Raw genomic sequence first — 72,089 nt, forward strand, 5'->3', positions numbered from 1 at the left:
GTGGGGTTGTTTTTCAGGAGCTGGGCTTGGCCCCTTAGTTCCACTGAAAGGAACTCTGAATGCTTCAGCATACCAAGACATTTTGGACAATTCCATGCTCCCAACTTTGTGGGAACAGTTTGGAGCTGGCCCCTTCCTCTTCCAACATGACTGTGCACCAGTGCACAAAGCAAGGTCCATAAAGACATGGATGACAGAGTCTGGTGTGGATGAACTTGACTGGCCTGCACAGAGTTCTGACCTCAACCCGATAGAACACCTTTGGGATGAATTAGAGCGGAGACTGAGAGCCAGGCCTTCTCGTCCAACATCAGTGTGTGACCTCACAAATGCGCTTCTGGAAGAATGGTCAAAAATTCCCATAAACACACTCCTAAACCTTGTGGACAGCCTTCCCAGAAGAGTTGAAGCTGTTATAGCTGCAAAGGGTGGACCGACGTCATATTGAACCCTATGGATTAGGAATGGGATGTCACTTAAGTTCATATGCGAGTCAAGGCAGGTGAGCGAATACTTTTGGCAATATAGTGTAGCTTTACATCAGTAATTATCTGTAGACCAGCTGTAGTAGCAATTTTATAACACAAGATGTCGCCAATTAATCACTAAACCATTACCCTGTAAGTAAATAATTAAATATAGTAACCTTTTAAAAACAGTTTAAACTCCATTAATTAATTAATTAAAATTATTATGAATCTTACTTTTTATAATCACATGTGATCAGCCTCTAAGTGCTCCTCAGCTCACATGTGGTAAATGTGTCTTTATCACTTCCTGTAAGTCTCAGGAAACACACTTGCTGGTGAATATACTAATGGACATTACAGCTTTGTCCCAAACACCAGAATTCCTGTTTTGATAAGTGAAGTTAATGTTGCAGCTCATGCCCAGTTTTACTTTTTATTTTATCATGTTCGTTATTATTATTAATGTTATTGAGTCAGTCCTTTAGGATATGGTGGTGTATAGGTGGTCACTGCAGGTGAGGGAAGTGAAGTTATTTTCTATTTTTTATTACAGAAAGGAGAGAGAATATTAGCCAGTTCATTTTTAGTTCATGTGGTTTCTGTCCAGACTGGGTTTACAGTAGGCCGGAGTTCAGCTCTGTTCCTGAACAAATAAACCAAACACTGTCAAATGTTTATTACAAAATAACTTTAAAACTGTAAATTTCAGGACCAGCATGTTCTTCTAATGAATCTGTTCAAAGACAGAGTTAATCTTTATACACAAGGTAAACGTACACATCCTGCCTTGTGTTATAATGTCCTTATTTAGACCTGTTCAGCTTTGATCATGTGGATTTTTTCTTCCTGATTAACTTCAGTGTAAAATGTACTGATGAAGAGAGGTGGGCTAATGAATAAGGAGGATTCTACAGTCAGATTATTTTACATCCCTATAATACTTACAGTGTATGTTTTTACACATTTACTGAATTACATCTCTCACAATCTCTGTCTTATTGAATGTATCTATAATAACTCATATAAAGCATAGTAGAAAAGTTATTTCCTGTAACTTGTACATCACTTCTTCACTCTGATCTTAGCTGTAAATAGATGTGTGTGAATTTCACGCCTTTTTCTGCTGTCTCTCTGTCACTGCTGTCTCTCTGTCACTGCTGTCTCTCTCTCACTGCTGTCTCTCTCTCACTGCTGTCTCTCTGTCACTGCTGTCTCTCTGTCACTGCTGTCTCTCTGTCACTGCTGTCTCTCTGTCACTGCTGTCTCTCTGACCACCAACTTCACTTCCTACATTACATCATATTTTTAGCATTAGTTACATGCATTTATCAACACTGTGTTCACATTTTCAAAACTTGACACAATTCATTAATATTAATTCAGGCAAAATCTTTAAATTAAATGATAAAATATGAAAAAGAATTTAAGAAAAACACCTGTCTGATTTCTACTGTATCCTTATCCATGTGTTCTATTTTTCACTTCATTCCCATCTCTACAAAAGTGTAAATGTGTGGATCTATGAGCAGTGTGGTGATGCAGTGTGTAGCGTCGTCTCCTCACAGCTCCAGGGTCCCTGCTTCAGTCCTGAGATCAGGTTCCCATCTGTGTGGAGTTTCTGTGTTTGTTCTGTATGTGTCGGTGGTCCAGTGAAATCAGTTAAAATACACATTAACACACTTATAGTTAGTTAAAGGGTTTGTGACAGTGGTCTTGTTGAGTGTGGAGTATTACACAGTATTCTTTCTGCATGGTACAATGTTGGTTAACTGAAGCTGTGAGAAAGAGGAAGTTGTCATTCTCCCATCAGCCCCCACGTTGCCCTGACCACAGTCCTGTGGTCACTCTGACATGCTGGGTGTCTCACATTGGCTCTGCAGAACTATGAGAATGCTAGTTGTTCATGTGTCTGTGGTTTTATAAACTGTGAATACTTGTCAGTGTCCTTGTTAAAAAGTCTCTGGTGCATGGGGGAGGGGAATCACTGGTCCACCTGCGGTCTTTGTAGTTTACACATATTCCACAAAAAATGTAAAACCTGCATAGCCTGAAGTTTCTCTTCTTCCTACTGAAAAGACAAAACATATTAAATCTAAAGGCTGTATTTAATCACTGTTAGTAATATGACACATGACACTGGAGTAAAGCATGTTCACAGTCATTAATGAAAAAATGTACCTTTAACATTTAGTCTGAAATCTTTTCTCTCTGCCTGTACAGAACATCTGTAGTTTCCCTGGTCCTCTTCAGTCAGGTCTGATAGGAGTAGAGAGAGGTTTCCTGGAGAGTTTTTACTGACCAGTTTGACTCTGTTTCTGTGATGTCCAGTCTGTTCAGGGTAAATTTCCTGATAATGATTGCTATTAGATTCTGTTGGTATTGAAAACTCCCATTTTAGAGACTTTGGTTTGTTCTGTAGGTCAGTGCAGACACAGGGCAGAACTACAGACTCTCCTGTGAACACAGTCATGTCCTCTACCTCTGCCTTCTTCACCAGCTCACAGCCTGTAAACACAACATTTACAGTTAATAATAGAAATACTGCAATTATTAATATTCCCTGCTTGGAAATCACAACATTTTCTGATAGAAACCAGAAGAGATTTTTAAAGGACCTGTTTAAATTCTCTCAATGAATCCAATATCAGGACTCTGATACCCAATACTGAAGCATTACTGACTTATTTTATTTTAATAACTGTAAAATCTTTAATAAACTTTAATATTTGTTTTATTCCAGCTGATGATGCTCCTACAAATGGAAACAATTCCTCCAGTTAAAATACTTCACCTTCCATAAAAACAATAAAATAGTTGTTAACATATGTCTTTATGTCATGTACCTTAGCTTAGAAATTGTTAGGATTTTATCTGCAATTTCCCAACCTGACCACCAGAGGGACCCTTCTCCCCAATTCTAGCGCTTCTGGGTCACAAACTCACTTCCTCTCTGTCAGCCATTTAATCATGAAAAATGTTTAGATTCAATATTTAATTTTATAAAGATATGTTCTACTTATTTCAGCATACTTTAACAAATGTCTGCATTTAAGAACCACACAAAATATTTATTTATTCATAAATGAATTAATTTCTTCCATCCTTCATTCATTCACTCCCTCAAACCTGAGTTTCCGCACATGCGCAGTGTAAATCATGTTTCCGGTACAGATGGCGGTGTGACACCCCCCACTATTATGTGAAGTATTGTTAGTGTCACTACATCACCAAGCCGTTTATTGTCTTGTCTAGTGCCATAGTGTTTCCACCTAGCCTGTTTCCTGTTCTAAGTGTGTTTTGGATTAGAGATTTGGATTTGTTTGCTCCGTGGATTGTTTTCTCTGTTACTGAACTGTGTCTGTTTTCTGTTTCTGACCTGCCTTTTGTTTTTGGATTGTTTACTCTGTCTTTTTTCTTTATTAAACCACTCTGCATATGGATTCTGCTCCTGCTGCTCATTCATTACAGAAATAAAGTTAACACATTACTTAAGATACATCTTCATTGGGCTACATGACACCTACATAAACCCTTCATAACAACTGACATCAACCTAAATACATATTATATGTAGGCTTATGTTAGTGTTATGAAGGGTTTATACAGGTGTCATGTAGCTCTATAAACACTACAGTGTTAATGAAAATAAATCATAGATTAGACTGAGAAATGTCTCAAATCCAATCCAACACCAGTTGAAAGTTTCAGGTCAGTCTGATCCCATAATCAGTATTTAATGTCATTTAGAACTCTGTACTGATGTGTCACTATATGACTCCTAGATTAATTCTCCTTTAGTTATAGGAAATGGAGTAGACATTTTTGTTAAATATGTAACTATAATACATTTAAAGACTTATCAAATCTGCTTTCACACTGAATATCAACTTTTATTGTGTATTTAAATTCTTTACCTTTAACATTAATCCTGAAGTCTCTGTGTTTCTTCTCAGTGCTGCACCTGTAGTCTCCCTGATCCTCTTCTCTCAGGTCAGATATGAACAGAGACAGATTACCAGGAGAAATGTTATTAAACAGCTGAAGTCTGCCACGGTAGTGTTCATCATTTAACACGTCAGTCAGAGATCCTGTTCTGAAGGTCATCCAGGTGAATGTCTGAGAAATCTCTCTCTCTTTCTCTCTCTCTTTCTCTACATCAGAGGTCTCCAACTACTTTGACCAAGGTGGCCAAGAGCTACCTGTGATATATTTCCATAGCTTATTGGAGTAAACTAATCCAGCTGAATAAGCTATTGTTGTGTGCATTTTTTTTTTATGTCGAACAGGTATATTTTGCAATAAAAACATTTTTAATTCACATAAGCAGCATGTTAACTGTAAAGTCACTGTGATATGAAACTTAGTATTAATTTTGAAAACAGAGACCTGACATTGTATTGGACTTTATGTGATTAAATAGTAGTATATTTATGACATTCATATCCAATTTCAATGAGAATATTAAACAGAACTGTAGTCTGAAACACCAGCTGCACTAATAAGAAATGTCTACAGCTCACTCGTCCTGCATCTTCCTGCAGCAGGATAGATTCATTCACCGCTTTTACTTTAACAGCATCGTAGCTTTATTCCTAATGCTGTTGATTGGGTCTGTCATGTGTTTTCTTTATCCTACTTTAATTTGTGCTTATAGATTTAAGTTTATATAGAGTTTCATGTATGGTCTTGGTGCTTGCTGTGTGTGAAATCGATTGATGAACGGTTGTATTAAACTGTGTGATGCGCGTGGAGGAGCATGATTTGTCTGGGGAGTCAGTTTTCGGTACAGCACATGAAAGAGGCGGGGCGTTTCCGAGTTTGATTGGGATGAAATATGTATTTATTTATTTGTTTATTTATTTATTCATTTATTTTACATGTTTATTCTATATTAACATGACCAATGTACAGTGTGTTTGATTGGGATGAAATTTAAATGAGTTAATTTGATTTGATCAATTTTGTACATATTCTATAAAACTTTGTGAGCTACTCAGAAGTGTGTGTTGGAGACCCCTGCTCTACATGCTTCTCCTGATATACCAGCGATTCAGACCCCTTCAGCCCTCTAGACCTGAACCCTGAACTTGGATTTAACTTCATATAGTTATTTAGTTATAAATAGTGTTTAGTTATTTAGTTAAAAGTCCACATGGACATGAGAAGAACAAACACAGAAACTCCACACAGATGGGAACCTGATCTCAGGACTGAAGCAGGGACCCTGGAGCTGTGAGGAGACGACGCTACACACTGCATCACCACACTGCTCATAGATCCACACATTTACACTTTTGTAGAGATGGGAATGAAGTGAAAAATAGAACACATGGATAAGGATGAAGTAGAAATCAGCTGTTTTTTGCTATAATTTTATTCATATTTTATAATTTAATATAAAGATTTTATTGAATTTATTTTACTGAATTGTGTTTGTTTTGAAAATGTGAACACAGTGTTGATAAAAGCAGAATTGGTGATCATTTTTTACTTTTATTTTAATGAACTCTGTCAGGCTTGTATATTTCACAACTACTAAAGTTAACAATTCAGTTCCTGCTGAAAGACTAGAAGACATGTTGCATTCAGTTAAATGGACCATCATCGTTCGGCTGGACGTTCTGCTGCCAAAAGTAAAGCTGTTGAACCCAAGCACTATATTTAAGTATGATATGGGGATACATTTGCTGTGAGCAAATGCCCTTGAAAGTGAAGAAAATGTGATAGAAAACGTTATTAGATTTTTTATAATTACAGCAACACTGTGGTACGAGGGTGGGATGGTTCCTCAAGACCTCAGACCTGCTGTAATGAAAATTGCAGAAAAAGTGAAAAAGATGAAAAAAATGAAAAAGTGTTTATCTGACAGCTTTTGAGTTAATTTAGTAGAAGATGTATAGAAAGGGAAAGGAAAGACTTATACCTCTTTACAGATACACAATTCATTTAGGAATTACTTTTATTTTGCCTTTAGATGCCTGAGGTGAATTCTAAGGAATAAGATGGCTACTTGGAGATACCAATAGATCTGTGAAAATCAATGTCAAACATTTTAAACACAAAATCACACAAACCTATAATTTAATTTCATTTAATTCACATTTCAATGTATTTTATGTGATTAATGTAGCAGGTGATGAATTATACTTTGTAGTATATATTTTTCTGCTTTGGCAGTGAGGGAGAGAGAGAGAGAGAGATAGAGCATTTAACTTACATGGCTGTAGAGAAGACAGGAGAGGATGGGAACAGAAAGAGACTTGTGTTTAGCACTGACTCAAAAATCATGGTCAGCAGACTGACCCTTTCTCTGGTCAGCATGATACCTCATGTAGAAGGGGTGGGGAACAGCTTGGCACTAAGCAGAGGGAGGGTTGAAGGCTTTATCGTATTATTTACATTACTATGATTTACCATTTTATGATATTACCTTCATCTCGATTTATCACTTCAATGTGGAGATCCTTTCTTTTCTGCCATTGTGTTTCTGTTTTTCTGTTATATACGTAATATATGTCATATAATATATAATGTTATTTGTTATTTTTCCACATTTTAGTAAACCATTTAAAAGTTGTGAAATTCTTTAAAAATGATCTGTATATGAGTGAAACATTCTGTTTGTGTTTAAAGGAAAATTTTATACATATACTGACGATTAAAAATAATCAGAATGAGGCTGTAATAGGAACAAATATAAATATTTATTTAAGTAAAGCATATAATCATTATACAAATGAGTTTATTCATAAATAATTCTATTTATCTAAATATTATCTATAGTAATAACTTATGGGAATAGGGGGAGAGGGATATGAACAGAGGGATTGATTAAAAAGGGATAGATTAATAAGGGAAGAATGATCTTAAGGGTTAAGCCCTTCTTCAGGTCCTGGGGTTCACTGTACAATCCTGTAAAAAAGAGAAGAGATTTTTAAAATATTAAGTTCATCAAAAATAGAAATAAAATGAATTCATACTTACATGTGGAGTCTGAGCAATGTAGGAAAAAGAAGTGAGAGAAAAGAACATGAAATGAAGCGGAAGAAAAGATGAAGTGGGTAAGGGGAAAGACATTGCTCAGAGCTCCTCCAAAATGTCCATCATCAGCTGGACGTGCAGCTTGAGGAGTCGCTGAACTGTGGTGGCTAAGGCTGCTGGGTCACTGTAGAGCTCCAGAGGCTGAGTGAACAGTACTTCAGCAAGCTCTGTAAGGTAATCCTATTGACAAATTACACACACATCCAACACAGTGTCACTGAGTTTAAGATACAATCCTGAGAATTTGTGTATGGTGGCATCAGAAGATATTCAACACTTACAATAAGCACTGTGAAGTACAGCTCTGCTGCAGGCTCCCACACGTCCACGTCCCACATGCTGAAGAGCGCAAGCAGGCGCTCCAAGAATCCTCCCTTAAACTTTTGGAAAGAAAGACAAGCTTCATTAATGCCATGTCTTATCAGGTTCAAAAAATATGGAGAAAAGGAAAAGGAGATGAAATAGACCATGTTCTGAAACTCAAACATTGCTTAGAAATCTCCTGATAAGACACTTACTGGCTGAGGTTTTGAGCCATTTATACAGTAGCTGAAGAAAATCAGCTCAAAAAAAACATCCAGGAAGTTGTAGTGGTGGTCCTGCACAGAGGAGAAAAATTACAGAAATAAATTAGCTTTACATATTGGAGTCCTGTTTTCTATATTAGCAACATCTGTTATCTTTAAACATCTGTCATTTCACACAGGCGTTTATTAGCTTACACAGGAGCTGAGCTCTGCTTTAATCGATTCCTGATTGGAAGGCGTCCTCAGGAATCGAATCAGGGCCTCGTAGGCCAACTGCACACCAACTACTTCCTGTTAAAGCAACAACAAAATCTCTGTAACTCACTTTGGCTATGGCTGAGAAACTGAAATTATTTCCATCCCATGGAAATGATAGTCTTTCATCATTCTGAAGTCACCTGGTTGTTAGCTGCTGCCAGTCGCATGACGATCTTTTTTCCCACCGTGAACAAGAAGTTCTGGTTCTGGATGCTGGCAAGCAGAGTCTGAAAATAAGACAGCACACAATATAAAAGTTAAAGCAGAGTGGACTTTACCTGCACAGTAACAGCAGCTGAATAAATGGTTTTACTCACAGCAAACGCCTCACGGAGAGCGGGCACCTTCAGGCCGATTTCAGTCACCCCTCTGTCTGAAAGATGGCAGCTAAGAAAGAAGAGATGTAAATGCTTAGTGTATGTTAAACATACAATACACTGTTACATCATTAAACAGTGAAGAGGATCGTACCAAATAAAGGGCACCTCCAACTCCTCTGGGTTAAGGCGCTCCTCACTCTCCTGCAAGCCAAATCATTAAATCATTAAAACTCACACAGTACATTTTACAGTATCTGAATCAGGGGAATAGCAGCATATGTAGATACACATCAGGTCTGAAAGTCTGAATTACCTCACAGTCGTTGTAATTATAATCCCAAGTGGAGGTGAACATCTGCCCATCTTCAGCCACATACAGCATAGTGCAGGTTACCGTTGTAATGGTTTGCTGTTGAATAAAAATAATATTGACACTGAAGACAAATAAAAGCACAAATGACAAAATTATAAAAGCTTCTAACTACAAGATACACTTCATGACAGTGCAATAAATTTACCACAAAATAATGTGGCACGACGAATGATGTCTCCATTCGGTTACAGGAGATGAACTCTGTAACCCTCCCAGATTCAGACTTAAGAGAACAAATTAAAGTGAACACAATTAGTCACTGCAATTAACAAAAGTTTTGTGATGCCACAATGAATAATCCCTTACCTGTATGCCAGTGAAACAGTCCTCTATGGAGCTTTCATAAGGGAATCCCTGCAAATGACAAAAAGCTGAAACTCAAGATCTATTTCACAAACGTGAGTCTAATAATCATCACGGTCAATTCTCTTCCTCAGAGTAATTAAGTCTGTGATTACCATGTGATTCAAGCTGCTCGTCTTGGTGGTTTTAAACCAACAAAGACGGCTCTGTGGGCCCCTTATCATCCCCAGGTAGTATGTCCTGATTTCCACTGACTGGAAATAGAGAAACAAAACTAAACATTAGAACTTGTAAAGAATGGTGTTTGTGTGTTTGTATCTCAGCTGCTGCACTGTAGAATACCTTAAACTGGGAGATGGAGGGGTCTGCAGAGAGGAACTGTATATTTCGGCAGGCGCCGATCAGCTCGCCAGCATCGAGCGGCTGTGAAAAATAGAGCAGGAATATCGTGAGTGCTTCTGATCACAGCAGTTTCATACTAATATTCTGTCACTTACAGTAAAAACAACCTTGTAAAATCCAGTGATCAGCTTTAGTAAATAAATGGAAGCTTTGGTTACCAGAAAAACAGGTGAAGGGTCTTGGTGTTCTTCGGTCGGCAGCAGCTGGATGTTCGGCTCAACAAACTTTAAACACACAAACACAATTAGTCACTGCAGTTAACAACATTTTGTGATGCCACAATGAATAATCCCTTACCTGAATGCCAGTGAAAATCTCCTCATCACTGGTATAATAAGGGAATCCCTGCAAATGACAATTAGATGAAACTCAAGATCTACAACCACATTTCACAAAAGTGCTCTTCTAAAAATCAGGTCAGGTCAAAAATGTCCATTCTCTTCATCAGAGTAATAAAGACTGTGATTACCTCGCGAGTCAAGCAGTGTGTCTCTGCGGTTTCAAACCAGCAGAGCCGACTCTCTGGACCCCTCATCATTCCAGTGATGTCTCTGCTAATGTCCACTGGCTAGAAATAGAGAAAGAAAACTTAACATTAGATCTTGTAAAGAAGGGTGTTTGTGTGTTTGTATCTCAGTTACAGCAGTGTAGAATACCTGGGAGAGGGAGGAGACTGCAGACACGCACTGGACATCACGGCAGGCACTGTCCGGCTCATCAGCATCGAACGGCTGTGAAAAGTAGAGCATGAAGATCATAAGTGCTTCTTATCATAGCAGATTTATACTAACATTCTTTACAGTAAAAACAACCCTGTAAAATCCACTGATTGGCTTTAGGAAATAAATGAAGGATTTTCTTACCAGAATGACAGCTGAAGGTTCGACGTGTGGTTCGGTGGGCAGCAGCTGCTGGATTGGCTCAATGACCTTAACACACACACACACACACACACACTTAGACAAAACTGGCCTGTATGTTTTAAATGAAGTTAAAATATTACTATTTAACTGACACATACCTGGAGGACAGAGGGAGGATCTACTGATTCCTCCAGCACATCCACAGGCTCTGCAATAGATTACTTTTCTGTGACTCAGAATTATGACTCTTCAATTACACAATATCAAACTTTCCTATTAATGCAGAAAACTTAATAAACCAGTGAGTTTGATAATTAGTTAACTTGTGAGGAAACAGAAAAATTGTAGCAGTCAGACTGTGTAAATTCACTGTACATGTGACCTGATTAAACTCTCTAAAACCTCCTGCCCCTGTCCACCACCCAAATCTATAAAAAATATTATTACTGTATAATTATTAAAACCTTTATACTCACTATGATATTGTGTAAATGAAATGATTAGTGAAGTTCTCTAGGTAGATAACATACACCGCTCAGCCATAACTTTATGACCACCTGCCGAAAATTTTGTTGGTCCCCCTCTTGCTGCCAAAACAGCCCTGACCTGTCGAGGCATGGACTCTACTAGATCCCTGAAGGTGTGCTGTGGTATCTGGCACCAAGATGTTAGCAGCAGATCCTTTAAGTCCTGTAAGTTGTGAGGTGAGGCCTCCATGGATCGGACTTGTTTGTCCAGCACATACCACAGATGCTGGATTGGACTGAGATCTGGGGAATTTGGAGACCAAGTCAACACCTCAAACTCATTGTTGTACTCATCAAACCATTCCTGATCCATTTTTGCTTTGTGGCATGGTGCATTATCCTGCTGAAAGAGGCCACAGTCATCAGGGAATATGACTGTCATCACAGTCACCTTTCTGTTTCCATGAAAGGGTGTAGATGGCCTACAACAATGCTTAGGTAGGTGGTACATGTAAAAGTAACATCCTCATGGAGGGCAGGACACAAGGTTTCCCAGCAGAACATTGCACAAAGCATGACACTGCCTCCGTCGGCTTGCCTTCTTCCCATAGTGCATCCTGGTGCCATGTGTTCCCCTGGTAAGTGATGAACATGGACCTGGCCATCCACGTGATGTAAAAGAAAACATGATTCATCAGACCAGGCCACCTTCTTCCATTGCTCCGTGGTCCAGTTCTGATGCTCACGTGCCCATTGTTGGTGCTTTCGGTGGTGCACAGGGGTCAGCATGAGCGCTCTGACTGGTCTTCGGCTATGCAGACCCATACGTAACAAACCGTTATTTACCGTGTATTCTGACACCTTTCTATCAGAACCAGCATTAACTTCTTCAGCAATTTGAGAAACAGTAGCTCATCTTTTGGATCGGACCACATGGGCCAGCCTTCACTCTCCACGTGCATCAGTGAGCCTTGGCCGCCCATGACCCTGTCACCGGTTCACCACTGTTCCTTCCTTGGACCACTTTTGATAGATACTGACCACTGCAGACCGGGAACACCCCACAAGAGCTGCAGTTTTGGAGATGCTCTGATCCAGTCATGCAGCTATCACCATTTGTTAAACTCCTTCAAATCCTTATGCTTGTCCATTTTTCCTGCTTCTAACATCAACTTTGAGGATGAAATGTTCACCTGCTGCCTAATATATCCCACCCACTAACAGGTGCCATGATGAGGAGATCATCAGTGTTATTCACGGCACCTCTCAGTGGTCATAATGTTATGGCTGATCGGTGTACATCTGTAACCATGCCCTTTAGTGCGAGAGCTGATTAATCAGTAGTCTAAGCATGATTTAGTGTAAAACCAGTAGTCAGTGTTGTTAAATGTGACTTTTTAATGGGGATGAATAGAATATTGTGGAAATAAATTAAATTCTCATTGGTCGAGCTCATCGACTCGTTCAGGATTTTAGTGTGTAATGTAAAACAACAGCCAAGTTCGCTAGCAGCTTAACTAACATTAGGCTAAACATTATATTTATATTATATTTACCGATAAACTGTGTACTAATTACAACAAATAGACATGTAGATATAATTTGTCCAACTATTACAGAGTAATTTAAATCGGTAAAACTCGGCTAAAGTCCGCTAGCGCGCTAGCTAGCGAATCACAAGGCTAATCATGATTTAGTGTAAAACCAGTAGTCAGGGTTGTTAAAAGTGACCTACTAACAGGATAAATATTTCATTGTGGAAATAAAATAAATTCCTGACCAGGCTTAAGGATATTATTGTGTCATTTAAACCAGTAGCCGAGTTCGCTAGCACGATAACTAGCATGAGGCTAATTGTTAGCAGTAGATGAGGTCACTTGTTAGCTACATAACACTAGACTGTAACACTGTACCTTCTACTGGATTTATTGTAAAATCAGTGAGACATTAAAGTCACGAGGTAGGATAAAGATCCTCCTACCTTGAGGAAGCTCAGTGTGGTCAGGAGGAGCTCTGTCTCTCTGGAGGATGCGGTAAATGCAGTAACCCGCACCGGCAGAGAGAGTGACCAGACCCGCAGCACAGGCGATCTCACCCAGGGTCCAGCTCTTCAGGTGCCGCAGAAATCCTCGGAAGTCCATCGCTGTGTCAGAAGTCCTTCGTCGGGAGTCGCTGTTCGTCGAGTATAGATGTAGAGATGAGTTTGTAGAGACGATGTTTATCCGTATCCAAGCAGTAATCCAAATGCAGTGTGATCGTTTAAAACTATTCGACGCGTTATCACCATGGAGACAGTTTAACCACAAACAACTTTAAGAAGCGAACGCGCATGCGCACCTCTAAACCGCACAGATTCCTGCAGCTCGAGACCCCACGTGGGATTGTCTGAGATACGGATTGGAGTCACGCAGATTATTATTATTATTATTATTATCATTATTATTATTATTATTATTATTATTATTATTATTATTATTATTATTATTATTATTATATGGTGGTTATCATTATTAATTATTATAATTATAAAATCATCACTATTATTATATTGTTCTTATTGTTAACACATACACTTTAATACACTTATTTACTTACACTTATATATCAATATATACTTACTTAGATGGTTCCTTATAGACTGTTGTTGCTCTAACTGTGTGAAGAGTTTTGTAAATATGAACACAGTACTCATAAATGCATGTCACTAACTGTAAGAGAAATTGTAAAACAAATCCAACAATCCCTTTGCTCCATCTGCTGGAGAATCGATGAGATGACATTAAGAAATCTGGGGCAATTTTTCTAAACGTTTTCTGTTATCAAGTAAATCTTTTAGGACAGCACACTGGGACTCTCTCAAACACCCAGGACGTCCTTATCTCTTAATTACTATTCTGTGAGATAAAGTAACAAGTATTTACTATTCATTTTGTACTTGTCTCATAAACATTACACCATCACTCATCTGTAACAACAGTAGGTCATTTCATCTGTCAGTCTGTGACAGCAAAGAATTAGTGTCTGTAATGACCTTAGGAACTACACTGACCTAATAGTTCCTCATGGGCCATTGATTGCTGTTGTAGAAAGGACATTAATCAGTTACAGTTACGTTATTTACTGTTTAGTGTCACCCAAATGAGGATGGGTTCCCTTCTGAGCCTGGTTCCTCTCAAGGTTTCTTCCTTATTCCATCCCAGGGAGTTTCTCCTTGCCACCGTCGCCACACGCTTGTTCATTAGGGATAAAATAGTTTAATAATTAAATTTATTAATTTATTAATAAACTTATTTCTAGTTATTTAGTTATTTTTTATTTTCATTTTCCCCCTCCCCTTTCTCTGTTTTTCTTTTCTCAAGCTGCTTTGAGACAATGTTCATTGTAAAAGGCGTTATACAAAATAAATTGAATTGAATTATTGACAGGAACTATATGAATAGTGAAGTGACTAATTAATGTACAGATATGAGATTTAAACACTCTCCTTTTTCCTACTTAGATAAATGTTCAGATATAAACTGACTTATGAAATAATCCCCATCCCTATATCTCCCTGTTGTCAGAAAAAGGATATATAAATGATAGTTTGATAGAGGGGTCATGGCTGGTTCCTCAGGAACTTTCCTCCCTGACAAGGCATGTTTTCACCAGCTGACCCTCGACTGGCCTAACAGGTCATATATGTAGACACACCTGGGCTGTCTGTCTCTCTTTGGCCTCTCCCTCATGTTTCAGTCTCTCTCTGCTCTTCTTCTGATTCAACACCACGAGCATTGGTCTCTTCCTCCATACAGTGCCTCCTCTCACCTCGCTCTTCACTTGCTGTGGTCCACACATGATATTAGAACCATCATGGACTATAAAACACCATCCTCCAGAATGGGGAATGCGGACGCTTCTCTGGCAGACGAGCTAAACACTTTTTATGCTCGCTTCAAGGCTGCAGCTAATCACGCTAACGGCACTAGCGGCACAAACATCATGCACGCTGAGAGAGCCGGTGGTTAACGTGTTCACCATCTCGGAGCATGACGTGAGGAGGACATTCAGGAGAGTGAACACGAGGAAGGCAGCAGGACCAGATGGCATCACAGGTCGGGTTCTGAAAGCATGCGCTGACCAGCTAGCACTGGTGTTCACAGAGATCTTCAACCTCTCCCTGAAATAGTCTACAGTCCCCTCATGCTTCAAACAGTCCACCATTGTTCCTGTCCCGAAGAAACCCCAGCCCACCTGCCTCAACGACTACCGCCCTGTAGCCCTGACTTCAGTAGTGATGAAGTGCTTTGAAAGACTGGTCAGAGACTTCATCACTGCATCACTACCAGACACACTGGATCCGCTACAGTTTGCGTACAGGCAAAACCGCTCCACTGAGGACGCCATTTCACACCTCCTTCACACAACAACAAGCCACCTGGACTGCAGAAAAGGGAATTATGTAAAAATGCTGTTTGTGGACTACAGTTCAGCGTTCAACACCATCATTTTTTCCACGCTCACCTCTAAGTTGGAGGTCCTAGGTCTCAGCACACCCCTGTGCCAGTGGATTTCCAACTTCCTGATGGAGAGACCACAAGCCGTACGGATGGGCAAACACACCTCATCCTCCATCACCCTCAGCACTGGAGTTCCTCAAGGTTGTGTTCTGAGCCCCCTGCTCTACTCACTCTACACTTATGACTGTATGGCCACTTCCAACTCCACCACCATCATTAAGTTTGCTGATGACACTGTTGTGTTGGGCCTGATCTCAAACAACGACGAGACGGCCTACCTACGGGAGATTAAAAACCTGGAGAGCTGGTGCCAGGTGAACAACCTACTCCTGAACATCAGCAAGACTAAGGAGTTAATAGTGGACTTCAGTACAAAGCAGGAGCGGTCATACCAACCGACCACGATCAGCGGAACCCCAGTGGAGAGAGTGGACAGCTTCGCAGGACTTGACTTGGTCCTGTCATACCAACACCCTGGTGAAGAAGGCCCGGCAGCGTCTATACCACCTGAGACGCTTTAGGGACTTTAAACTTCCCTCTCAGGTGCTAAAGACTTTTTACACCTGCACCACTGAGAGCGTCCTGACGGGTAGCATCACTTCCTGGTTCGGGAACAGCACCATGCAGGACAGGCGAGCCCTCCAGAGAGTGGTGCGTTCAGCTGAACGTACCATCCACACCGAGCTCCCTGACCTGCAGGACATCTACAGCAAGCGGTGCCGGATCAGAGCCAGGAAGATTGTGAAGGACCTCAGCCGTCCCAACAATGGACTCTTTTCTCTGTTGCGTTCAGGGAAGCGCTTCCGCTCCATGAAGGCAAACACAGAGAGAATGAGGAGGAGCTTCTTCCCGCAGGCCATTCACCTGATATGAACCTAGAACCTGATATGGATACGGGGACTCTGCTTTTTTTTCACTTTTCATCACTTTGCACAAACTGACACTTTAACACTGGACTGGCACAAGTCACTTTATACAATTATTCCAGCACATGGACACTTTAATGATAAACACTGGATCACCTCAATATATGCCATATACACATACATCTCTTCATGTTCATGTCTGCATTTATGTGTATATATGTATATATACCACTTTGTATATACCATATGTATATATATATCTACTTGCACCTATATTTTCATATTCTTACACCTATATTTTCATATTTTTTACACCTATTTTCATATTTTATTTTTTATTTATATTATATTTTTATTTACACCTATATTTTCATATTTTATTTTATTTTTATTTATCTATATCTTATTTTACTTTATTTTCTATTTTCTATTTTTACACTTTTAAGATACTCTAGTTTTATTTTTATCTTTATTTTTTATGGATCTCTTTCTAACATACTTTTTATAAATGTTTACATGCCGGACAGTCATGAAAAAACATTTCCCTGCATGTCGTACTGTGTATGTAAATGTATGTGACAAATAAAATTTGAATTTGTTGTTGATAGAAGCAGCAGAAGATCATTTCCTATCACTCAGTGTTCAGTGAAAGCATGTGTGGTTCATGTGTGTTACCTGCAGTGTATCACAAATACAACAAAAGCTCTAAAGGTAGAAACAGATCTGTTATAACTCATTGTACGTGTGCTAACCTGATCTGTCGGCTTTCCTTTACAGTCCTGACGTCCTTCAGTAATCCCGTTCTCTCCACATGTTCCTGCTGAAGAGAAAACCCCTCAGAAATCACACCTCTAGTGGTAACAACAACATTTTACTTTCTGAAGTGATCAAGTAAGGTGTGGAGGCTGCTGTTTGATTTTTACTCCAATGTTTACTTAATTTTACTCCGGTAAAAGCAAAAGTCCTCAATTTGAATTTCTACTTGAGTTATAGTACAAAAGTTCTTGTATCCAAATGTACTTAAGTCAAAAATAGTACTGCATTTATCCTAGCTCTAATGTTGTCATTTTTTGTAATTAACTATTCATTTTATGTGAGAAGAATCTGTCACCTTACTCACATATGCCTTTTAACACAAGGTCTGAGAAATGATCATGATACAGATGTCAGTTAACATTATTCTGAACAGTCATGACACACAAGGGGAACATGGAGGCTGGAAAATAGCAGGACTTGAGATCAGTTAGGATTTCCTGTAAAGATTTATGTTATACTTAAGATAGTAACAAATTAAAACCTGATAAAATACTTTACCATGTAGATGTATGGCACATTTGTGTGTGTGTGTATGTGTGTGTTTATAGGGCACAGGTATTTGTGCATGGACTCTACACAAGAAAAAAGACCCTTATAATATAAAGACAGGCTTTATAGCTTGTAAATTGTTTCCTACATAAAGTGCTTAAAAATAAAAATATAAACATCACAGCAGAAGAAAATATGAAGTACTACAGCGGGACAGTCTGACTTGGTCACTCATACAGAATAAGTAATGTGTGCTGGACACTCCTGTGTCTGGGGAATCAGTTTTAAACAAATGACCAGCGAGGATCTAAGCAGATTGACTTTAACAGAAACTTGCTGCTCTACAGATTCAGAGGAAAAAAGTTCAGATTCAGCTCAGTCAATATTTCAGTATTCAGTAACTAATGCTTTGGTGTGTGATGGACAATTACAGTATTTGTGCAGTAATCTTATTCTGCTTTACATAAAAAAATATGAAAAATAAATTTTACTTGGTGACTGGTCAAATATCAACAATAACAGGTGATCAATATGGGTTATGCTGTATAACATCAGTAATGTTAATATAGACTGATGATAGTTACTGATTACGTTAGCTTACTTAGCTAACTAAAGCGTAAGGACAGGACATAATTAAGATAATGACAGATTTATTCAGATTTATTCACATACACAAGAAAATCCTTCAAAGCTACGAGCTAACATTAGATTCATATTAAAGAAAATGGCCATTATGATTATCACAGGACGCTCACCTCTACATGATTTCACAAAATATGAATCTTGGATTCTTGTAAGATGAAATCCTATGTTATTGAGGCAGAGCAGGAATCTGAATATGAAAGACTTTCTTCTGTTCTACAACAAATCCTGCAGGTCAGACCACGGGTCATAGGTGTGCAGGTGGCAGGATGTGGTCAGGGTTTTCTTCCATCGTAGGCTACAGTATTTCAGGCTGTGACACTGCAGTTTTAATGTTCTACTGAACTGTTTATGCTCGCTGCATTTAATGAAACCAAAAATAAAAGTTATTTTGGTTCAAAAAATTTTTAAGTACAAGTAACGAGAGACATGGGATAATAGTAGAAAGTACGATATGTTACTTCAAAATGTAGTTTAGTGAAAGTAAAAATCTTACACCATTTTTATAATTTAGTAAAGTACAGATACTGGAAAAGATACTTAAGTACAGTAACCAATTACATTTACTTTGTTACTGCCCACCACTAAAGCCAGTGTAGTTTGTCCACCGCTTTTTATATTCATGTCCAATAAATAAAAAAAAGTTTAAAAATGTTTCTATTACCTGATACAGAATGCATAACATCAACAAACATACTTCTTTAATGACCTGTATGAGACTTTTTTTTCCACAGAATTTTTACATCTATTTGTAACAAGTGAAATGTTAAGACCACTCCCTTAATTAAAAAATCATCCAGCCTAGACTGTAATGAGAACAATTTTAATTCTTTATTTACAGAAAGCTGAACATTTCTTTCATAAGATCATTCTTTTCTAACAAAACTTAACTAATTGCTTATTACATTTAAATGACATTTACAGTGTAGGTAAACAGGAAATAACAAGATCCTTCTTCCTGATGAGCTGGAACATTGACAATGATGGCTTCTGGTGGTGGAAAGTAATTATTGCAGTCATGAAATCGAAGCTGTTGATTTCGTAGCTTTAACCTGTTATAATTCTGAGCACGAGATGCATTCACTGTAATCTGCTGATAAAATTCTGTGCTTCAATGTTTTTATGCACAAAAATAGGAAACACTGAGGATGTGATTGTGCTACATTTCATGCTATTATTCTAATAAAGTTGTGACAATACATGGTTTTGATTTACACAAATAATCCATGTGTCCATCACAAAGCATAATAAAACAAAAGAAAAGTCTAATGGAGCTGATATCATTTTAGAAGTATTACACATATAAACAAACAAACAAACAAATAAAAAAGCAAAATAAAATTCATTCACCCATCCTCTGTATCATGTATCCTACACAAAGTCCATCGCAGGCAACTCAGGAGACACCCTGGATGGGGTGCCAACATAGGGAAAAACTGCACACTCATTTACACACAAAAGACAATATAAAGATGTTCATCAGCCTACAATACATGTCTCTGGACTGTCTTTGTACCTAAAATAAACCAACAAGGTGCAAGATTCAAACACACACACAGCAGGGGTGAGAATCAAACCCTGAACCCCAGTCCTGCAAGACAACATGAACTAAATCAGACCTGGTGAGATACCTGGAAAAATCTGAAAATAATGACTAAACACACACTAAAAGAGTTTAGACATGATTGTGTTAAAAACAGGATCCCTAAAAATCCTTAAACATTGTATATGGAACCCATTTCAGCAGCAGTGACTTTATAAAACTTAATTACTTAAAAAAGTCATTTGTGCCAAAATATAACCGCTCTAAGCTGAATAACAGGAGACTGAATAGTAATAATGATAATAATAATAGTAAGACCTTCTGTACTAATAAACTGAACACTAAGAGAGTCTGATGTAATACATGAGGTACAACCACAGGACTGGTTCACATCAGCGGTCCTGCACTGTGTCTGTTCTCAGCACTTGTTCTCACAGTGAAGCAGGTTGTACAATTCATCAGCATGAAGATAACTTCACACAATAATATCAGCTATACAGACATTATCAAGCATCAGCCAGGTCACTGTGTACAGAGACAACTAATGTAGAGGACGTTGTAGCATTGTACCATGCAGAAAGAACACTGTGTAATACTCCACACTCAACAAGACCACTGTCACAAACACTTTAACTAACTATAAGTGTGTTTTACAAAAACTCATTTTTAAATCCACATTCAGTCCAGACGACTTTCCCACGACAGTCACAAACAAACAACTTCTACAGCAGTCGTCTTACACAAAACAGGGTGATGAACTTTCTTTTTTTCTGTCTTTTTGTTTAAAAAATACTTCGCAAAAGATATAAAAAAAGACACTCAAAATATTATTTCTGAGATTATTCATCAGCACACATAATTAAATCTGCTATTTATGGTTATATAAAAAAATCACAGGAAAATAAATCAAGGCAATGTCATGAATCCTGTGCTTATCATGGTATGTATTTAATCTACTGTATGATTTCAGCATTATTCTATATATTTACTGCAGATTAGTTTGTTACAATGCTGGCGTATTCGGTTTTCTCTCCAGCGTTGATCTGGACCTGAGCTGCTCCGGCTGTGTGAATGTGGCTTACAGTAGAGTAAGTAACATCAGGTACAGTCTGTGAAAGACAGAAGAGGAAAATTATTCATATAACACTTCTGTCACTTCTACTGTTGACTTTAAGAAGCAAATAAAATCCTGTAAAGACGACACAAATCTCTAAATCTGACTTCTTTCTTTACACCATGTGTTGTTCTGTACATTTAAGACTTAAAGATGTCACATGATAATAAAAATCCAGCTGAATCCAGACCTGTGTGTACACTAACCTGATCCTTCTGCTTTGGACGTCCTTCAGTAATCACCTTCTTTCCACATCTTCCTCCTAATGAGAAAAGACCTCAGAAATCACACCTCTAGTGGGAACTACAGACTTTCACTATTTGAAGTAATCAGGTGAAGTGTGGAGGCTGCTGTTCTGCTTCAGCTCACATACATTAACACTGAGTGATGTAAAAACCTTACCCAAAATATCACAAATCAGTTTTTAATTAATCAGATTTAAAATCTGTTATGTGTGTGTGTGTGTGTGTGTGTGTGTTTGTGTGTTGTACCTTTTCGTCTCCAACAAATAAATGCCACTACACCGACTATCACCAACAGAAAAGCCGCAGCAATGCCAAACACTGTGTAATAAAACACATTAATAAAAATATTAATGAATGTAATAATACTGGTATCTATTTCTTTGCTGATGAAAAGTTTTGGCACCCAGAGGGAGGCTGCTGTGAGTTTGTTGTTTATCTTGTTCCAGTGTTGTTGAGGATGATGAAGGTGGAGAGTTTGTTGTTTTACATGGAGGCTGTTCTGATGGAGGTCTTCTGTCTGTTTTCCCCGAGTGTGTTGAAGTTTCTCTTCTTCCTACTGAAAAGACAAAACATATTAAATCTAAAGTCTGTTTTTAATCACTGTTAGTAATATGACACATGACACTCATGCTCAGTCATTAATGAAACAATGTCTGTAATACCTTCTTTAAAATAAAATGGTAACAATTACTGGCATGTTAATGAAGATAAATGACACCTACATGAATGGAAACTGACATGAACATACTTGAGTATTTATAAAGTGCAATAAATGTCATCTGTTTATGTCAAGCTGATAAAAGAAATAATATAGATATATACATTTCTATATATTATTTCTCTGACTGTACATTAGAGTGAGACTGATTTTAATTTAACATCATATAAATTCTATGAATTAGATATAAATATAAAAATAGGTTAAACAACATGACACTGACACCTTTTGAAGCTGTTATTAATGTTTATGTAGGCTTATGTCAGCTGTAATGAAGGTGTGTTCTGAAGGCTGTGCTCTCTGGTGATGATAATCAGACAGAAATCACATGACACAAAGGTGGTTCTGTGTTGTTACCCTGCTCCTGCTCTGACCTGCTCACCAAATAGGAGTCATTATAATGTGTCACACTGTGACTTATAGAATAAAACCCTCAGTTATGGTAAATTTAGTAGACAGTTTTGTTACATATGTGACTATAATACATTTAAAGACTTATCAAATCTGCTTTAACACTGAATACTAACTATTATTGTGTATTTAAATTCTTTACCTTTAACATTAATCCTGATGTCTCTGAATTCCCAGAATCCAGTGCTGCACCTGTAGTCTCCCTGATCCTCTTCTCTCAGGTCAGATATGAACAGAGACAGATTACCAGGAGAAATGTTATTAAACAGCTGAAGTCTGCCACGGTAGTGTTCATCATTTAACACGTCAGTCAGAGATCCTGTTCTGAAGGTCATCCAGGTGAATGTCTGAGGTTTGGTGTTCAGGTCAGAGCAGGAGCAGGGTAACAGAACTGAACCTCCTTGGTGTCCATTAAACACCTGATAATTATCACCAGAGAGATCACAGCCTACAGAAACACACATACAAAAACTCAGAATCTACTGAATACTATATGAAGTACAAAGATCAGGACTGAAGCATGGACCCTGGAGCTGTGAGGAGATGATGATACCCACTGCATGGTGAAAAGTCCATGTGAAATATAAGCTGTAGACACAGAGTTTTTTTGGAAGTTGAGTTTAACTGAGAAAAGTATTCATGATATTTGAAAGCTGAGGTTATTCAATCCTTTTTGTATCAAAGCAGTGAAAAGTGATACACAGTTCAGTTCACATAGACCTCTGTTGTGTTCACTGTGTGAAAAGATTTAAAAAAGTGAACACAGTGTTGATAAATGGATGTAACCAAATAAATATACATATATAGGAAGTGAATCTGGTGGCACTGATGAATAACATTATTTAAGGATAATTCATAGGGCTACATGACACCTAAATAAACCTTTCATAATAACTGACATGAACCTAAATCAATATTTATAAAGACATGGATTTAAAAAGTCTTCCTAATGTATCAGCTGATGTACAGACTGTGTTTATCAATGTTAATGTTAAACTGGTATAAACACCTAGTCTAGTGTCTTATGGAGATTTTCTTTGACTGTAAATTAGAGTTTGGTTTTAATGTTTCATGTCATATTAAATTTTATTCTGATCTATCAGATATTAATATAAAAACTGACTCAACAAGCTCAGAGTGACATCTAATGAAGGCTTTATTACTGTTTATGTAGTCATATGTCAGCTGACATGAAGGGATTATACAGGTGTCATGTAGCTCTATAAACACTACAGTGTTATCAGAATTAATCATAGATTAGACTGAGAAATATCACAAATCCAATCCAATTATTACTGTTTATAAGTTGAAAATAACGTCACTCTACGACTCCTAGATCAATTTCTCTTAAGTTATAGTAAATGGAGTAAACATTTTTGTTACATACAGTATGTAATTATAATTCTTTTTTAAGCCTTAACAAGGATGATTTTACATTTAAGATCAAGTTTGTATTAAAATGCTTTACCTTTAACATTAATCTTCATGTCTCTGTATTCCTTCTCAGTGCTGCACCTGTAGTCTCCCTGATCCTCTTCTCTCAGGTCAGATATGAACAGAGACAGATTACCAGGAGAAATGTTATTAAACAGCTGAAGTCTGCCACGGTAGTGTTCATCATTTAACACGTCAGTCAGAGATCCTGTTCTGAAGGTCATCCAGGTGAATGTCTGAGGTTTGGTGTTCAGGTCAGAGCAGGAGCAGGGTAACAGAACTGAACCTCCTTGGTGTTGTGTGATTTCTACCAGGTCATTATCACCAGAGAGATCACAGCCTACAGAAACAAACATACAAAAACTCAGAATCTACTGAATACTATATGAAGTACAATATTTCACAATGAAATTAAGAAAACACACACCTATACACACACACACACCACGTGACTAAAACACACACCTATACACACACACACACACACCACGTGACTAAAACACACACCTATACACACTCACACACACCACGTGAATAAAACACACACCTATACACACACACACACCACGTGAATAAAACACACACCTATACACACTCACACACCACGTGACTAAAACACACACCTATACACACACACACACCACGTGACTAAAACACACACCTATACATACACACACACCACGTGACTAAAACACACACCTATACACACACACACACCACGTGACTAAAACACACACCTATACACACACACACACCACGTGACTAAAACACACACCTATACACACACACACACCACGTGACTAAAACACACACCTATACACACACACCACGTGACTAAAACACACACCTATACACACTCACACACCACGTGACTAAAACACACACGTATACACACACACACCACGTGACTAAAACACACACCTATACACTCACACACCACGTGACTAAAACACACACCTATACACACTCACACACCACGTGACTAAAACACACACCTATACACACACCTATACACACTCACACACCACGTGACTAAAACACACACCTATACACACACACACACCACGTGACTAAAACACACACCTATACACACACACCACGTGACTAAAACACACACCTATACACACTCACACACCACGTGACTAAAACACACACCTATACACACACACACACCACGTGACTAAAACACACACCTATACACACACACCACGTGACTAAAACACACACCTATACACACTCACACACCACGTGACTAAAACACACACCTATACACACACACACACCACGTGACTAAAACACACACCTATACACACACACACACCACGTGACTAAAACACACACCTATACACACTCACACACCACGTGACTAAAACACACACCTATACACACACACACACCACGTGACTAAAACACACACCTATACACTCACACACACCACGTGACTAAAACACACACCTAAACACACTCACACACCACGTGACTAAAACACACACCTATACACACACACACACCACGTGACTAAAACACACACCTATACACACACACACACACCACGTGACTAAAACACACACCTATACACACTCACACACCACGTGACTAAAACACACACCTATACACACACACACCACGTGACTAAAACACACACCTATACACACACACACACCACGTGACTAAAACACACACCTATACACACACACACCACGTGACTAAAACACACACCTATACACACACACACACCACGTGACTAAAACACACACCTATACACACACACACACCACGTGACTAAAACACACACCTATACACACACACACACCACGTGACTAAAACACACACCTATACACACACACACACCACGTGACTAAAACACACACCTATACACACACACACACCACGTGACTAAAACACACACCTATACACACACACACCACGTGACTAAAACACACACCTATACACACACACACACCACGTGACTAAAACACACACCTATACACACACACACACCACGTGACTAAAACACACACCTATACACACACACACACCACGTGACTAAAACACACACCTGTACACACTCACACACCACGTGACTAAAACACACACCTATACACACACACCACGTGACTAAAACACACACCTATACACACACACACACCACGTGACTAAAACACACACCTATACACACACACACACCACGTGACTAAAACACACACCTATACACACACACACACCACGTGACTAAAACACACACCTATACACACACACACCACGTGACTTAAACACACACCTATACACACACACACACCACGTGACTAAAACACACACCTATACACACACACCACGTGACTAAAACACACACCTGTACACACTCACACACCACGTGACTAAAACACACACCTATACACACACACCACGTGACTAAAACACACACCTATACACTCACACACACCACGTGACTAAAACACACACCTATACACACACACCACGTGACTAAAACACACACCTATACACACACACCACGTGACTAAAACACACACCTATACACACACACACACCACGTGACTAAAACACACACCTATACACACACACCACGTGACTAAAACACACACCTATACACACACACCACGTGACTAAAACACACACCTATACACACACACACACCACGTGACTAAAACACACACCTATACACACACACACACCACGTGACTAAAACACACACCTATACACACACACACACACCACGTGACTAAAACACACACCTATACACACACACACACCACGTGACTAAAACACACACCTATACACACACACACACCACGTGACTAAAACACACACCTATACACACACACCACGTGACTAAAACACACACCTATACACACACACACACCACGTGACTAAAACACACACCTATACACACACACACACCACGTGACTAAAACACACACCTATACACACACACACACCACGTGACTAAAACACACACCTATACACACTCACACACACCACGTGACTAAAACACACACCTATACACACACACACACCACGTGACTAAAACACACACCTATACACACACACACACCACGTGACTAAAACACACACCTATACACACTCACACACCACGTGACTAAAACACACACCTATACACACACACACACCACGTGACTAAAACACACACCTATACACACTCACACACCACGTGACTAAAACACACACCTATACACACTCACACACCACGTGACTAAAACACACACCTATACACACTCACACACCACGTGACTAAAACACACACCTATACACACACACACACCACGTGACTAAAACACACACCTATACACACACACACACACACCACGTGACTAAAACACACACCTATACACACACACACCACGTGACTAAAACACACACCTATACACACACACACACCACGTGACTAAAACACACACCTATACACACTCACACACCACATGACTAAAACACACACCTATACACACACACACATACACCACGTGACTAAAACACACACCTATACACACACACACACCACGTGACTAAAACACACACCTATACACACACACACATACACCACGTGACTAAAACACACACCTATACACACACACACACCACGTGACTAAAACACACACCTATACACACACACCACGTGACTAAAACACACACCTATACACACACACACACCACGTGACTAAAACACACACCTATACACACACACACACCACGTGACTAAAACACACACCTATACACACTCACACACACCACGTGACTAAAACACACACCTATACACACACACACACCACGTGACTAAAACACACACCTATACACACACACACACCACGTGACTAAAACACACACCTATACACACTCACACACCACGTGACTAAAACACACACCTATACACACTCACACACCACGTGACTAAAACACACACCTATACACACACACACACCACGTGACTAAAACACACACCTATACACACACACACCACATGACTAAAACACACACCTATACACACACACACACCACGTGACTAAAACACACACCTATACACACACACACACACACCACGTGACTAAAACACACACCTATACACACACACACCACGTGACTAAAACACACACCTATACACACACACACACCACGTGACTAAAACACACACCTATACACACACACACCACATGACTAAAACACACACCTATACACACACACACATACACCACGTGACTAAAACACACACCTATACACACTCACACACCACGTGACTAAAACACACACCTATACACACACACACACCACGTGACTAAAACACACACCTATACACACACACACACCACGTGACTAAAACACACACCTATACACACACACACACCACGTGACTAAAACACACACCTATACACTCACACACACCACGTGTCTAAAACACACACCTATACACACACACACCATATCATCCTAAAGATAGATGTAAATAAAATATAAAGTGTTAAAGCAGTAAGACATTACAGTCTGAACATCATGACTTTCTATTATTCCACTAATGCAGTATTTAAGTTAAAATACAGACATGACTTAGGTGAACAATGGACCAGAACAGACTCCATCATTCAGCTGTTCTGTCAATAGATAAAGGAATTCTCAGCACTAGAAATACTAGTATGGTGATTGACCGTTTTACTCAAGTCCAGTCTCTGAGATAATCTCTGATGATTCCACCCTCAAAGAAATAAGATAGAAAAGTCACCAAGAGCATGAAGTAGACAAGATACAAGCAGCAAGACAGATGAGAGAATGAGACTAAGTACACTAAATACACTAAAGACACTAAGAACTTTTGTCATTTTTTCTAAAAACATCCAGTTTTCTGTAGAAATAGAATGACATATCACCACGACATTTTCTTATAAATTCAGATCAAATTATGATGCAGCCTTAAAGATGTGCCCAAACTTTTGCATAAAACTGTATGTGACTATAATTCATTTAAGGTCTTATCAGGTCAGCATGCACACTAAATATCAACTTTTATTGTGTATTTAAATTCTTTACCTTTAACATTAATCCTGATGTCTCTGTGTTTCTTCTCAGTGCTGCACCTGTAGACTCCCTGATCCTCTTCTCTCAGGTCAGATATGAACAGAGACAGATTACCAGGAGAAATGTTATTAAACAGCTGAAGTCTGCCACGGTAGTGTTCATCATTTAACACGTCAGTCGGAGATCCTGTTCTGAAGGTCATCCAGGTGAATGTCTGAGGTTTGGTGTTCAGGTCAGAGCAGGAGCAGAGTAACAGAACTGAACCTCCTTGGAGGCCATTATAAACATCTTTACTGTTAGCAGAGAGATAACAGCCTACAGAAACAAACACACAAAAACTCAAAATCTATTGAATACTATATGAAGTACAAAAAAAAATTACACTTCAGTACATTTAATTTCAAAATCTTGAAATGTCTCTGTTTTACTACTACTGACTACTTAAGAATTATTAGTATGTGTGAAAAATACATTTTGGGATATTGATCTATATCTTAGTGTTGGTTTGATTAGTAAAGGTTTACAGATGTGAATATAAATATCACAGCTAAGGATGAGAGAAAAAAACAAGTCATGAGGTTGAAGGAATGTTTTCAGTTTGTCATTAAGAGGTTGTGAGATACCCACTGCATCCCCACACTGCTCACAGATCCACACAATTACACTTTTATATAAATAGTAATGAAATTAAAAACATAGAACATATGAGGCTAAACTGGAATTAAAGCTAATAAAAATCAAAGCAATGAAAGTGTTGAACAGTTCAGTCCACATATACCACTCTAGTCAGTTTGGAAAATGTGAACACAGTGTTGATAAATGCATGTAACTAATTGCAGAAAATAACAAGTATCAATATGATGTAATGCAGGGAGTGAAGTTGGTGGTCAAAGCCACAGCAGTGACACCTGGGTAAGGCTAAAGGAGAAATCAGCTGTTTTATTCTATAATTTTATTCATATTTTATAATTTAATTTAAAGATTTTTACTGAATTAATTTAAATGGATTGTGTCAGTTTTGGAAATGTGAACACAGTGTTTATAAATGCTTGTAACTAACGCTAAAATATGATGTAATGTAGGAAGTGAAGGCAGTGGTCAGAGAGACAGCAGTGGTCAGAGAGACAGCGGTGGTCAGAGAGACAGCAGTGACAGAGAGACAGCGGTGGTCAGAGAGACAGCAGTGACAGAGAGACAGCGGTGGTCAGAGACACAGCAGTGACAGAGAGACAGCAGAAAAAAGTTCACACACATCTATTTACAGCTAAGACCAGAGTGAAGAAGTGATGTACAAGTTACAGGAAATAACTTTTCTACTATGCTTTATATGAGTTATTATAGATACATTCAATAAGACAGAGATTGAGATAATGACAGAGACATTATCAAGCATCAGCCAGGTCACTGTGTACAGAGCCAACTAATGTAGAGGACGTTAGGATTGACCGCAGGTGGACCAGTGATTCCCCTCCCCCATGCACCAGAGACTTTTTAACAAGGACACTGACAAGTATTCACAGTTTATAAAACCACAGACACATGAACAACTAGCATTCTCATAGTTCTGCAGAGCCAATGTGAGACACCCAGCATGTCAGAGTGACCACATGACTGTGGTCAGGGCAATGTGGGGGCTGATGGGAGAATGACAACTTCCTCTTTCTCTAACAGGGCATTACATTTTCTTTTTTTCTGTATTTTCTATCTAAGAATGATATAAGTTATAAAATGACACATAGACTCAAAATATTATTCCTGATATTATCCATCAGCACAGAGGCACTATATTGACAAAAGTTTTGGGACATCTACCTTTACATGCACATAAACTTTAATGACACCCCTTTCTGAACCCGTAGGGTTTAATATAGAGTTGGCCCACCCTTTGCAGTTATAACAGCTTCAACTCTTCTGTGAAGGCTTTCTACAAGGTTTGGCAGTTTGAGTAGTTTGACTAAAAGTGCATTTCTGAGGTCAGGGACTGATGTTGGACGAGAAGACCTGACTCGCAGTCTCCACTCTAATTCATCCCAAATGTGTTCTATCGGGTTGAGGTCAGGACTCTGTGCAGGTCAGTCATGTTCCTCCACACCAAACTCACTCCTCCATGTGTTTATGGACCTTGCTTTGTGCACTGGAGTGCAGTCATGTTGGAACAGGAAGTGACCATCCCCAAACTGTTCCCACAAAGTTGGGAGCATGAAATTGTCCAAAATGCCTTGGTATGCTGAAGCATTAAGAGTTCCTTTCATTGGAACTCAGGGGCCGAGCCCAACCCCTGAAAAACACGCCCACACCATAACCCAACCCTCCACCAAACTTTACACCTTTTCTGGATTCACTCACCAAGATACTGACGAGCCACTGCTGTTTCCACCTGCACAGGCTGAGACTCTGAAGAACCCTCACCCTGAAGACAGTACATTTAATAACATATTGTACAATAAACCTTTTGTCTTCTCCACTCTTGGTGTTATTTCTGAGTTTTCAGAGTCCTCAAAAACCCAGCTATAAGCATTACACACTTGGCACAATGCAGTCAGGCAAGTACCGTTCTCCAGACAATTGCCAAACCCAGACTCGTCCAACGGATTGCCAGACAGAGAAGTGTGATTCTTCACTCCAGAGAACATGTCTCCACTGCTCTAGAGTCCAGTGGCTGTGTGCTTTACACCACTGCATCTGACACTTTGCACTGCATTTGGTGATGTAAGGCTTGGACGCAGCTGCTCGGCCATGAAAACCCATTCCATGAAGCTCTCTACACACTGTTCTTGAGCTAATCTTCTGCACAATGTGCTCCTCAGCATGTGCTGACCCCTGATCTGTGATTATACGTGGCCTACCACTTCGTGGCTGAGTTGCTGTTGTTTCCATTTGCTTCCAGTTTGTTATAATACCACAAACAGTTGACTGTGGAATATTTAGTAGTGAGGAAATTTCATGAATGCACAGGTGGCAACCTATCAGGTACCATGACAACCATTCACAGAGCTCTTGAGAGCAACCAAATTCTACAATTTCTACAGATTTTTTACAAATATTTGTAGAAGCAGTCTGCATGCCTAGGGGCTTCATTTTATAAACCTGTGGTCATGGAAGTGATTCAAACACCTGAAATCAATTATGTGGAGGGGTGTCCCAAAACTTTTGGCAATATACTGTATTATACTTACAATAACTCCAGTTAAAATACTTCATCTTTCATGAAAACAATAAAAATTGTTGTTAACATATGCTTTCATGGCATGCACCTTAACTAAATATAGTTAATACATATGTTACATCTTCATTGGGCTACATGACACCTACATAAACCCTTCATAACAACTGACATGAACCTAAATACATATTATATGTAGGATTATATTAGTTGTTTGTTGATATGTTAATGTTTATGTTAACTGATTTCACTGGAACACTGACACATGAAGAACAAACACAGAAACTCCACACAGATGGGAACCTGATCTCAGGACTGAAGCAGGGACCCTGGAGCTGTGAGGAGACGACGCTACACACTGCATCACCACACTGCTCATAGATCCACACATTTACACTTTTGTAGAGATGGGAATGAAGTGAAAAATAGAACACATGGATAAGGATAAAGGAGAAATCAGCTGTTTTTTTCTATAATTTTATTTATAGTTTATAATTTATAAATTTATAATTTATAATTTTAATTTATTAAATATTTTTATTGAATTTATTTTACTGAATTGTGTTAGGTTTGAAAATGTTAATAAATTGTTGATAAAAGCTTGTAACTAATGCTAAAAAATAAAAACTCTAAATATGATGTAATGCAGGAAGTGAAGTTGGAGGTCAGAGAGACAGCAGTGAGAGAGAGACAGCAGTGAGAGAGAGACAGCAGTGACAGAGAGACAGCAGTGACAGAGAGACAGCAGTGACAGAGAGACAGCAGTGAGAGAGAGACAGCAGTGACAGAGAGACAGCAGTGACAGAGAGACAGCAGTGAGAGAGAGACAGCAGTGACAGAGAGACAGCAGTGACAGAGAGACAGCAGAAAAAGGTGTGAAATTCACACACATCTATTTACAGCTAAGACCAGAGTGAAGAAGTGATGTACAAGTTACAGGAAATAACTTTTCTACTATGCTTTATATGAGTTATTATAGATACATTCAATAAGACAGAGATTGTGAGAGATGTAATTCAGTAAATGTGTAAAAACATACACTGTAAGTATTATAGGGATGTAAAATAATCTGACTGTAGAATCCTCCTTATTCATTAGCCCACCTCTCTTCATCAGTACATTTTACACTGAAGTTAATCAGGAAGAAAAAATCCACATGATCAAAGCTGAACAGGTCTAAATAAGGACATTATAACACAAGGCAGGATGTGTACGTTTACCTTGTGTATAAAGATTAACTCTGTCTTTGAACAGATTCATTAGAAGAACATGCTGGTCTTGATATTTACATTTTTAATGTTATTAATTCTCTAAATAATAAACATTCAATAGTGTTTGGTTTGTTAGTTCAGGATCAGAGCTGAACTCTGGCCTACTGTAAACCCAGTCTGGACAGAAACCACATGAACTAAACACAAAGCAGCTGAACTAAGAACTGGCTAATATTCTCTCTCCTTTCTGTAATAGAAAATAGAAAATAACTTCACTCACCTGCAGCCACGTGAAACACGACAGACAAAAGATACAAGCACTTCATCATTACTGATTCTTCTGTACACACACACACCAGTCCCTCAGCGTGAAACACACACACACTCTGACACACTGCCTGAGTGTCTCTCTTTATATACTCTGGTTTTCAGGAAACCACAACAACCACTACGTCATTTCTCATTTTTGAAAACGTATTTCATCACTAATTCCATCACACACATATAGATTCATATAATATATATATATATATATGCTGTAAAGTAAGAATGCTTAAAAAATAGAAATGTTAATAGTTTATTTTCATGAATTTACAAAATGCAAAGGAGGCAAAAAGAAGAAAAATCTAAATCAAATCAATACTTGTGTGACTTCCCTTTTCCTTCAAACCAGCATATAACTAGCATATATGAATGTGTTTGTGTGTGTGTGTGTGTGTGTGTGTGTGTGTGTGTGTGTGTGTGTGTGTGTGTATTTAGCTCTGATGTCCATCAGTATATTCACCAGCAAGTGTGTTTCCTGAGACTTACAGGAAGTGATAAAGACACATTTACCACGTGTGAGCTGAGGAGCACTTAGAGGCTGATCACATGTGATTATAAAAAGTAAGATTCATCATAGGAGTTTAATTCTACTTATTTACATGAGTTAATAGAGTTTAAAATGTTTTTAAAGGTGATTTTATTTCATTATTTATTTATTCTTTTATTACAGTGCTAAGGCTTGGAGACTAAGTGGTGACATCTTGTGCCTCAAAGGCTCTACTACAGCTGATCTACAGATAATTACTCATTAATGATCTAAATCTACATCCAGATTCCTGCAGAAAGAAGAAAGACATTAATGTCTAATGTACACAAAATTATTTTCATTCATTTTAGAAAACATTCTGTTGAATTAAACAGGATAATTTACTAAGTGATGTTTCAGATGCATTTTTTATTAATTATTTCTTTAGTGTAACAGAGAAATGGTTATCAAGAAGAAAAAAAAATCTAAGCAATCAATGATAAACACACTTATAAAGAGGAAACTATCAGGAGAAACAAGACAGCTGTGTACAGGAAATCAGTGGATTACAGAAGGAAGTAAATAAAATGAAGATGTGAGATGCTGGTCCTCTGCTGGTCAGACAGGGAATAGTCTCTAGTGACAAATATGAACATTTCTATTAATATTCTCTATGACTTCTGTGTTAAAAAGCATCTATAAATAGTGTAATACATACATGGTATAATTGGTTAATTATGCTTTCTATTTAAAACACTTTTTTAAATGTGTTAAGTGCATTGAACTAGATTCATTTTGATTAGTTTGATGCACTATTCAAAAAACATACATTTTTACCTCTGTGCACTAACCTGCTAAATACCCTAGTTAAGTTTCAAAGACTGAAATAGTGCTCAGGGGCAGGAATCAAACTTCAGTCTGCGGTGTGAGAGTCAGAAATAACTCCACAGTGCAAAAGACAAAAACAAAATGCAGCTTAACCACAAAGTCATTCAATAAATCCAAAGAAGCAATCCAACAGAAACAGACCTTCTAAGGAAAAGGTAAAAAAATCACAAAAATGGGGGTGAAATCAGCAACAAGGTAACAGCAGCAGCAGCAGCAGCAGCAGCAGCAGCAGCAGCAGCAGCAGCAGCACTTATAATAGGCCCAAAAGTCTGACCTTAACACGACCAATCACCAGGCAACTAAATTAAGAAACACAACAACTTAAATACACACAGGGGAAATGAGACACAGGTGACAGCAATGACACCTTTAACAGACAGAGGGGAAACACATCAGGGGGAAATGAGGACCTCTAGTGTCCAAAACACTACATAACAAGTCCAGACTGTAGTAGTTGAGTATGTTACTATGGTCTAATGATCGCTGGGGAACCAGAGAAAACACGAGTAGGTTTCAGGGAGAAATGTCCATATGACAGTGATATTTATTGCAAATAGTATGTCATACATCAATGTGTGACTTTAATAATGCACACACACACACACACACACACACAGTATCCATCCTTTACATTTTATTATCAATAATGTGTTCTTTATTAACACCTGTAACAGACTATAAGGACATTATGTAAATTACACAAAAGCTAGATTAGAAATCCACATTCAATCCAGTCCAGTTCAATAATCCTCCTTCTTTTATTTTTACCCAAAGTCTTTAAAAGACAGAAAGAAGAACTTCTATAGCAGTCTTCTTACACAACAGCATGATGGCAAAAGCTTTTCTAGAGCATTTGTTTTTTAACCTGATATAACAATGTTACACATCAGATATAAAAATATCAAATACACTTAAAATATAATTATCAAGATTATTCATCAGCAATTTTTCTATGGATTAAAATTGAATGCAGAACAATACTCTTAGCTGAAATTAGTAACTGTAACACATACATACATATGCCAGAATCTGCTATATGGGTGATTCTCACAAAATCTTGGTTTTAAAAATTTCAAACATGAAAATTTTGAAAAAGCTTAAATTAACTTTTTTTTCAGACATTAAGAACAAAGTCTGGAGTTTTTGTGAACATTAATTTAAAAACTTTTATTTACCATGTAACACCTTTTTGAACATAATTTCCAAAATAAGTCCTAAATAAATCTCATTACCGCAACACTGTGAAAACATTAACACTGATAGAAAAGCAAATACATTTTCACAGTTTTAAAAATGGATGATTAATAGTCATGCACAGTTACTTCAAGTTCTGAAATAATATTTCATTTTAATTTAACAGTTTTTAAAATTTTGACTGATTTCTCTCGTTACCGCACCACCGTCCACAATTTACAACCATTTTTTCTTTATATTTTGAAGAAACCTGACATTTTTTCAAAATGATGTGACAAACCTGAGAGAACATCATTTTAAGATTCTGCACATGCATTTAAAATCAAAGTACTATATTTCTATTCATTAAATTAACATCTAATAAACATGAGTTTCTGTAATGATGTATAGGTTTCGGTAAAGAGGTTAATTATTTCGGTAATGATAATAACTATACTAGTCTGAGATTTATACTGAGACTTGTGTACTAGTCTGAGATAATGCAGAAAGAAACAGATAATATTTCCACAATCATGCATTCAAGTTCAAAACAGTTTTATTGTCCAGTGCTTCAAAAATACAAAAAACAAAAATAAAAAAAAATTAAGAAAAACATTAAAACAGGAATAAACATTTCAACGTTTACCTAAAAAACATGAAGCATTTTACCATGGCACTAAAAAAATAACTGACCACTGTCTTTTCTTTGCTTCTTAGTCAGCGCTTCAGTTTTCTTTATTTTTCCAGTTTGTTTTTGTTTTTGATTCCTGGAAGCGGAAAGAAAGCATTACATTAAATTAGTCTCATAACATGCGGAAAAAATATTTTATGTGTACATCATCATATAGTATAGACTTGATGCTTACTCTGTGTGTGTGTGTGTGTGTGTGTATACTCTCATGTACATTTCCTAACACTGTAGGGTGTTTATTGCTAATTACCCCTGCTGTAACATCTCCAAACCTAACCTCTCTCTCTCCCTCTTCTGTACTCCTCCAGCAGTTCTGGGTTTCTGTAGAATTTTTCCCTGAACTTTGTCACCCTGACCTTTGCTAAAGCTTTTTTTCACACTTGCTGATTGTCTACAATGAAACAAATCATAAAGCAAAATATCAACATTTAGGAAATTTGAAATTAATATTAAATTCCTAAGAGATATTTAAAGTTCTCTTTACCACAACTGGCCTTAAATGGTTGCGGTGTATGAGAATGGTGTTGCGGAGGATGAGGTGCCTCAGGATGTTTTGCTAACAATAGAGAAGCCATGATGGCTTTACTAATTTTTTCTTAATGCATATAATTAGACCTTAATAAAGTACATTTTCATAAAAAAATTGTAAATCTAAAAATTTTCGAAATGTAGAAAACTTCCTGTTTGGGTAATGAGAATCAAACAGTCGTGTTAACATTCTGACAGTAGAATATTTAACATTTACCTGGAGAGATATAAAGGATGATCTTACCTGGTCACCATCTTGAAGTAACTGTCCCATGTGCTCCATCACTCATAATCAAACTCTATTTCCATTCTGTATGTGTGTTTAAACAGTCCTCAAAAAGTGTTGTGGAGGATGAGAACATCAGGCATGGACACATCATTTTCCTATTTTTTTTCATAATTATTATACATCAATATGCAGTAAAAAAAATTCTGTCATCTAGAATAATCTAGTAGAATATCCATTTATTTTTTTCTACATTTTTTTATGTTAATTTATTTAAAACACACATTCAGACACAGCCGGATACGTTGCGGTAATGAGAATTTCAGCAGAAAATGCAGTAAAATAGAAAAATAATTCATTCTCATGTTGAAATTCCACATTGTGCAAGGTAGAGGACAGTACTGTCTTTATTCTGATTTTTTTATATTACTAAATTACACATTTTATATTTAAATCATTAATGCCGTGGTGTTTCAATGGTTTCGTGAGAATCACCTGGCTAATAACTTCTGTGTACATTAAGTGATGTACATGAAACCTTAGGATTATGTCAAGCATAGAAAGCTGATCACAGAGATATGACAACTGTGAGTCTCTGTCATAGCGCCACCAACTGGCAGCAGGAAGTGTGTCACCTTTTGAAATCTCTAATATTTTGTCCCTTACTTTCACCTGATTTGGTTCAAAATCAGTCAGAATAATGTCAGGACAGGGCTGATGTGAAACTGTGAGGGAATTTTTGATACCTTGAATCGTGTTACTATGGCGACGATTTACATGAGAACATAATAGGAGAAAATGAATCTTCTCATATAATATATATATAATATATAATATTTCACATATAAAGTGCAAATGTTTATGAGAAAGTCCAGTGTGGCTGGTCCCTGGGCGTGGCACAGGGCTGTCACAGCGCCCCCTGGAACTGTGTCAGAAATATAGCTGCACAGCTCATATTCACTTTCACGTATATGCATGAGACCCGGTATACATTTAGATCTCACTGAGCTTAATGACGTTCATCCACCTGTCATGGGATCTGCTTAACAGGAAGTCAGTTATTTTGGGATGTTTGAAAAACGCCCCCAATGGAATTTGATATACTCTTCCTAGGGGATTTATATGATTTTGACCAAACAGGGTCCAATATGATCTGAAGACATTGAGGATCTAAAATTGAGAAGGGATTCCTGATATCTCAAACGGTTCAGCCATGAGGAGCCCTTAAACTGATGGTGAATAAAAGGAAACAGGAAGTGGCTAATAACTTTGGTGTATATTGAGTGATTTACATCAAACTTCAACTTTATGTTAAGAGAAGAAAGCTGATCACATGGACATGACTACTGTGAGTCTCAGTCATAGCGCCACCAACTGGCAGCAGGAAGTGTGTCACTTTTAGAAATCTAATGTTTTGTCTCTTTCTTTCATGTGATTTGGTTGAAAATCATTCAGAATAATAGCAAGACATGGCTGATGTGAAACTGTGAAGGAATTTGTGATATTGTGAATGTTGTTGCTATGGTGAGGAGTTTTTTTTAAAACATGGCTTAATGTTCACAATTTATATACACAGAGTCAACCAAAAAATGTATATATACTTCAGGAAAAGAAAAACAGTATGATGTATATTATGTTAGTATAAAATTAATAATATTATCATAATATCATCATAAGACAAATTCCTAGTACTGTAAAGTGCTCCTTGCTGACCCTTTGCTGTACCTGGCAATAAAACTTTTTCTGATTCTGATTCTGATATACACTATATTGCCAAAAGTATTCGCTCACCTGCCTTGACTCGCATATGAACTTAAGTGACATCCCATTCCTAATCCATAGGGTTCAATATGACGTCGGTCCACCCTTTGCAGCTATAACAGCTTCAACTCTTCTGGGAAGGCTGTCCACAAGGTTTAGGAGTGTGTTTATGGGAATTTTTGACCATTCTTCCAGAAGCGCATTTGTGAGGTCACACACTGATGTTGGACGAGAAGGCCTGGCTCTCAGTCTCCGCTCTAATTCATCCCAAAGGTGTTCTATCGGGTTGAGGTCAGAACTCTGTGCAGGCCAGTCAAGTTCATCCACACCAGACTCTGTCATCCATGTCTTTATGGACCTTGCTTTGTTCACTGGTGCACAGTCATGTTGGAAGAGGAAGGGGCCAGCTCCAAACTGTTCCCACAAAGTTGGGAGCATGGAATTGTCCAAAATGTCTTGGTATGCTGAAGCGTTCAGAGTTCCTTTCACTGGAACTAAGGGGCCAAGCCCAGCTCCTGAAAAACAACCCAACACCATAATCCCCCCTCCACCAAACTTTACACTTGGCACAATGCAGTCAGACAAGTACCGTTCTCCTGGCAACCGCCAAACCCAGACTCGTCCATCAGATTGCCAGATGGAGAAGCGTGATTCGTCACTCCAGAGAACGCGTCTCCACTGCTGTAGAGTCCAGTGGCGGCGTGCTTTACACCACTGCATCCGACGCTTTGCATTGCACTTGGTGATGTATGGCTTGGATGCAGCTGCTCGGCCATGGAAACCCATTCCATGAAGCTCTCTGCGCACTGTTCTTGAGCTAATCTGAAGGCCACATGAAGTTTGGAGGTCTGTAGCGATTGACTCTGCAGAAAGTTGGCGACCTCTTCGCACTATGCGCCTCAGCATCCGCTGACCCCGTTCCGTCAGTTTACGTGGCCTACCACTTCGTGGCTGAGTTGCTGTCATTCCCAAACACTTCCACGTTCTTATAATACAGCTGACAGTTGACTGTGGAATATTTAGGAGCGAGGAAATTTCACGACTGGATTTGTTGCACAGGTGGCATCCTATCACAGTTCCACGCTGGAATTCACTGAGCTCCTGAGAGCGACCCATTCTTTCACAAATGTTTGTAAAAACAGTCTGCATGCCTAGGTGCTTGATTTTATACACCTGTGGCCATGGAAGTGATTGGAACACCTGATTCTGAATATTTGGATGGGTGAGCGAATACTTTTGGCAATATAGTGTACATCCAGATTTCTGCAGAAAGAAGAAAAAAGGCCTTTACTGTCTCTAATTAATGAACAGGTTAATAATAATAATAATAATATTTTCCTTCACATATCATGCTCGGAATTTGGATTAAGTTTTAAAGCTATATGTGACGATGTAAAATGTTAAAAGTCCTCTATAAATATCATTCTGTTGAAGGAAACAGGGCAATTTACTAAGTGATGTTTATGTTGCATTACTTTACTTTTTTCCTCAGAGGAAGTTTATAACTGGTAATAAAATGATGTTCAAGTCAAGTTTGAGAAATATTCATCTGCAGCATCTATATTGGGTTTTTCGGGAGACTCCACTTCAGCTCCTCACCAGGTTGAACATTTCCCACTCCTCACTTCCTCCTCACTCAGTCCTCACTCTGTGTTCACTCCATTGTGAAATTTGTGCGTAATTACCGCTTCATTATACATTATACATTTTGTTTGAAATATCAGAAACTTCTGTGCAGAAGATGCATTCAGTGTAAGATAAATACACAATACTAGGAGAAAAACATCAACATGCATTTATTGGAGCTGTAATATTAGCCCAGGACAATAAATTATCATTTAGCTCACTTTTGGGGAAAAAGTGAAGTTAAACTAGTTAAACTGAAAAGAAATAAATTGCCAAATAAAAAAATAATTAAAAAAAAAAACCTAAATAAAAAATAGTATTATCTTCTCTTTTAACAAACTTTGAAATTAACCTTTAACTGGAACTATAATTCTCTGAACAGAAAAAAGTTGGTTATAATTAGTTTCTGTTTCTATGCAGTATTTTATATTCATTAGAATAAAGAATTACACACACACATACTTCTATCAGTTTATAGTCACTTTTATTGTACTTTTAAAGGTATTTTCAGTTAGAGTTGACATTATAACAGCTACCCTGCTGAAAAATCCAGCCTGATTTGACCAGTTTTCAGATACCAAAACACAGTCAGACATTTACAGAGGTAAATGTTCATAGAATCGGTGAAATATAAATGTACACATTTATGTAAAAGTAAATGTAGAAATTTATGTAAAAGAAAATGTAGAAATTGATGTAAAAGAAAATGTAGAAATGTATGTAAAAGAAAATGTAGAAATTGATGTAAAAGTAAATGTACACACTGCATGCTGAGCACACTGCTCTACTCCCTGTTCACACATGACTGTGTTCTGCTGCATGACTCCAACATCTTTATCAAGTATGCAGATGATACCACAGTGGTTAGTCAGATCAGCAACAATGATAAATCAGCCTACAGAGAGGAGATCCAAAGCCTGTCAGCATGGAGTTCAACAAACAACCTTACCCTCAATGCTAAAAAGACATAACAGCAGCAGACACTCCCCTGTCTAGATCAACGGGTCTGAAGTAGATCATGTCTCCAGCTTTAAGTTCCTGGGCTACTACATCTCTAAGGATCTGTCTTTGCGTCAGAACAAAACTCTTACTTCCTGTGAAGACTGAAAAACCTTCACCTATCCCCCAAGATCCTGACCAGTTTTTACCGCTGCATCATTGACAGCATCTTGATGAACTCTATCACAGTGTGGTATGGCAGCTCCACAGTGTGTGAAAGGAAATCACTGCAAAGGGTGGTGAAAACCGACCAACGCATCATCAGCACCCAACTACCTGTCATTGAGTCTCTTCACCACAGTAGATGTCTGAGCAGAGCACACAAAATCATCAAGGTCTCCTCCCACCCGAGTCACAATCAGTTCAACCTCCTTCCATCCAGGAAGAGATACAGGACCATCCACACCAGAACCAGCAGGTTCAGGGCCAGTTTTTCCTCACAACCATAAATCTACTGAACTCTACACTGCACCACTAGGACTCTCATGTCTCACTAACACTTCTGTTCCACTCTGTACATTCTGATAGATCTTCTCCACACTGGTGTACAGTCATGTTGGAACAGGAAGGGGTCATCCCCAAATTGTTCCCACAAAGTTGGGAGCATGAAATTGTCCAAAATGTCTTGGTATGAAGCTGAAGCATTAAGAGTTCCTTTCACTGGAACTAATGGGCCGAGCCCAACCCCTGAAAAACAAACACCTGAATTCAATGATTTGGAGGGGTGTCCCAAAACTTTTGGCAATATAGTGTAGCTGTTGTAGGTTTATATGCTCTTTAGAAAAACACATTCAGTCCAGGCAGATTCAACAATTCCTTCTGTGTTTATTTTTACTCAAGTTTACTAAGTTACTCAACTTAGAAAGTCACAAACAAGAACTTCTACAGCAGACTATTTACACAAAAGCCTTCTAGAGCATCCATCCATCCATTGTCTACACCCGCTTATCCCTAATTAGGGTCACGGGGGTCTGCTGGAACCTATCCCAGCACACATAGGGCGAAAGGCAGGGGTACACCCTGGACAGGTCGCCAGTCCATCACAGGGCCACACATAGACAGACAACCACACACACTCACACTCACTCCTATGGGCGATTTAGAATTACAAATCAACCTGATGTACATGTTTCTGGACTTGCAAAAACATGTACTGGAGAACATGCAAACTCCACACAGAAAGGCCCGTGTCTGTTCGAACCCGGGACTCAAACTCAGGACCTTCTTGCTGTGAGGCAACACTGCTAACCACTAAGACACCGTACTGCCCCCCTTCTAGAGCATTCATTTCTTAACCTGATATATAGTTGTTCTCAAAAGTTTGCACACCCTGATAGAAACTGTAAAACATTGCCATTTATTTGGAAAATATGACTGATAATGCCAAAGATTTTTTTCTTATTTAAAGTAGTGGTCATTAATTATCACATAGTTGTCTGAACCCTTTTTAAAACCTAATGATAACTGAAATCACTCAAACAACCCTGATCAAAAGTTTACATATCCTTGAATGTTTGGCCATGTTATAAAGACACAACCTCGAGACAAATATGGGCTTCTCTGGGGGAAAAAAGTGGTGGTGTTGTTTCAAGGAGCAGAATAAGGAGACACCTGAACACAAATGACCAGCATGGTCGAGTTGCCAGGGGAAGGCCATTACTGCACCCATGCCACAAAAAGGCCTGCTTTCAGTACGCCAGACAGCACCTAGACAAGCCTCTGGAGCAGTCATTTGGAGTGATGAAACCAAAACTGTACTTTATAATCACAACTATAAACACTATGTTTGGAGCGGAGTCAACAAGGCCTATGGTGAAAAGTACACCATCCCCACTGTAAAGCATGCTGGTGGATCTCTTCAGTTATGGGTCTGTGTGAGCTCCAGGGGCAAAGGGAAGTTAGACAAAATTGATGGCATGATGAATGCAGCATGTTATCAGAAAATACTGGCAGACAATTTGCATTCTACAGCAGAAAAGCTGCACATGGGACGCTCTCGGATGTTCCAACATGACAATGATCCAAAGCACAAGGCCAAGTTGACCCTCAAATAGCTACAGCAAAAAAAAAGGTGAAGATTCTTGAGTGGCCATTTTCTCCTGACCTCAATATCATTGAGCCACATTGGGGAGATCTTAAACATGTAGTTTGTGCAAGGCAACCAAAAAAATTTACAGGAACTGGAAGCATTTTGACAAGAAGAATGGGCAGCTATACCACCTGAGAGGATTAAGGACAAGACAATTTTGATGTAGGGGACAAAACTGAAAATCTGACAACACTGGACGTTCACATTATTATTAATATTATTACTACATTTGAATGTAATTAAATGCAATAACACATAGCTTCATACTGTTCAGGATCTGTATTCTTCATGAATGTATCTTTCATGCTTTGTGATGCTGGTCTGTAATTGTCATTTAATATGTGATGTTTTAAAAGTCAAAGCAAAACAAGATATTGTGATGTTTCAACAAGCAGAGTGTATTTTTGACTTTTACAAATCAAAATTGGGTCAAAATCACCATAAATTGCCTTTAGGATGGTTTTGCTAACTTGTTAAAAAAACAAAAATTAATAATAGATGAGGATGACAGGGTGGCCAACATCATGACAGGGTTTACAAAGTTTTTAAAAGGTGGACTAGAAAATAATAGGGACATCAAATCAAAACCAGAACAAACAGAAAGCCTTAAACAATATAAAGAATTATTTTAGGAATTAATTATATAATCAAGAAAGTTACTAAGGTATGTACTGTATTTGTATATGTAAAGCTTCACTGAAGAAAGATAAAGTGGGGTTTGGGACGTCACAGGGTTCATCATTCGGTTTCTTGAAAGGGCAGTTACCCCATAATAACAGGGTGGACAGTAATGTTAAGTTGTCTTTATTTGTCACATATACATTACTGCACAGTGAAATTCTTTCTTCACAAATCCTATCCTTGGAGGGTTTCATCACCTGACAGCCCCGTATGCTAAGGCAATGCAGTCTGAGCCGGAAACAGAAAAGATGAGTTCACCTTTCGAGTCTCCGGGTTCAAGTCATTCATTCATCACCTGACAGCCCCGTATGCTAAGGCAATGCAGTCTGAGCCGGACACAGAAAAGATTAGTTTACATAACAAGTCTTTGGATTCACGTTGTTCGTTCTTGTAATGTGACTGCTTCCCGTCTCAGTATCTTATGACAAATACAATATTACATTAGTATTATTGACTTTATAAGGTATTAAATTATAAAACTATAAGATATCATAAAATCATCAAAATATTTGTGCAATAAACATTTTCTGAAAAATAATAATTGTCAGTCTCCTTTATTATTGCTTAATATTTCTTGAGGATATGTGTGGTGTGTGAGGGTTTTTTAAAAAAAAAATAAAAAATCCACATTTTACTTGGAAATGCTAATTTGCCTGTTCTGTCTTTATCTGTAAACAAATACTACTTATTAAAATAAACTAAACCTGCAAACACAAAGTACCTATTGTTGTTTATTTTGCCACCAATTGTGCATTTGCTGGTATAATACTGATAACTCATAAACTCATAAATGACACAGGGGCATAACAGAAAAGCAAATAACACTATTAATGTGAATAATTAATATTAGTTTCATACATTAAGGTTATGTTTAGGTCAGATTCTATATTATTAAATAACTGCATATGGATTAAAAAAAACAACACTCAGATTTATGCATGAATTTATACATTTCTATTTTCTACACTGCAGGGTTAGCTGATGTTTATTCAGATAAATAATACAAAGAATAAATAAACAAACAGTAAGTTAATAAATAAAATAAAATAAAAAGTAAGTAGATAAGAAAGAAAGAAAGAAAGAAAGAAAGAAAGAAAGAAAGAAAGAAAGAAAGAAAGAAAGAAAGAAAGAAAGAAAGATTTTCCCTAATGAAGTTTAAAGCATTAACCAACTCTTTATTAAAACATTTAGTGTTATGGAAAAGAAGCATAATGACAGATATTCACACATTTATAGTCTGTAGGAAATAAAAAGCTATAATGCATCACGTAACAGTAAGAGTAAAAAAAACTGTAAGGATGTTTGAGAATGAACTCATTTCTGTATCCAATAAAGCGGTCATGCCACGGTACAAACCCGAAGACTCGAAAAATGAACTAATCTTTTCTGTTTACTGAGCTTATGCGATGTTGCGCACGCGCAGTCAACACAAAATGAACGAGTCACTCCCCGAGACGACTCGATGTTCTCGAGTCATGGGAAAGATTCGTTCAAAATGAACGAATCGTTCGTGAACGACACATCACTAGTTGGAATCAGGTACAGCTTCTGCTTGGTTGGAATGAAACCTGCCCCCACACCGGCCCTTTCTGGATAACATTGGACACCCCTGATTTAGAGTACAAAGTCACAGGGGTAGGTAAAGTCAATCCTGGAGAGCCGCTGTCCTGTAGATTTTAGCTTCAACCCTAAGACGAAGAAGAAAAAACAAAACAAAACATACCTGTCTATAGCCTTAGTATTCCTGAAGACCTTGATTAGCTTGTTCAGATGTGCTTGATTAAGGTTGGAGCTAAACTCTGTAGGACAGTGGCCTTCCAGGACCGACATTACCTATCTTGGTATAGCTCAATTTATACACAAATTATTTCTGTGCTGAATTAACATGCATGCAATGCAAAAAAAAAAAAAAAAATTAATGCTATACATGGTATTAGAATTTTTAATAATGTTCTTTTCAATTTTACATCACTGATTTGACAACAATTACTGTATCAGTGAGTAAAGTGTGTATACATTTATATATTTTTTTTTTCTTTAAAAAGTGATAAATAGCATGGATCATGAGATGATGGGGTAAAGGGGCTTTGCATAGGGCCCAAAAATTGGGCTAATGCTAGTAAAGTATCAGTTGTCCAACTGATATCAATACAGCCTGAATTATTCTAATCAACAGAAGCCATTGTTAGTCACATTGTTTCTGCACAAAATCACTGGAAATGTGGACAATAAACATGTTTGTTTAAGGAAAGTGGAGAAAATAGAGTCAACTTGAACTCACATGCATCACAGTATTGTGCGGTGTGCCCTTTAAGAGACTGATCACTCGTAACATACAGTACACTAAGTGACGATTAGGTAGGAGAATTTTGTAATGGTGTAATGCGAGCCACGATGGATGATAAGTTTGCTGTGCGCTTTTGTTATAATTTTGTCCTTTATTTTTATTATTTGTAACGCAAGAAAGAGTTGAACCCTCATGTATGAGAGGAGCGAGTTTGCCTGTGCACCTGCCATTAAACGTGTGGATTACAGACTCTTCGCCTTCGAGCTTTCATTTTTCCTGGAAGTAACGAGTTATCTGGGTCAGAGCGTTACACAGTGTTATTTAATCTTCTTTATAAATGACAAAATCACTTTTTTTTTTTACTTAATTGTTTGGATGAAATCAATTCGACACTCCCCGTCTACTCTAAACAATGTTTTGGTTCCGAACCGACTCTTTCGGCTCCCATGCAAATTGGTCACATTTGACAAGTGAAAATTATAATTGAATGGCAGACGGCATCACGTTACTTCATCTGTTTCAGTGATAGAGGCTGTGACAAAAGTTGTGCAAAAATGAGCACGTAGTGTGAGGCATTTTTATTTGAACAAAATTCATACGTAAGTTAAAATAAAAAGCTTAAAGAAATGGCGGCTGCTGATGACGTAACCTCTTTATTGCGTAAAAGAACTGAGCATATCCATAGCAACTCTGAACCGAAGAGTCTCATTGATGATCAAGAGCGCAAACAAGCGAGCTACCAAGATGGCTTCTTGCGATATTGAGGTAAGTTTTTCCAAACCGAACATCTTTTACATCGACGTTAATAATTAACTGATAATTAACGTGACCGCTTGCTAAGTCACAGAGCGCTAAGTTAGCAATACAGACCGCTATAAAACTCGCCGTTTTTTTCCGACGGGGCTAAATATTTAGTGTAATCCAAACCTAGCGGATTGTCTCATCTGATTAATCTCTTATGTCTGAGAAAACTGAATTGCTTTGTGTATTTTTTTAAACCGTGTTTATGTGAAGTTATGTGCTTTTCTGTCGCCGTAGCGCGCGCTCTGTCCCCTGCTGTGTTTAGACGGATTTCCTTACAGGACATTTCGGGGTTTTTTTTTTCATTACACAAGGAGTAATAAGTTTGTTTTCTGGGGTTTTATTTTAAATCTGTAAGGCTTTGTGTCATCTTTGTGAAATCAGTGTATGAAAATGAACCCCTTAGGAGCACAAATGAATCGTATTGTATGGAATCGGCTCATCGTTTGATTCCTCGATTCCCAACATTTCTGAATAAAGAATCGTCAACTACTTTTAGTTATAACCTTTTCATAAGCTATACACTGTGTTTCATAAGCTATTCACTGTTTACCTTCACAATGCCATGTGGAACCAGTGCAGTATCATTTTCAACTAATGAATGCCATGTTTTTCTCATTTCAGAGCAATTTCACAAAAAATAAAATGACTTCTAAAAGAAGCTTACAAGGCATTAAGCCTTGCCACGTTTTAGGTGTGAGCAAAGGCGTAAGAAACAACCTGCTGTTTCAGGATGAGGAAACTCTGATTTTTCCAGGTGGAAACCATTGTGTCAGTTACAACATCCCTCAGCAACACCAAGAGTTTCTTTACAGTAAGTCTGCTGAGAGCTTCACTTCCTGTTGTACCTTTTTAAAAACAACCTAAGCACTGACAGAAAAACTGGTACCACAAAGAGACATACCTCTTCCCTAAAGTACAGTGTAAATTTACCCTCAAACATACAGTTATGTACGTTTGGGGTCTAACTGTTGCATAGACTTTGTACAAAATCAAAAGGAAATGCATTTCAGTTAGGGAACAAATTACCATTTTACTGTAATGACTCTGTTAGGTCTTAAATCATCCTTATTTGTAGTTGAAGTAGTCTTTGAATCTGTTTTAATTAAAATCATTCAGTCCTCCTAATCAAATGTTACTCCACAGGTGCAGCGAAAAGCAAGAGCTTGCGGGCCCTGGCTTTTAGCCCTGATCGGCGCTACCTGGCCGTGTCGGAGTGTGGTAAATGGGCCTCCATTACCATCCTTGACCTGAAGGACAAGAAACACTCCAAGAAAAAAGTTCTGAAGGGCAGCGACTATGGCGTGCAGGAGTTTGTCTGCATGGCATTTTCGGCTGACTCGGAGTACCTGCTAGGCCAGGCTGGGGGACCCTCATGGACCCTCTACTGCTGGCAGTGGAAGAAAAAGGAGCTCATCGCGTCTGTGCAGATCAAGACACCAGGCGATATCATTCAGGTAGAAATTTTGAAGGTCTTGCAGTTGTGAGTGAAGACAAGTGAACTTTGTAATACCAAAGATGCTTTTCCATTAAAAACATGGATACAACTGGCAGAAAATAAAAATGAGACGTTTCATTGATCCAATTGCTGGTGCATACAGGAAAGGAAAAGGCTTAGATCATGGTCATGAATCTGCTATATCATCTGGTCAAACCTCAACACTGAGTGTTCTCTTTTCTCAATCCCAGGTCAGCTTTAACCCCCAGGATATGAAACAGGTTTGCGTCACCGGAAAGGGAGTTTTCAGGATCTATGAATTCAGGAGGGGCGCCCTGAAAATGGCGGACTCATATAAGGTGGAGAAGATGAACATCCTGTGCCACACGTGGATGTCTAGCGACTCCATTATTGCAGGAACTGAGGCAGGGCAACTGCTAATTTTGAAATCCAAACGCCTGCAAAGGATGGGGAAAGCATGTGAGAGGTAACAGCACAGAGGGAGAGAGAGATGCAAAGATCCTCTCCAACACCTTTTCCTTGTTCTGAAGATCTGTTTTTATCTTTGTAACGCTTGTATCATCCTACAGCTTATAATAAAATACGGTATCATTTTTATTGTATTTTTACCAAATCATGATGATCTACATTCTCTCCCTTGACAGACAAACGGATTCATCTTCATCTCCGACAGCTATACCACAGACAGCTATCACTGCCATCTTGCCCTACTCTGACGGCTTCATCTGTTCAGATGGGCTGGGAGTAGTTAGCCTGTATGAGAAGATCCCGGATAAAGACAACTACAGGAAGACAGTGACATTAAGAGTGAGTAATTGATATTTAACATTCTGCAGAAGCTTTTATGCTACACAACTCACAGGTGAGGTAAATGTGAAAGTTTATGGGTAAGGGTCTTGCTCAAGATCCCACCAGTGGCTCTCTGGCAATGCTGGGATTTGAAACAGCAGCCATCTTTAGGACTTGCCTAAACCTTAGCCATAATTCATTTTGTGTGATTCAAATGGTTATTTCAACTCAGCTCTAAAACGAGCAGAGAGGGGTATAGAGATGAACTTGTATAATCACAATATCTGATATACTAGTAGTGTTAAAGCATGTGGTGTATGCTCTAAAGTACAGTTCTACAGGATGTTATTCTGACACTCTGTACCCGTTGTGAGGCTGAGCACCAGTGGGTATAAGCACTAAGAGCTGTTTTCCTCTGTTCTGCAGATTCCTGTGGACCCATGCAGCAACAAGCCACTTCAGGCGATTACCTCGATGTGCATTAGTCCATCAGAGGAGGCGCTGGCCATTAGCACAGACCAAGGCCAGCTCTACCACATCAGCCTCAATTCAGAGGAGCTTATTAAGGTAACACAGCAACAAACAGTAATGTACAGTAATAAGGAAAGCCTTTCACTAAAAAATTTACTGACTTCTGCTTCTCCATTGCTTCCTTTTTCAGAATAAGAAGACCCAGTTCATGCACCTGTCTCAGTCTTTTCACTCGGGGAGCATCACAGGTCTGTCCGTATGTGCGACGAAACCCCTCATGGCCACCTGCTCCAATGACCGCACCATACACATCTGGAACTACCATAAAAAGTAGGAGAAAAAATCATGTTTGTTAGTAAAAATGTTTGGTACTCCTCAATACTCAATCAGTACTTGATACTCAATCAATCAGAATACTGATCGTCATCAGATGCGGCTATCAAAATATCCATAGGGCTTATTTACTGTGTGAAAGATTTCTGACTGTATGGACTTTTTCTGCAGGTCTCTGGTGCAGTTCAAGCAGTTTGAGGAAGAGCCGCTCAGCGTCTCGATTCACCCGAACGGCCTTTTCGTCCTGGTGGGCTTCTCCACAGAAGTCCACCTCATGAAAATTTATTATGACGACCTGCACACTGCCCAGACGTTCCCCATAAGCAACTGCACCGAGGTGGGTTCTAACTGACCTGACCTTAGTGTTATAATGTTTTTTTTATATTTGAAATCTGTGTGTTTTTCCAGAAACTGTGTGTAGAAGTAGTGAGTCAAATAAAGCATGTGTGTGTCTACAGTGTGTGTTCAACCACAATGGTAACAAGTTCGCCGCCATCATTGGAAAAATGATCCACGTTTATGACATCAGAACACAGAAAAAACTGGACCTGAGCGGTCATCATCAGCAAGTCAGTATAAATAGTGTTTCATAAACATTTTGATCACAGATTTAATATTTTTTTTAATCACTGAACCATAATGAAGACTGTTAATAAATATCAGTGACCTCAATTCCCTGTTCTGACCCTTCAGGTGCAGTCTTTGAAGTGGAGCGACGATGACCGTCGCTTGGTGTCATGTGGGATGGACGGCACTGTATTTGTGTGGGACGTTCTGACCGGCAATGCGGTGATTAGGAACGAGACAGCGTCTTGCTTCGCAGATGTGGCATTCTCGCCTAACACCGGGAGCGTCCTCGCCGTAGGCCGCAGCCATCTTCAGGAGATCAGTGATGAAGGGGCAAGTCCAAAAAAAACATATCATATGATTGTTTAGATAAAATTACAATCACAGCAGTTCAACTGCAAAACATAGAAACTCTGTGTAAACTCTATATCTAAAATAAAATTTTATTTTAGTTATATAGCACCTTTAACAGTGGACACTATCCCATAGCAGGATTTTTTATCACCATGCTCTTATCATGGTTTTCACACTGTGATCCTGAAGCCGTGTTTCTCCCTCTATATGTGTATGGACAGAATAATAAAATTCACTTGATTTGCTTGTGTTTTTGTTTGCATTTAGGTCCTATATGAAATGGCCTCAGATGGTGGGGAATACACGGCTGTCTCCATGACTCGTTCGGGCAGAACAGTCTTCATTGGCACCTCAGCTGGTACTGTCAGGGTCATCGATTACCCTTTTGATAAAGAGAAGACCTGGAAAGAATATCAGGCCCATTCTGGTCCCATCACCAAAGTACGTGTGTGTCTTAGGAATGATGATATGCCATGATAATGAAAACTGAAATAGTTTGATGTGTATACTGTCGATAATGATGATAGAAATTGTAGGAGACACTGACCAAATAAGCATCCTGATACCAGAAAATAACGGCCAAGGAAGAACACTGAGTGATTTATTCAGCTAATGATGGTTATATCTGTTCTTGGTGCTTGAATGAAATTTTCCATCCAATTCAATATTTTTTCTTCATTGTTTGTGTAGATGGTCGTCACACCTGGTGATCAGTACCTGCTGACTGCCTCTAAGGACGGCTGCCTTTTCGTCTGGTCGATTATTGACCAGAATGGACAGACCATTGAGAAGGTCAAAGAATTAGACTACACTGGCGTGGTCTTATGTGAAAAGGAATTCCTGGATAAACAGGTAAATATGACCAAGCCATAAGCTATATGATCCTTCCAAGTGAAGGAATGCTGTTTCACTTAGAGTAGTCCTTACTATAGAAACCACAATATATTAGAACAGGTGCCTTAACAGATACTTGTACGTTGCCTTTGTACCTTATAGTGATACAGTTTAACAGCAGGATTAAACATTTATCTTCCTAAAACTTTGACTTTATGTCCATTCATTCTTTTTCTGTGTTAAACTTTTGTCATCATCCAGGATGAGATGATAAATAAGCTCATGTTACATCTTGAGCGGCTGGAGGTGGAGCAGGAGATCGCAATGACCATGATGGAAATAGACTTCAGTGAGAAAATGCACACAGTTTTGCTGCCTTTCCAGGAGAAGATCACATCTCTGAAAGAGAAAATCCAGGTCAGACTGATTAAATCGATTTGGCTCTGATTTTATTGTATTGTATTCATTATTGTATATCAGATGAACAATGAGCACAAGGTTATGATCCATGTTAATGAATAATTCAGTAAACACGGTTATGTATCTCACGATAGAAACTGGGTGCTGTGAAGGACGCTGAAAAGATCTCTTACATGAAGGAGCTGACCAAGCTGAAGGAGAATTTTGTCAAGGAGATGAACGACCAAAGTAAATACACCCTCTATATGTCAACATTGTGCCTTTACAGAACGTTTGGGTTTTGAGAGTCACTTGGGAGCTTGGCTGCTTTAGAACAATTTAATATAAAAAATATTATAAAATCTGCTTGCCTCAGTGTTTATGAGCCTGGATTTTTGTTGAATTTTCTAGACTTCACCTTTAGTATCCCATTTAAAATGCATGTCCAATTTTGTTCCCAGAATTCTTTCTCGATGAGGGGCCCCGTGTGGAATTTGAGAGGTCCAAAGAGTTCAAGCAGAAAATGAAACTGATGAAGGAGAGTTTTGAGTACAAGCTGCAGAAAGCTGAGGAGAACCACCGCTGTATCCTGGAGGAGGACACACAGGCCTATGAAGTCAAGGTGCAGGAGGTGAGAGAGCCAAACTGCTCAAACTCTCACTGTTGGGACGTGTGCTCCTGTCTTCCTCATTTGTCCTTGAGCTGCCTCTGGTCCAAACTACAGGCTCATTATTTCTTATCTGTATCTAGTTAGCTTAGCCCTTGACTTATTTTGTGCTGCATGTGTCAGTGCTGAATTTTTGAGATCCAGCCCCTCTTGTTCCTTTCCCTAGTATTCTTACTTCTTTTCCTGGTATTAACCTTTTAATGCCCAATTTGACACATAATGCACTAGGTAGGGTGCTTACACTAAGCTGAGGTACAGTAACTATTAGTATAATAAACTCCTACTGTTCCATACCGATATACTAGTTGCATGCGTGGACCAGCTCGGTTTATAAAGTCCAATATGTGTGGAATTGCGATCCATTTCAGTCCAGCCTTATGATTAGTATGTTTCAAATTTTTACTATAATGTGTTTGTCTTCTCTATACAGCTAGAGGCAGAGTTGGAGCAGAAGATTAAGACCTTTAAGGAGGAACAGCAAAGGTTTCTGGAAGACGCTTTATATGAGGCCATGGAGCTCAGTAAAGACTATATAGAAGATATCCAGAAGGAGAGGGAGCTTAGGCAGATGATGGAGCAAGAAATACAACTCATGGGGGAAAAAGTAAACAATGAACCACAAAGTGGTATTTTTCTTGCCTTGCATAGAAATGTAAAAGATATGTTTTAAAATCTGTTAACACCACCACAGTTAACCATGATGTGATTCAACACACCCACACAGGAAGCATACTGGGCCACTAAAAGCTTGGAAAAAGATCAGCGCACCCAGATCTCTCATATGAAGGAGGAAATAATGAACATGAAGGACCAACTCTTTGAAGCAGGTCATAATTTCAGGTGTCTGACAAAGGAGAAGGAGAGGCAAAGCCAGATCTTCTCTGAAAAGGTGAAGTTCATGCTAACACTCCCAGTGGTGTTTTTTTTTTTTTGGCATTCTTTTTTTGCACTTTACTGCAACATAAACAGAGAATTATGCCACAAAACATACTGTATAGTACATGATTGTGTGTGGTATAAATTTAGAGCAAGATATCTATACAACTCAGTGTGCTGGGGTTTAATACTCCACTGTATAAGCTAGAACTTGCTGATATTCTCTATTCTGGGTAACTTGATAGTACATACAATATGCAGCTATTTGGTCACATCCATAACTGTTAGCATTTCATTGCTAAAGGTCTTTGATATAAAAAAAAAAAAAAAGTTGAATAAATCAGCCATTAATAAATGAAGATAGACTGACTTTGTGCAATAAATAAGAAGAGAGTCTGTTCTGTCCCTGCAGGTGAGCTCCGCTGAAGAGCTCAAGAAAATAATTAGAGACCTGGAGCTGCGCATAGAAGAGATCCAGGCAGAATTGATCAGGGTGGAACTGGAGGGTGAAGTAGCTGATGGTGAGATGCAGGGCAGCAGTCAAATGATTGAAATCAACCAACTTAAGAATAAATTAGAGGAGGATAAAGACATGTTCTCGAAGGTGAGGAGTTTAAAAGTATGACACTGTCAAATTCTATGCAACAAATGACTGACAACAAGAGAACAATGCAACAAACTATTACTACAAGCTAATCAGAGGAGGCTGTCATTTTAGATTGCTGCTGAAATGGCAGCGGACGACAAGAAGTACAAGAAGATCCTTTCTGACCTGAAGCGGAAGGTCAAAGCTAAGGCCAAACACGTAGAGATCCAGAGGCAGAGGGTTTGTTTCACCACAAAATCATTTTTGATTTATAATTCCTTAAGATGCAAGGATTTAACGTGTAGTTGTTGCTTGTATTGCTGGAGATAATAATCATTAGTTTTACCAGTGGTACCATAAGACTGTAATGTCTGTCTTCCCACAGCTCAAGAGTAACAATATCCTGCTGGAAAGGTGGAGGGGTGATGTCCGCAACTGCTTACCATTCATCCAAGAAGACCCAAAGACGCTGAAGGAGAAGTTCGTTGAGCTTCACAGGCGCTATTGCCATGAAGCAGATGTAAGATGCTCATATATATGCACTGACCCACACACACACACAGAATACACAGCCTAGTATGCTTATACCTGACTGAGTGTAATAACTGCAACAGGTTCACTACAATATCAACTGCAAGATCAGCCCAGCAGACGAGGCCTTAAGAGATCACCACAGACAGATGGACTTCATCAAAAGGACCCAGAAAACTCAGAAGGAAACGCACACTAGAAAGATGCAGGCTGAGAAAAATAGGATCAACAGGACAGAGACAGTAAGGAGGATTTCTTATCAACATTTTTAGCTGATTTAAGTGTAAAGTTCTTCAAAATGATTTGTCAGTGATTTGTCAGTAGAACAAGAGAAAGCTTAGACTTAGTAAAAATGTATAGATGTAGGTACACTTGGACATGTTTTTGCATGTGTGTAGGAGTATGACTTTCTGTCTGAGCGGCTTGATGATGAGAGGATGAAGTACAGGCGTTTAATGAATGCCTGCAGAGAGAAGAATATTCAGTGTGATTTCAGTAAGTAACACTACACTTTTTATCACTGTAGAAAGTAGCTTTGGAGGAAATTCCTGTGGACATTCAGCATGAGTTAGTTATATTAAAAATATATTAATTAATTTTTGAAATTATCTAAAGTGAGGTAAAGCTTTCTGGACATGTCTAAAATATATTCATCTGGTTTGAAGCACCCAAGCCACAGTACAGGCCTGTGATCCAGCCTCAGCCCCCAGCACACCCGAGGGTTCTCCTAGAGAAGAGACGAGGACAAACCTTTGCCCTAGAGAAGAGACAAGGACAAACCTTTGCCCAGAAGATAAAAGGACAAACCTTTGCCCTAGAGAAGAGACAAGGACAAACCTTTGCCCAGAAGATAAAAGGACAAACCTTTGCCCTGGAGAAGATACAAGGACAGCAGATGTTTGTAGCGCAGAAGCCGACAAGCAGCGTCAAATTACCACCCATTCACCCAAGAAAAAGAAACAGATGATCGTCTAGGAGGTGTCTAATGCTTGGATGTCATCTAGTACAGGGGCGTGTACAAGCTGAAGTCTGAAAATAAATAAAAATAAATAAATAATAAATTCAAGAAGCTTTGTCATTTCAACCACATATAGCTGATGCAGTACATAGTGAAATGAAACAACGTTTCTCCAGGACCTGGTGCTACATAAACATACAACAACAAGTTCAGCACAAAACAACACCACAGAGCTAGGACAGAAGATTGTCTTAGCCACGTAAAGTGCACAGTGTGCAGCTAGGTGCAAACAGAGCATAGACAAGACCAGTGCAAAATACAATAAATACAACACAAAAGAACACAGGACACTTGGCGCCGAAAAGAAAGAAAAGAACATGTGTAATGGAATGTAAGTGAAATAAAATAGATAAAGTGAAATGATGTAAAAATAAAAAAAAGTATTGTGCAAAAATACACAGCAGCGGTTGAGGTAGTGCAAATAGAATAAACATAAATATAACTATAGCAGCGGATGACAGGTAGAGGGAGTGCAGTAAGTAATGAACAATATAAATTGTGTGTGCGTGTGTTCACACGGTCAAGAGAGAGTGTGTGTATCTGTGTGTGAGAGAGACAGAGAGTTAATATACAGTTCAGTCCTGAGTGAGAGAGTGTGTGTGTGTGTGTGTGTGTGTGTGTGTGTGTGTGTGTGTGTGTGTGTGTGTGTGTGTGTGTGTGTGAGAGAGAGAGAGAGAGAGAGAGAGAGAGAGAGAGAGTGTGTGTGTGAGAGAGAGTGTAGAACAGTTCAGTCCCGGGTGTTGAGGAGCCTAATGGCTTGAGGAAAGAAACTGTTACACAGTCTGGTTGTGAGGGCCCGAATGCTCCGGTACCTCTTTCCAGATGGCAGGAGGGTGAAGAGTGTGTGTGAGGGGTGTGTGGGGTCAGCCACAATGCTGTTAGCTTTGCGGATGCAGCGTGCGGTGTAAATGTCCGTGATAGAGGGGAGGGAGACTCCGATGATCTTCTCAGCTGTCCTCACTATCCGCTGAAGGGTCTTGCGATCCGAGACGGTGCAGTTCCCAAACCAGGCAGTGATGCAGCTGCTCAGGACGCTCTCGATGGTCCCTCTGTAGAACACAGTCAGGATGGGGGAAGGGAGATGGGCTTTCCTCAGCCTCCTCAGGAAGTAGAGGCGCTGCTGGGCTTTCTTGGTGATGGAGCTGGTGTTGAGTGACCAGGTGAAGTTCTCCACCAGATGGACACCAAGGAATTTGATGCTCTTGATGATCTCCACAGAGGATCCATCGATGGACAGCGGAGAATGGTCACACTGTGCTCTCCTGAAGTCAACAACCATCTCTTTGGTCTTGTCGACGTTCAGGGAGAGGTTGTTGGCTCTGCACCAGGCTGTTAGATGTTGCACCTCCTCTCTGTATGCTGACTCATCGTTCTTGCTGATGAGACCCACCACGGTCGTGTCATCGGCGAACTTGACGATGTGGTTCGATCTGTGCATTGCTGCACAGTCGTGAGTCAGCAGAGTGAACAGCAATGGACTGAGCACACAGTCCTGAGGAGCTCCAGTGTTCAGTGTGGTGGTGCTGGAGATACTGCTCCTGATCCGGACTGACTGAAGTCTCCCAGTCAGGAAATCCAGGATCCAGTTGCAAGCTAATTTCAGGAAACTACTGACTGACAGACAGACAGACAGACACTACTGGATTTCAGTCTTTCACGGCGTAGTGTGTTACCAAATGTTTTCTTGGTGACTACGGTCCCAGCTGCCTTGAGATCATTGACAAAATCCTCCAGTGTAATTCTGGGCTGATTCCTCACCGTTCTCATGATCATTGAAACTCCATGAGGTGAGATCTTGCATGGAGCCCCAGACCGAGGAAGATTGACAGACCTTTTGTGTTTTTTCCATTTGGGAATAATCGCACCAACTGTTGTCACCTTCTCACCAAGCTGCTTGGCGATGGTCTTGTAGCTCATTCCAGCCTTGTGTAGGTCTACAATCTTGTCCCTGACATCCATGGACAGCTCTTTGGTCTTGGCCATGGTGGAGAGTTTGGAATCTGATTGATTGCTTCCTTCTGTGGACAGGTGTCTTTCATACAGGTAACCAGCTGAGATTAAGAGCACTCCCCGAGAGTGCTCCTACTGTAATCTCAGCTCCTTACCTGTATAAAAGACACCTGGGAGCCAGAAATCTTTCTGATTGATAGGGGATCAAATACTTATTTCACTCAATAAAATGCAAATCAATGTAGAACTTTTCTGAAATGTGTTTTTCTGGATTTTTTAAAATTACAAAGTGATCATTTCTTTGTCAGTGGGCAAACGTACAAAATCAGCAGGGGATCAAATCATTTTTTCCCTCACGATAGATAGAGCGAGCCTTCCTGGACGCTTGAGTCGAGCACTGTGGCTTAACTAGATCCACAAAAAAGGATGTATGCATCTTTGTGCTCCTCAAAGCCTTGAATAGAAAAAATAGCTTGGGTCAGGACTCTTGATGCAAATTCAGGGACATACGTCCAGGTACGGGCTAACAGCTTGCTCAAGACGTTAATGAGAGATGTTGATGGTTCCACATACAGTTTATTAATTTCTTGGTGAAACATTAGACGGATGTAATGGATGTACACACAGTGAGGCACAAGGTGAATTAGTGGAATGGAAGGGCTTTGTTGGGCTTCAGCATTAGAAAATATCCAAGTGTTTGACACCACCCCTGGCTATCTGAAGTTAAAAATAAATAAAAATAAAAAACAGGTAAATAAAAGCATGTCTGATTCTTTATTTATTAACTTTAATCAGTCCTGGTGCATGTAAAAAATAATACAAAACTCTTTTTATCATTTTACCCTGTTATTCTTAGGTTTAGACCAGAGAAAAATTATAACTGTGCAGCTCTGTTCTTTGGTTTAATTTACATTTGACCTCTGTGGCAGTTTAATGTGAAATGAGTTTACCCACAAAGACCTCTCAGATCTCACAAACATCAGTTTGGACAATCTGTATTATGTTAAAATGTGCCAGTATGTGTAGTAAAGCAGTTTTAAACACAGCTTATTAATACTTACACAGCTATTTAAATAAAATGGTAATTCAGTGCACTTGTACTCAACTTCTCTAAAGGGCTTTGATATGCTGGAGTCACCTGGGTCAGAAGAGGTATTTCAGAGGCCTAATGTTCCAAAATATTTCACATATAAAGTGCAAATGTTTGAGAAAGTCCAGTGTGGCTGGTCCCTGGGCGTGGCACAGGGCTGTCACAGCGCCCCCTGGAACTGTGTCAGAAATATAGCTGCACAGCTCATATTCACTTTCACGTATATGCATGAGACCCGGTATACATTTAGATCTCACTGAGCTTAATGACGTTCATCCACCTGTCATGGGATCTGCTTAACAGGAAGTCTGTTATTTTGGGATGTTTTTTGAGACTGTTTTTTGTTGTCATTACATATGGATTACTGAAGTCCATGTGTGTTATTTCATAGTTTTGTAATCTCCAGTATTGTTCTAGAATGTAGAAAATAAATCCCTAAACAAAAAACATTGAATTAAAAGGTGTGTCCAAACTTTTGACTGGTAGTGTACATGTGTGTATATATACATATACATTACTCACAAAAAGTTAAGAATATTCGTCTTTCGGGTGAAATTTCAGGATGCACCTAAAATGCACTATAACCTTTACAGGTGAACTTAATTTGACCTTCTCTACACTTTTGAATGCACATGTCCAACTGTTCAGTGTTTCAGTACTTTTTGCATAACTTGCTGTTCTCTAACAAGGTGCTTAACGGCAAAATTCACAACTGGTGTTTGATCCATGAATCAACCAATAAATTTTCTGGTTCCATTAGAATTGGTATTTAAACAGTCCTCTTCATCATGCTGTTCACATTTTGACATCATGAGACCAAGACGACACCTAACAATTGATCAACAGTACCTCGCCATTGCGAGGCTTCAAACAGGATGTTCTCAGAGGGAAGTGGCCACTGAGCTTAGTGTGTCACAGAGTGTCATCAGCAGGTTGCGACAGAGATACAGAGAGACTGGAAGAGTCACAGAAAGGCATAGAAGTGGACGTATCTGACCACACCACCAGGCACAGACGTCGGGCCAGGGAGCAGTGGACCTCAGTGTTGTTCTCTGATGAAAGTCGATTCACGTTGAGCAGAAATGATGGCAAGGAGAGCACTATGCATCAGCCACTGTTATCACCAGACGAGCCTGTGGTGGTGGTGGTGGTGGTGTTACAGTCTGGGCAGGTGTGTCCACTCAATACAGAACTGCCCTACATCTTGTGAATGGTACAGTGACAAGCCAATACTACCTGAATAACATCATTAATCCAGTCATTGTGCCCCTGCATGAACAACACAGACCTAATTTCATCTTCATGGACGACAATGCTCCAGCTCATCAAGGTCACATCATTAGGGAACAGCTGCTGGAGGCTGGGGTACCTCAAGTGGAGTGGCCTGCACTTTCTCCAGACCTGAATTCCATAGAAAACCTATGGGATCAGCTGAGTCGCCGTGTAGAGACTCATAACCCTGCACCCCGATGTTGCCGTTAAGCTTGGGCCCGATCATTGTTGCTTGCAACTATATTAATCATTTATAATCACACTCTCTGGTGTTTATAATCATTTATAATCACACTCTCTGGTGTTTATAATCATTTATAATCACACTCTGGTATTTCTAATCATTTATAATCACACTCTCGTATTTCTAATCATTTATAATCACACTCTCTGGTGTTTATAATCATTTATAATCACACTCTGGTGTTTATAATCACACACTCTGGTGTTTATAATCATTTATAATCCCACTCTCTGGTGTTTATAATCATTTATAATCACACTCTCTGGTGTTTATAATCATTTATAATCACACTCTGGTGTTTATAATCACACACTCTGGTGTTTATAATCATTTATAATCCCACTCTCTGGTGTTTATAATCATTTATAATCACACTCTCTGGTGTTTATAATCATTTATAATCACACTCTGGTGTTTATAATCATTTATAATCACACTCTCTGGTGTTTATAATCACACTCTGGTATTTATAATCATTTATAATCACACAATCTGGTGTTTATAATCATTTATAATCACACTCTCTGGTGTTTATAATCATTTATAATCACACTCTCTGGTATTTATAATCATTTATAATCACTCTCTGGTGTTTATAATCATTTATAATCACACTCTCTGGTGTTTATAAGCCATGCATAGCCATGTTATAAGATGGAATGTTGAATGTTTAGGGTTAAGAACAGTTCCTTCCCTCCTCAACCAACCTGTTTTTTTTTTCTTCCTTTAGTTTAAGCTTGCATTATTACGATCATTAATAATAATAATAATAAAAAAAAGATCCACATAATCTCAAACTCTCAAATGATTTTCAGGTCCCACTTTAATTTCACAGTTAATTCTCAGGATTGTCATGTAACAATACACAAATCATCTCATTATTTAATCCTCATTAAATAAATGACATTAAATATCAAATACAGAACAAGCTGTGCTGAATGAAAATGGTCAAAATATGAACGTTAAGCATTGAGACTGGGCTAAAGCTCTATAAAGTCAGGATTCCTACATGTTTATGTATATTGGGTTGGAGGTATGTGGTAAGAAATAGAAAAAAAAACATCATCCTACATTTCACTTGTTACAGAAATCTGGCTTTGAGAACATCTTCAAGCTTTGTTCCGTTACAGTACAGTTGGAAAGAATGTTAAGGATTATATTAGGGGAAAAACGGTATATATTTATGGCGGTTAACTCAAATATGCGACACGTTTTGTTGTGCTAAAACACAGGACCCAGTACGAAAGCTTCGAACAAGTGGCTTTATACGTCAAAAACCTAGTGTATTTACACTACACAATGTAACGGAACGTAAAAACAAAAATTCATAATACACCACAATAATAATAAAAAATATATAGTGTTAAGATTGAAAAGCTAGGTAAATGTTTAAGCCCAAGTTAACTTAAGGTAAGAAGTATGGAAATTCTGACTGAAGGATGCTGTCTGTCTTTCAGGACAAATGATCAGTCTCAGTTTGTAAACCACGAACAAGCGAATCTCCAACCTGTGTACTCTAGCCTCAGCCGTTCATTCTCTCCACAGCCTTCTGACATGTTAAATAGTGAAAGAAGGTAAATACGCTGTACATGACCCCTCAAAATGTTCTGGGTACAAGCTGATATTAAAAACCTCAGTATAAAAGTGTGTGTCCTGGCCTGCCATGAGTAACAACTCCATCCCAGATTGGGCCACACGCAAAATGGCTCGAGTATTAAAGCTCTGTCGAACTGGATATCACATAACAGAGCAGAGTAAAACATCCAGATGGAGCAGATTTATTCTCTACAGGTCAGGACACGGAGCTCGTGCCGGAGTCGTGATGCGTCTGTGTGGTGCAGGTCTGGAGCAGGTTCTCAGGGTTGTTGGTTTTTTTTTGGTCTGTAACACACACCAGAATTACGCCAAAAGTAGAAGAGACAGCAAGCTGGCCGTCTCAGCCGGGTTCTCTCTGTATTCTTTAATAGATTTCCAAAGCTTACACAGGATTCCACCCCTGAGGGGGGGGGGCGATGAAAGAGGGAAAAAGAGGGAGGGAGAAAGGGAGAGGAAGAGTAACAGAGAGAAAGAGAGGGAGTAGGAGAAAGAGAGAGAGAAACAAGTATAAAATAAGTCCATATGAAACACAGCACAGTATTACAGCAGGCTTTGACATGTTGTCAGTCCTCGAGGATTTCACACTTGTATTGAGATTGTTGTGGCTAAAAATGCTCGAGTTTGCTGCAGCTCTTTTTAAATCTTGTGATGCACGTGAATTGAGGAGGGTTTCGCCTGGGCTTTTAGTTTTAATATATAAAGTGGCTTGGATGACATTCACAGAACAAAGCTTTTTAAGCATACAGGGGGCGTGATTCAGGCACCAAGATGTTAGCAGCAGATCCTTTAAAGGATACTTTTGATAGATACTGACCACTGCAGACCGGGAACACCCCACAAGAGCTGCAGTTTTGGAGATGCTCTGATCCAGTGGTCTAGCCATCACACATCCCTTCATCAAACTCAAGCTCAAATCCTTACGCTTGTCCATTTTTCCTCCTTCTAACATCAACTTTGAGGACAAAATGTTGACTTGCTGCCTAGTATATCCCACCCACTAACAGGTGCCATGATGAGGAGATGATCAGTCTTATTCACTTCACCTCTTACAGCTCACAATGCTATGGCTGATCGGGTGTACACACACTCTAATATGAAGAAAATCAGTTCGGTTTGAAAAAAGGCTGATAAATGAGGCACATTTTGGAAAACTTACTTTAATCTCAGACTTTTCAGGTCATCCCTGGTGACACAGTGAAGGATATCGTCCAGAGTGTAGTCCCTCCGCTACGATCTGCAGTAGGAGAAATGCTAAACTCAGAATCACCGCTAAATATTGTTGTTGGTTTTTTTTAAACTTTGGTGGAAAGCATTATTTAGTGTACAAATAAAGGTGGCAGGAGATGTTACCCCCGGTCTATAGAGTCTACATCAGCTCCATGGAGCCTGAGCCATTTGAGCAGCTCAGGGTCACCCTCACTTCCCAATGAACTCGGAGTATTCACTGAGGGAGTCGTGAACATCTACAGATGAAACCCCAAACACACAAATGCTTCATTATATAATAAAATAACAAAATCACTTAGTGCTAAACTAACACACCAGCATTAAGTTTACATAATGAGGGGAAGGGGTTAGGGAGGTGTGTGTGCGTGTGTGTGTGTGTGTGTGGACTAAATCCAATAGGCTCAGAGCGACTTTTCAGTAGTTTAATCTCTCTCTCCCTCTCTTCCAAAACCTGATGTAGGATACACTGATACTCTCGTTCCTTCTCCATCAACTCCTCCAACAACCTGAAACACACACGTGTCAAGAGCACAAAAAGAATTTTATCAGTAACCAAACACTACCGTAACATTTGACCATAGCTCCATTATACTTACATAGAGACTTTAAAAGTAATTTGTTAAAGCCGTATTAAAAAACTCCACCTGCTGGTCTCAAGCTTCATGCGGCTGAGCTCCATGCTTAATGGAACGCTGCCGCGGTTTGAGACTCTGAGACGGTTGAACTGAGCGTGCTCACTCCAGATGTGGCCACCGTGTCATCGTGGGTTGGCGATGGTCGGGTTTCGGTTTTTGTTGGTGAGGCTTCCACGAGGGATGGCATCCTCATCGACTTCTTCCTGGTCGGCATGGTCACTTTCAGACGCTAAGCTGAAGTGTGGTCTGAGCTCTGAGAGAGAGAGAGAGAGAGAGAGAGAGAGAGAGAGAGAGAGAAAACTATCAACTTTTACATCAGGTTCCATTTGTGTCAGCCAAGAACAAAAATCTGAGGCTACTTTGAGCAAAAAGCACAGCAGAACCGGACAACTGACAACTTTTCATCAGTCCAGCTGACCAGTGTGTGTTGTTCTGCTTCTGCTGTAGTTCATCCAATTGTGGATGCTTTTCTGCTCGAAAGTTACTGTACATTTCCAGTCAGCTTAAACCAGTCTGGCCACTCACCTCCGACATCTGTCATCAAAAGGCATTTCTCAAGTTTATGTGCATAAAAAGTGCTCATTACGTTAAACTTGGCACAAGATAAAGACCCTTCTGATGAGAGAGGTCAGAGCAAAATGGACGAACTACTGATAATTGGATGTGATTTGTTTTTCACAACATTCTCTATAACCTCCATGTATATGTCAGTAGGACACACTGACCAGTTATGTCAGTCTCTGAAGAGCCGTAATTTTAATTTAATATCTATTCTGACCAATCAAATTCAAAATAAAGGCCAATGATCCACCAGTGAGCTCACTTCCTGAAATTTTCATGCCATGTTTTTCGCAGTAAGCTTTAAATCTTTCTGGAACAGACTCTCACCTCCTTCGATGTGAGCCGAAAGCATGAGAGCTTTGATGACTGGACACATATATTAAAAAAATATATCGTTTACCTAAACGAAGTAACCAAATTGACTGTTTGTTATTTGCTTACTTCCTGCCATAAAAAATTTGTCTTTACATGCTACACCATGCTTTAGAACCATTTTTTATTAGTGTGTTATTTTTCGTTAGCTGTTACAGCCCTGTCTGAAACCTACAGTTGCACTGCCCTCTGAAGCTATGAGAAAATACACCAGCTATTAATATTTATATCATTTTCTTTTCCCCCAAATTACAGAATATACATCCAGACAGGGTTCAGTGATGCAGTGGAGAAAGTGGAGTCGTTACCCGGCACCAGGATGGTGATGGCGGTCTGTACGGCTTTCCGGACGATGTTATCCAGAGCGAACATCCAGTGAGGTTTGATATTGTGATTCCGCAGCACTTTGTTCATCTGCAGACGCATGTGCAGTTCACACACACACACACACACACACACAGTGACAGAGGGAAATTGTCATGTTTTATACCACAGCTGTTTTGTAAATTCTTATTAATTAAAATACCACACGATTGTTACTGTTACATTTAATGTTGTTTATCTACTAAATTTAGAACACTAGTTACCCCTAAATAAGTGCTATACATACATGAGAATAAAATATCCAGACAGGACACAGTCCAATAAAAAATAATGCTAAGAGGATACAATAGTAAATAAATAATTAAATAAATAGAAAATATTTCAAATGATGGCATGAAAATGTCAAGGGAAACAAGTTTCTGTTAACTTATAGTTTATAAAATCTAATCCCTCACCGTTTCTCGTTTTTCTTTATGCTACACTATATTGCCAAAAGTTTTGGGACACCCCTCCAAATCATTGAGTTCAGGGGTTGGGCTTGGCCCATTAGTTCCAGTGAAAGGAACTCTTAATGCTTCAGCATACCAAGACATTTTGGACAATTTCATGCTCTTTGTGGGAACAGTTTGGGGATGACCGCTTCCTGTTCCAATATGACTGCACTCCAGTGCACAAAGCAAGGGCCATAAAAGACATGGATGAGAGAGTTTGGTGTGGAGGAACTTGACTGGCCTGCACAGAGTCCTGACCTCAACCCGATAGAACACCTTTGGGATGAATTAGAGCGGAGACTGTGAGACAGACCTTCTCGTCCCAACATCAGTGCCTGACCTCACAAATGTGCTTCTAGAGGAATGGTCAAAAAATTCCCTGCAACACATTCCTAAACCTTGTGGAAAGCCTTCCCAGAAGAATTGAAGCTGTTATAGCTGCAAAGGGCGGGGCCCAACTCCATTTTACATTCATGTACATGTAAAGGCAGACGTCCCAAAACTTTTGGCAGTACAGTGTAGATTTGAGAATTAAACAGATCAGAAATATAAAATCACAATCACAATGTGTGATTTTTAAAAAAATAAATAAAAAATTAAAAAAACCTGACAATTTGACAACTGAAGGTCAGATGTTGAATTGATGTTTTATCCATCCCTTAAGTTAACAATAAATTTATGAATATTTGGCTTAAATGCGCGTGTGTTTTCACGTCACTGTTCTCGCCACTAGATGGCGCTCAAGCACAATACAAAAGTCTGTGTTTTTCATTTCCATAAGCTCACAGCTGTAGAATTCAGCACATTGTGTCCAGAGCAAACCCAGATACAGTCTGCAGATCAGTCTGTTACTATCTGATTAACTGGGGTTTTTATGCAACATGGTGTAGTAGGCTATTCTAAGCTCACAGTGTAGGGGCAATGATGATATAATATATTGCATTTTACTTTTACTTACATTTGTAAAGTATTGACACATCTGTTTTATAACTGTGACGTGTCTAAGATTTTGGTCTCATGCCAGCTCTCTTATTTGACCCAAGGAAAGCAAAACCATGATCTCTTTCATACAGAAGCAAAAACAATGGATGATGTTGTGAGCTTCCGGCTGTAGTTTTAGATAAGAAATGGACCTAGAAATCGAGTCACAAGAGAATCCTTATTGTTTATTATTAACAACAACAAAAAAAGAGTCGCTATGATAATAAATATTATGGAGAAGTACTTTAGAAAGTAACGTCCTGTTTTCACTTCCCTAAATATTATGGATGTTGAATTTTCAATTGGGAATTTTTGAAATATTTTAAATAGATAAACTATACTCTGTTTAATTTAAATTGCTTCAATCTTTTAAACAGGAAGTATGTCCATAATCTCATATTTGTAGACGAATAAAGTGAGTCAGGTAGTTAATCTTACACTAGCACTGTACATGAATTAATCTCTACACCAAAGTATCCTCAAATGATCCTGAGGCATGTTCAACAGAACAGATTCATAAATACTACAAGGACACTACAGACAGCTGGGCAGTAGGGGGCATCATGGTAAACACCATTTATCCTACACAGGGTCACAGGGAGCCTGGAGCACAACCTCACACAATTTACTGCTAGTTGTTCTACAAAATCAAGGAGTGTGTTTTTTCCCCTCTTTTCTTTGAACCCTTATTGCTTCCTCCAGGCAAATATAAACTGAAAAAGTCTGGACAACAATTCTGCCTGCTCTAACAAATTTCTCTGAACATTTCACATCGCTCCTCGAGTGCCGAAGCTGAAAAAGACACTCACCGCGTCCTGGAACCCGAACAGCACCACCTGCAGCTGGCTGATGGCAGACGCTGTCGAAGTCCAGCTCCAGTTTCAGCTGCGACAGCGTGTTGGCGATGATCTTTCGGTCAGCCACTCGGACAAAATCCCCCAGGCTGGCCACCAGAGTGTAAATGTGCTCCTGCTTTAGCTTGGTCTCCTCTGCACCCTGTAGAGAAAATGTCAAGTCTTTTTGTTATCATCATCGTATCAGTAAAGTCACAGCCTTCGTATTGTGTGTATGCTCACCTGTGTGAGCGCTTTCCTGCAGGTTAGTGACTATCTTGTTTCTGTCCTCAGTAAGGATCCGGTGCAGCGTGGCCCTGCGCCGCTGTCCTTTCTCAGCATAAAGAAGCCAGGGTCCTTCTCCTCTACAGACGGTGGGCCGCTGTGGTCCTCAAACTGCTCCACCGGGATGCTAAAGAACACACTCTCTCTGTCTCTACTCACTCATGAAGGAAAACTAACCATTTCAGGTGTCAGATCAATAGCCCCTGGTTATCTCCATATCTCCTGGTTCTACTCTCTCTCTTGTTACCTGAGGAAGAGCGAGCGATGACCTTGACCTCTCTCTCACTAAGGCACTTGACACTGGGCTTGAAGTTGAAGGGTTGGTGCTCAGTTCGTTGTCTGGAGAGACGGAGTCAGATTCGCTGCTGCTGCTTGTGTCCTCAACCACCACCGGAACAGGCAGCGAAATACTGCGCATATTCTGGGTGAGATATAGCAGGGATTCAGGTCCAGTTACAGGAAGGCATTTGTATCACATACTCTTCCTCAATGTCAGTTTATTAATAAATAGTAAAGTGTAAAATATCAGACTCACCAGTTGCTGGAGTTAAAGCTAGGAAAACGCAAAGAAAGAGTTATTCTTTTAACATGCTAGAACTTTAACATAGCAAATTTAAAGGAAGCTGCTAAAACAGCCATATAGATAACATCTGAGAGAATGTTAATAAATTTCTTTACAACGTCACAGCTAATGTTAGCCACACAGCCACCAGAAGCTAACCTGACTGCATTTCTGAGAGAAACTTTTGTTCTTTGTACATTGTACAAACTACAGATCTTTGTTTACAATTTTCACTGCTAATCCTGACCTGTAGCTAACGTGTAAACCATGCTAATCTTAACCTGGAGCTAACATAAGCTAACCTGACAGGATTTCTGAGAGAATGTTCAAGTCATTTTATTCCTGTCCATTGTGCTGTAAAAAGTAAGATGACCATCACATATCACGCAGATATAATCGTCACATAAAAGTCTATACAATAAAACACATCTTGTGCACATGCACACTGCTTAAGCAATAAACACACCTGTGAAGTTGTTCCCTTGGCTTTTTCTTGCGAGACGGACGGTCAGAAAGTCGTGCATGAGCAGCTCGTTGGCTGTAGCGCAGAGGTCCGGGTCCGGCTCGAAACAGCGCAAGATGAACGCCTTGGCCTCAGCCGACATGGTGTCTGGAATTTCTGGATGGATCTTAAAATATCCCACCTACATGCACACAAACACACAAAGTTAATCTAAAGATGCACTTTATGACTCAATAAAACCCTTATTTTATGAACATATCAACAAAACCTGTAGCACATCTCAGTACAGTCACATTTCCAGCATGGGATTACGGACAGTCCCCTTTTCAGCAATACCGGCAGTCCCTACATGGCTGAGGAATGTACGGCTTAGTCTAAGGAACAGGCCAGAATTCCTATACTGGGCTTTAACTAGAGGATGAGCTTCCTGAGAGCATGAAGCCATGCCATGAAAATGTTTATTTAAATTCTCAGGATTCCTGTCTGGAAAAATACTTGTGAAGCTAGATCACCATCTTGAGACCTTTTTCCATGTTCTCAGGAAATCCTCTGATGTACTTTCAACAGTTTCACTCAGCTCAGAGACAGCGAGGCACAGAGAAGATCGAACAATGTTATCTTAATTTTATACATGTACATCTGATGAGGTGGAAGACAACATGCTCAGTTTGTTGTTGTTTTTCTAACTGGTAGTAATTTAAAAGAAGATTCCAGTGCTTTGTTGTGTTTCCACAACAAAATCTCAGCTTTATTATCTGTTATCTATATGCTCCTCTTGCATGTGCACACGGATGTGGATCTTCTTTCCCCATACACTTCATTCCTGTTTACTTTAATGACAGTTGTTTAATTGAACAGGAAAAATCACAGAGCATAACTGAAAACAACTAGCCATGCATTCTTGCATTTGGGATTCAGGCCAAGTCTCTGTGAAAGCCTGAGAAATGAACAATCGGACGTTCTCTGACCTTAAACATGGCCGCTGTGGTTCTCCCAGCTCATAAAGCGGTGGTTTCCTGTGGCCATCTCTATAATGGTACAGCCCAGTGACCAGATATCCGCTGGCTTCCCATAACCACGAGGTCCTTTGTCTATAATTTCAGGAGCCATGTACTGTAATGTTCCTGCAAAGAAAAACACACACCACAAACAACACACAGCGTCATGTTCTGTTCAGCACTTAGCTGTGAATGTCCTAGAAGACAAAAACCTGCACTGAAACACCAGAAAGTTCCAACAGACCTCAGCTCTAATGTCAGATAAACTTATTAATGTCCCTAATGCAATTTGAATCTTTCTTTAATGTGTGTGAAAGTTGAGAAGCTCTCTGGTCAGATTCAAGCATGGGACAAACACACTGCCTTTTATTCTCTCAGAGAAACCTCAGGGGGACAAACGCGTTCTCTGAAGAACAGCTCAGTCCAAATTTAGAGTGCCCCAAGGGCTAAAAAGTACCCAAATGTTTAGTAAGGGATGAAGAGGCATCAAAAAAAAAAAAAACACACAAACTTTTGTTCCAAAAAGAACTAAATGTACTCTTCTATTTATTTATTTATTTGTAATAGCACTCATTAGTTTCCCAGGCCAAAGGTTCAAGTCAGAACTTTACAGGAAGTGAGCTAGACTGTGTTGAAGATGGTTACTAAGAAGTACCTAAGACAAGATGTTTTCCACTTTTGACCTGTTTTGTTATTTATGAGGTGTGAAACTGGACACTTTTTTGTTGTTTTCTTCATTTTCACTGTAAGGGTGTACAAACATTTGCACTTATATCTATAGACAGTAGGGTGCAGTACAGTATTTACACAGATCTGAATCCACTATCTGCAGATGAACTGAATACCCTTCATCGATTAAAGATTTATGAAAAACCTCTTGTTTTAATGACATTAAGAAAAGAAGAAACCTTTTTTGGCACATGCTGTGATAGAAAAATAATCACTGTTAATGTAAAAATCCCAAAGTGTGTTATTTTCCTAAAGCACAACATCCGGAAGTGTTTTATTCCTCTTATACCCCAGCAACTGGATTAAAAGTCAATGATTACAGCGCTTTATTTAATTGAATGACGACTTGTACAGTTTATAGTTAAAAAGGAACCTAGAAAGCACAAAGTTTTCCATCCTGTGCTGGAAGGCCTACTGACACTGAAGACTGCTTTCATAAATAAATATCTCCTTAGAGAAAGATCAGGATTATTAGATGGTTTCTTTCTTCAATTAAAAGTATAATTTGTTTATTATTAGATTTTGATTTTGTGGCACATCCTGTGATTTTGCCTTGCAGACTAAACTACTGTCAGAGCTGTTATAGAAAATTATTCAGCACCTTCTCATTAATTATATATATACACTGAACAGGCATATTATGACCACCTGTCTAATATTGTGTTGGTCCCACTTTTGCCGTCAAAACAGCCCTGACCCGTCATGCACTGTGTATTCTGACTCCTTTCTATCAGAACCAGCATTAACTTCTTCAGCAGTTTGAGCAACAGTAGCATCAATGAGCCTTGGCCGCCCATGACCCTGTCACCGGTTCACCACTGTTCCTACTTTGGACCA

At 39.0% G+C, this 72,089-nt stretch overlaps 2 protein-coding genes and 1 pseudogene across 2 annotated transcripts; 1 reads left to right on the forward strand and 2 right to left on the reverse strand.

The window, feature by feature from the left end:
- Positions 1-22,728: 22,728 nt before the first annotated feature.
- Positions 22,729-33,636, reverse strand: LOC131353904 (polymeric immunoglobulin receptor-like). The gene is made up of 5 exons (XM_058390986.1): positions 33,496-33,636; positions 28,854-29,156; positions 23,836-24,141; positions 22,921-22,955; positions 22,729-22,815 (listed from the first exon to the last, which is right to left on the reverse strand). Exons 1-5 carry the CDS (start codon positions 33,542-33,544, stop codon positions 22,729-22,731), a joined length of 780 nt encoding a protein of 259 aa, XP_058246969.1. The 5' UTR covers positions 33,545-33,636.
- A 14,752-nt stretch (positions 33,637-48,388) lies between these two features.
- On the forward strand, positions 48,389-56,880 carry LOC131353905 (cilia- and flagella-associated protein 57-like). Its single transcript, XM_058390988.1, has 23 exons — positions 48,389-48,569; positions 48,902-49,212; positions 49,445-49,680; positions 49,859-50,021; positions 50,430-50,570; positions 50,665-50,804; positions 50,979-51,144; positions 51,266-51,376; positions 51,501-51,707; positions 51,996-52,169; positions 52,419-52,594; positions 52,725-52,731; positions 52,824-52,979; positions 53,117-53,210; positions 53,423-53,592; positions 54,059-54,232; positions 54,353-54,517; positions 54,917-55,108; positions 55,223-55,330; positions 55,476-55,610; positions 55,705-55,863; positions 56,020-56,116; positions 56,287-56,880. Exons 1-23 carry the CDS (start codon positions 48,401-48,403, stop codon positions 56,586-56,588), a joined length of 3,753 nt encoding a protein of 1,250 aa, XP_058246971.1. The 5' UTR covers positions 48,389-48,400; the 3' UTR covers positions 56,589-56,880.
- Positions 56,881-63,094: 6,214 nt separating this feature from the next.
- LOC131353906 (mitogen-activated protein kinase kinase kinase 5-like) overlaps positions 63,095-72,089 on the reverse strand; it is a 15,142-nt pseudogene continuing 6,147 nt past the window's right edge.

Source organism: Hemibagrus wyckioides, linkage group LG06 (assembly GCF_019097595.1).
Source record: "Hemibagrus wyckioides isolate EC202008001 linkage group LG06, SWU_Hwy_1.0, whole genome shotgun sequence".
NCBI classification, from domain to species: domain Eukaryota; kingdom Metazoa; phylum Chordata; class Actinopteri; order Siluriformes; family Bagridae; genus Hemibagrus; species Hemibagrus wyckioides.

Excerpts from the sequence above, each read along its gene's own strand:
- LOC131353904 (XM_058390986.1), bottom strand. The coding sequence starts at position 33,544 with ATGATGAAGTGCTTGTATCTTTTGTCTGTCGTGTTTCACGTGGCTGCA. Across the intron at positions 24,142-28,853 it reads CATCAGGATTAATGTTAAAG|GCTGTGATCTCTCTGGTGAT; the intron begins GTAAAGAATTTA and ends TTGTTTCTGTAG. Across the intron at positions 22,956-23,835 it reads CATGAAGATTAATGTTAAAG|CTTATATTTCACATGGACTT; the intron begins GTAAAGCATTTT and ends CTGTGTCTACAG.
- LOC131353905 (XM_058390988.1), top strand. The coding sequence starts at position 48,401 with ATGACTTCTAAAAGAAGCTTACAAGGCATTAAGCCTTGCCACGTTTTA. Across the intron at positions 48,570-48,901 it reads ACACCAAGAGTTTCTTTACA|GTGCAGCGAAAAGCAAGAGC; the intron begins GTAAGTCTGCTG and ends GTTACTCCACAG. Across the intron at positions 53,593-54,058 it reads ATGAAGTCAAGGTGCAGGAG|CTAGAGGCAGAGTTGGAGCA; the intron begins GTGAGAGAGCCA and ends TTCTCTATACAG.